Genomic DNA, 72089 nt, shown 5'->3' with positions numbered 1-72089 from the left:
AAGCTAATGTGGATCACAATGCACCGATTTTGGAGGAAATCTTGGTAAGGTTCAAACGCGAAGACATAGGTCGGGTGTGAGATGCTAGAGTGTGTGACGAGAAAACTGTAGTAAAGTACTGTAGCAGCAATGTTCACAGCTGGCCGAGAAAACAGAAATTCAGAGAATCCACACGGGAGTGTGGAAATTATACAGGCCCGTGTGGAAATTCCACATGGGCGTGTGTAAAATCCACAGGCCCGTGTGGTTGCCCGATTCCAGCCCTATTTAAAGCCGATTCAGCCACGATTTCAGTATTCTATTCTCCATCTTTTCCCCAACTTGAGAGAGGGTTGCGGCTAGGGTTTTGAGGGGTATTGGCTAGGGTTTTATAGAGGTTCTACGGCTCCGACATCGTCATTCCTTAGGAAGAAGGTTGGTAGGGGAGCTTCCGTCGAGGCGTATCCTATACTGGACGAGGGAATCCTTGGACGACGAGTAGAGGACTCTCCGCAAGACCATCGACACGACCATCGAGGGGGTTTTCTATGGATTCATTGCTTTTACATTCTATTTCTTTTATTGTACTTAGCTCCATGGAGAGCTAAACCCCTAGTGGGTACTTGGGCATTTGTGAACCCTAGGATGTATTTGTTTCATTGAATCTCTTTATTATGCTTTCAATTAATTGATGTTTATTGTGAGTTCCAACCTTCAATGCTTGATTGTATGAACATTTCCCATAGAGTGACACTAGGGTTAAGAGTTCTCGTTGGTGACCTTGTGAGTGAGTGAGACACCACGAGCGTTAGACAAAGCTAGTTTGGAGAGGGTTGAGAGGGTGAGTCGAGAGGTACATAAGCGTACCCTTTCCCCTCCGACGTGATAGATTCTACCTCCGTTCCTCGAGTTCTTTGCGGCCATAATAGAGTGAATGTTCTAAGGGATGAACTTCCGCTGGGGCTTAGTTGCGCGTGCAACGGAATGAAGCGTTGAGGTGATCTTAATATCTAGGGCTTAATCGTGGTTAGAGATCTTCCACCTGCTATAATTAGGAAGAGATTTATCACTTGGAATCCCTAGAGATCATTGCAACTCTATGCGAGTGCGAGGTTGATAGGTTATCTAATCTCTCCTCCCGGACATGTATAGAGTTAGGCATAGTTGACCTTAGATTTGGGACTATGTAATTAAGGATTTCCATGACTCACCATTGCATTGATTAGGAAGCATAATAGAGTGTTCTTGCACTTGAAACAATTATCCTAGGTGGAGCATTATCCGAGTACGCCATCTTTATCGATTACCTTACCTCCTCCTTTACTCGTGCTCTCTTACTTGTTGCTTTTACTTTTGAGAATTGAATCATTGTCACAATTATCACTACTGATCTTTCACATAGCTAAGAAGCGAATTAAGTGTTTTTATTCGCTACTCCCTGTGGATTCAATACCCGCTCACCCGGGATTATTACTTCGACAAACCCGTGCACTTGCGGGATATACGGAAGGGGACCTTGTCAAGTTTTTGGCGCCGTTGCCGGGGAGTAGGCGTTTAGAGATACTTTGCACTTTGTTTTCTTAGCTATTTTACTATACATTCTATTTCACATTTCTTCTCTATCACCGTTCTGATTTGTTCTAAAAAAAAAAAATTATTTCACACTTTCTTATTCTTCCATCATTCTCATTTGTTTTCTTTTGTCATGTCTTACTTTTTCTTGCAAAGATTTTAAATAATGATTGACCCAGTCATTGCTCTATATTTGCAGGTCGAAGCTCTCAGTAAAAAAGTTGATAGAATTGTTACTTCACGACAACAAAACATTCCTTGTTATAACGCATATCATCCAATTGAAGTGGGCTACCCAAATGTATTATGGGATAGTGGTGAACAACATTGGGCGGCACCTCAAGAGGAAAGTCAAAAGGGTGAGATACTCAGAGAGGATGCACTTCAGTTGCAAAGAGTATTAGCTAACTTCATTGAAGCATCTGATGTCTGCGTCCAAAATATGGAGACCACACTAAGATGTCATGAAGCCTCCTATAAAAACTTTGAGCATCAATTAGGAGGGATACTTGACACACTCTCCAAGGAACAACAAGCATTTGAGCAAGCAATTCAAGTTCCTTGTAGAGATGATGTGGTAGTGAACGACAATGAAGAAGTTGGGCAAATTGAGTACATTGGTGTAGAAAATGAAAAGGGAGAAGCTGAATACCATTTTGAGATTTTGGACAGTGTGATTGAAGATTGTGCTTGTGAGCGAGAAAATTTTCAAGGGGATTTGCTAGTGTCATGTTCCTTTCAAGCTGAAAATACACAAGAAGAAGTAAATCCTAAGGCAATGGAACAAGCACCACTCTTTGGTATTGATCAATTCATAAATTACAAGAAAAATATTTTGGGTTTGGGAAAAGATGTGGGTAGGAGGTTGAAACCATCTAATGACCCACCTATGCTAAGCTTGGACAATTCCCAACCCAAATTGTTTCCTTGGAGGCCAAGGGTAAGATGGTTGGACTCTCCAACAAATATTCCACCATGGCAAGCAAATTTTTGGTTTAAGGGAAGTAGCTATACAATGTTTAGTCGGGAGGAGCATTCTCTTTTCAAGCCTCCATAAGGTAAAGAAGAGGTACGTCAAGCTTAGTGACGTAAAACAAGCGCTTCTTGGGAGACAACCCAAGTGGTTACTGTTTTTCTTAGTTGAATAATGTAGTGTTTTGCATGAATAAATTGTTAAGTATCGGCGTCTTAATTTTTTAGATGCTTGTGCTGAGATTTCCTTGTGAACTTTGAATATTAATCATGTGTTTTCATGTGGAATTGGTGAAGTTATGTCGTTTGAGCTTTATTCTATGTTTTTTATTGGTAAAACTTGCATACTAGACAGGCTCTGAGTGTGTGAACATGTTCAGAAATTTTCTGCAGAGCCTGCGGGTTTTTCTAAGGCATCCAGTGAAGACACACGGGCGTGTGGAATTTTCGCACGCCCGTGGATTTGTATTGCGAGCTCATCCAAAGAAGGTACAGGGGCGTGCTGCTGCCCCCGTGAACGACCATGCGACTGTCACATGCCCGTGTGTAATTTCCACACGAGCATGTGAATTCCTGCAGAGTTGGGCAGATTATCCCGAGAGCACATAGGGCCGTGGACTGGCCCCTATGGGCGACCTTGTGAAAACTGCACAGGCGTGGATAATTTCCACACGCCCGTGCGAAACTATGCAGAGGAGTTCTCTCCATCCCAAGAAGACACAGGGGCGTGTGGCTGCCCCTGTAAGTTGGGCATGTAAATGTCCACGCCCGTGCGGAATTTCCGCACGGGCGTGTAGAAGACTTGGTATTTTTCTCTGATGTCCAGAGAAGCCACAGGGGCGTGCGGCTGCCCCTGTGGGTCGGGCGCACGGGCGTGGGTATTTTCCGTACGCTCGTGTGAGATCATTCAAAGTCAGTGAGAGTTTTTCCCGAGAGAGCACAGGGGCGTGCGTGCGCCCCTGTGGCTCTCTTATAATGAGGCGCACGGGCGTGGGCAATTTCCACACGCCCGTATGGATGCACAGAACGCCATGGGGCGTGAGTTCTTTTTAAAGAAGATTAGTTTCTCTAATTCTTCACATCCTCTATTCGTTTGGAAACATTCTCACATCAGTGTCCGACTCCATAGCGCCAATTTGGTAGGATTTTTGCGTGGTTTTACGGCCGGTTCTTCATTTTCTCATTCCATCTCGTCGGTAAGCCCTATTTATCATTTTCTTTGACAATTCATGTTTTTCCATCGATTAATATGGTTAATAATGCTGCGTTTCTTCAATTAGAAGGATGGTTTATGTTTAGAACGAAGTAGAAGTGATTTCACGGTGTATTTTTGGATTCTTGAAGCACGGCCGTGCGGTTTTCACGCCCCGTGGATCCACACAGGCGTGCGGAAATTCCACACGACCGTGTGTATTTCTGCAGCATTAATTTATCAACTTGTTTGATTGATTTCATTTTAAATCTTACAGATTATAGCACCTCGGTCAAAGAAGCAAGCTTATAAGAGGCCGCGTGAGTCATCCTCTGAGCCTGAGGGCATGAGTTTCGTGATTCCAGAGCATCAGGTTCTCTATGAGCGCTTGTCGAGACTCCGGTTCGGACATACTTGATTCCTGGACATGAGTTTACTGAGAGATCTACAGCAGGGAGATGAGCTCGATGATGAGGTCGAGGATCTCGTTTCAGCAGGTGGTTGGAGGCAGTTATTGACGATTAAAGAGCTAACCATCAGAGAGTTTGCACTGGAGGTGCTATCATCATTCGAGTTTGATAGATCTTACGCGAGTTTTGACAGTTTGGATACTATTTAGTTTAGAGCACTTGGACACCACCATAGCTTGAGCATCACTCAGCTTTCAATTATGCTTGGCTTGTATGAGGAAGCATTCACAGACACTAAGGAGTACTCTCAGTTACCGACTGATTACCCTGGCGCCTTGACACCGCAGAGGGCTTACAGAGTACTATGTGGTCAGGGTCAGTACGAGCCGGGGGTGTCGAAGGCCACGTGCCTTTCCCGACCTGCATACAGATATTTACATGCCATCATGAGTAGGTCAGTGAATGGCCGTGGTGATAGCACTGGTATTCTGAGCCGGCAGGAACTTCTGTACTTGTATTCGATGGTGCAGCACGTACTGATTCACTTAGGGCACATCATGGTTGAGTACATCAGACATCAGGGGTACTATGCTAGATTGGGAGCGATCTTCTCGGGCCCTTACATCACGAGATTAGTATTGGGCATGGGTCTCTTGGACTCGATTCGCGGGGCTGAGAAGACGATTATACCTGCGCCCCTGAGCCTAGAGACGATGAGGTTGATGGGCATGGTCCGCCGGGTTCAGACAGGGGTTTTTGGTTTAGTGTTACCAGCTCCAGAGATAGCCGAGGATGAGGGAGATGAAGCCGGGGCATCTCAGCCCACTCCCGAGCCTCAGCCGGCACTGATGGAGACCGAGGCACCTCCAGTGGCAGAGGAACCACCCCCCGTGCGTATGTTTTCACCATCTCGCGCTCATGATCGCTTTGAGAGGCTCGAGAGTGCTTTGGGAGTGATACGGACAGAGGTAGCTGAGGCTCAAGCTGAGATTGCAGAGATTAGGGCTACGCAGGCCACTCAGTACATAGAGTTCATGGCACGTTTCGACGTATTACAGCAGATCTTAGAGCGAGACGTCGCCTCATCATTTGTCTTGCGGCCAAGGACTCCTAAGGCCCCTTCAGTTCCTCCAGCATCTCCATCCTCTACCCTAGCACCGGTGGACCCACCATGTGCATCTTCACCAGCAGTAGCACCGAAGCCCGAGGGCGACACCGACACTTGACTTTACTTTATTTTGCTTTTATGGATTTCATTTTAGACTTGATCACTCATAACGGATTTTCCTTCTGAGTTTATTTTCATTTTGCATCTCGAGTTGTACTCATTGTCTATCTTTTATATATACTCGAGATATTGTGTTTTTATTGAGCTTCACTGAACCCCCTCGTGTATGCGTGCAGATGGTCTTGTCTTCTTGGGAATTGAGACTTAGTCATGGGCACGACCGAGGTGCTGAGGCACTTGGCCGTGTGAGCTTCACAACCCGTCGGAACACTACTCCCATGGAATTAGCTTCATCAAACGCAACACTAGGAGTCAGGGGAGTATTGTTTTGATTGCTTCTCCCACAATTGCTTTTGAATGATATACATTTTGAGTGAGCTTGCATGTGTACATTGTCAGTGTGGGGGGGGAGTGGGGGAGTTTCATAGTGCACACATCTTTTCTATTGTTCTTGACTGATATATGCTCACATAGCCAATGGCAGTTCACCCTAGTTACAATGATCATATTCTTAAGTTTAGGAGAATTTTAACATAGAATATTTTCATGCTCTAGTTTTGCTTGAATTTCTAAGAATTTTTGCCCGATTTACACTCAGTACACTACTCACTCTTTAAACTCTATTGGAAACTCATGTTCGATGTTAAAGTGACTAGTTATAGTTGTTTCTTGTTTTAAATTCTAAAAAAAATAAATGGAAAATGAAAAGAAAGAATAAAATAGTTTTATTGTTTATTTATGCTTGTTGGGTGGAAAGAGCTACCAGCTATGTAGTACGAAGCTACTCTCATAAGTCGAATACTAGCTATGCCCTAATGAGAGAAAGAGCTATCTCATAGGATGACTGAAAGCTACCACCCCGGTAGAAAGAGCTACCACCTCGAAAATGTGAAAGCCACCTTAGCGGCCGCTTTGGAAAGGGCTACCTTAGAGGATGTGTGAAGCTACTACCATCTTTGAAATTGTTGTCACTTTTGTAGATAAATAAGTCCCTTGTACTTAGAACTTTGAGGAGTATACCTTAGGTTGTTTTGAGTGAGTTCACACACGTACACGATTTTGGGTTTGTTGTCCTTTTTTATTCAAGTTTTTAGCTAGAGCTTTGATCTTTCATATTTAGTGTTGAAATTTCCCTTACTTGTAGAATTCTCTCTTTGTATACTTTGGTGAACCTAAGGCCAAGCACTTTCAATATTTTCTTCATTGATGCATAAAATATTTAATTTTTGCTTGAGGACAAGTAAAAGCTTAAGTGTGGGGGAGTTTGATAAGTGCTTGTGCGATATGAATATGAAGCGTTCATTCCTTATGTTGAGCATTACTTTTCTCGGGTTTTTACACTAATATGTGTGTTTTTATATTACTTTCGTGCAGGTAGGATTGTGAGGTCGATTATGAAGGAAAGAAGCCAATGTGGATCACAATGCCCCGATTTTGAAGGAAATCTTGCTAAGGTTTAAACGCGAAGACATAGGTCGGGTGTGAGATGCTAGAGTGTGTGCCAACCTCCTCGTATTCTAATTGGCACATCCATTTGGAGGGGCACAAGGCCAGTCACACTCGAGCATTCCGACGTATACAAATAGAACAAGAGCTCCACCAACTTGTCTATCATTGAAGAAGCAAGTGATCCATGACGTGAACGTGCGCCCGTTTTGCGTTACCCCGATGAAAGTATGGATTCGGGAAGCTATTTAGGCCAGATATTGTAGCAAAGCACTGTAGCAACACTATAGCAAGTCCTGTAACAACACTGTTCACAGCCGGCCAAGAAAACTGGAGTTCAGAGAATCCACACGGGCGTGTGGAAATTCCACATGGGCATGTGTAAAATCCACAGGCCCATGTGGTCGCCCAATTCCAGCCCTATTTAAAGCCGATTCAGCCCCGATTTCAGTATTCTATTCTCCATCTTTTCCCCAACTTGAGAGAGGGTTGTGGCTAGGGTTTTGAGGGGTATTGGCTAGGGTTTTGTATAGGTTCTACGGCTCCGACATCGTCATTCCATAGGAAGAAGGTTGGTAGGGGAGCTTCCGTCGAGGCGTATCCTATACCGGACGAGGGAATCCTTGGACGACAAGTAGAGGACTCTCCGCAAAACCATCGACACGACCATCAAGGGGGTTTTCTATGGATTCATTGCTTTTAAATTCTATTTCTTTTATTGTACTTAGCTCCATGGAGAGCTAAACCCCTAGTGGGTACTTGGGTATTTGTGAACCCTAGGATGTATTTGTTTCATTGAATCTCTTTATTATGCTTTCAATTAATTGATGTTTATTGTGAGTTCCAACCTTCAATGCTTGATTGTATGAACATTTCCCCTAGAGTGACACTAGGGTTAAGAGTTCTCGTTGGTAACCTTGTGAGTGAGTGAGACACCACGAGCATTAGACAAAGCTAGTTTGGAGAGGGTTGAGAGGGTGAGTCGAGAGGTACATAAGCGTCCCCTTTCCCCTCCGACATGATAGATTCTACCTCCGTTCCTCGAGTTCTTTGCGGCCATAATAGAGTGAATGGTCTAAAGGATGAACTTCCGCTGGGGCTTAGTTGCGCGTGCAACGGAGTGAAGCGTTGAGGTGATCTTAATATCTAGGGCTTAATCGTGGTTAGAGATCTTCCACCTGGACCAAAGCGTTAGTTCTATAATTGGGAAGAGATTTATCACTTGGAATCCCTAGAGATCATTGCAACTCTATGCGAGTGCGAGGTTGATAGGTTATCTAATCTCTCCTCCCGGACATGTATAGAGTTAGGCATAGTTGACCTTAGATTTGGGACTATGTAATTAAGGATTTCCATGACTCACCATTGCATTGATTAGGAAGCATAATAGAGTGTTCTTGCACTTGAAACAATTATCCTAGGTGGAGCATTATCCGAGTACCCCATCTTTATCGATTACCTTACCTCCTCCTTTACTCGTGCTCTCTTACTTGTTGCCTTTACTTTTGAGAATTGAATCATTGTCAAAATTATCACTACTGATCTTTCATATAGCTAAGAAGCGAATTAATTGTTTTTATTACCTACCTCCTGTGGATTAGATACCCGCTCACCCGGGATTATTACTTCGACAAACCCGTGCACTTGCGGGATATATGCAAGGGGACCTTGTCAGGCAGCTTCTGTGCATGCCCCTGAGGTTCAGGGAGCTGCTCCTGTGCCTGCTTCTGTTCCAACTCCTGAGGCGTTAGAAGCCTTTAGGACTCATTGGGCTACCAAGGGGTGGCAGCCTACCTACCAGGAGTACCATGACTTCTTAGATTGCTGGAGGATTTTTGGGTAACAGGCTCAGACTGCCCCAGCACCTAAACCTGCACCACCATAGGCCCCAGTAGTTCAGTCTACCCCAAGAGAGGCCAGTGGACCTAGTCAAGCCTTAGCCTTGTCCAAGCTGCTAAAAGAAGCCTGATAGCTTGGATGTGGTTCTTTTGATGGCACTAGTGATGACATGATTGCTAAAGAATGGGTCAAGCGGGTGATTGGTACCTTTGATGACATGAGTTTAGGTGGTGAGATAAGACTCAGAGTTGCTACTAGGCTGTTGGAGGGCAGAGCTCGAATTTGGTGGGAAAGTTTGAAGAGTAGATCATTTAGGCATGTTACTTTGTCAGATTTTCTGCGTGAATTTGATGAAGAATATTACACCCGGTTTCACCGTGATCAGAAGAGGCATGAGTTTATGAGACTAGTTCAGGGAAATAAGACAGTTATATAATATGAGACAGAATTGAAAGATTTGGCTAGTTTTGTTCCAGAGTTAGCACCTACTGAGGAAGTTCTCTGCTCTAAATTTGAAGTTGGTTTGAACTTGGGTATTAGAGAAAGAATGGCAGTTACAAGCAAGCAAAGCTTCAACGAGGTGGTACAATCAGCTTTGAGGGCAGAGCAGATGGTTAGAGAAGGCAAGAGAGTTTGAGAGAATATAGCTAAGAGAAGAAGCTGAGAGGCAGGACAGCCATCTAAGAAGAGCAGGAGTGAGGGTTCCTCCAAGGGTAATTCTGCTCCAAGCCCCACTAGACCCCCACTATCTCAGAGTGGTGATCAGCAGAGACTCACACGTTCTAACAGTGCTCCTAGTGACAGAGGCCCAGAAGCTAGTAATAGGTGCAAGAATTGTGGAAAGTCACATAAAAGGCAGTGTCAGGCACCCCGGAAGTGGTTCCACTGTGGTCAAACTGGACATTTGAGGTCAGCATGTCCAGAGTTGGGACGGGGTGAATCTGCACCATCATCTCAAGACCGTCCTACCCAATTCAGAGGTTCCCAGCCGGTAGCATCTTCCCCAGTTACTACCAAGTTTGGAGCTGCTAGCAACACTTCACAGCCAGGTACCCAGCAACCTCAGACCAGAGCTCAGACCCGGGTGTTTGCCATGACAGAGGAAGAAGCTGAGTGTCGGCCTAATGTGATCACAGGTACATTATCCATTTTTTAGCATGACTCTTATGCATTGATTGACTCTGGGTCAGATAGTTTTTTGTTAGTACTACATTTGCATGTCACGTAAATAGTGACCCTTCCCCCTTGGGTGATGAGTTAGTGATATAAACTCCTTTAGGTGAAAAGGTAGTAAGGAGTTTGGTGTACAGGGAGTATCTTATGCTAGTTAATGGAGTTGTCTTGAAGGCAGACTTGATTCCTTTGGAGATCAAAGATTTTGATGCTATCCTTGGTATGGATTGGTTGGATAGACATCATGCTTCCATTGATTGTTTTAAGAAAGAAGTTACTTTTCCTGGGTCTTCAGGATCCCCAGTGGTGTTAAAGGGTGTGAGAAGGACTTTACCTTCATGTTTAATTTCATCCATGGAAGGTAGAAGATTGGGGAGCAAGGGTTGCCCAATGTTTTTGGCTCATGTGGTAGATACAAGAGTTAAGGAGCCAGAACTAGATGAGATGCCAGTGGTGAAGGAATTTAAGGATGTTTTCCCAGAAGAATTACCAGGTTTACCACCAGATAGAGAAATGGAGTTTGCTATAAATTTACTACCTGGTACGGCTCCTATTTCTATACCACCTTATCGGATGGCACCAACAGAGCTAAGAGAATTAAAGACTCAATTGCAACATCTTGTAGACAAGGGTTTTATTCGACCAAGTGTATCACCTTGGGGTGCACCAGTTCTTTTTGTAAAGAAGAAGGATGGATCTTTGAGGTTGTGCATAGATTACAGGCAATTAAATCGGGTGACAATCAAGAACAAGTACCAATTGCCGAGGAATGATGATTTATTTGATCATTTGAAGGTGTTCTCTAAGATTGATTTTCGATCAGGGTACCATCAGTTGAAGATTAAGTTAGAGGATGTCCCAAAGATGGCTTTTCGGACCCGTTATGGCCATTATGAGTTTTTGGTGATGCCATTTGGTTTGACTAATGCCCCTGCAGCTTTTATGGATTTGATGAACAGGGTGTTCAGGCCTTATTTAGACAAGTTTGTCATTGTGTTTATTGATGATATTTTGGTATATTCACCTTCAAATGAGGAGCATGCTCAGCATCTTAGGATTGTTTTGCAAACTCTCCAGGAGAAGCAATTATATGCTAAATCTCCAAGTGCGAGTTTGGGCTCTATGAAGTTGGATTTCTTGGACATGTGGTGTCAGGAGAAGGGATATTTGTGGATCCAAAAAAAGTTGAAGCCATTGTAAAGTGGGAAAGGCCGAAGAATGTTACAGAAGTTCGAAGTTTTCTTGGACTTGCTGGTTATTATAGGAGATTTGTGGAAGGATTTTATTCAATTGCCTTGCCATTATCAAAGTTAACTTGTAAGGAAGTGAAGTTTTCTTAGAATGATTAGTGTGAAAAGAGCTTTCAAACATTGAAGGACCGTTTGACATCAGCTCCAGTGCTTACTTTGCCAAAAAGTGGGAAAGAGTTTGTAGTCTATAGTGATGCTTCTCGGCAAGGTTTAGGTTGTGTGTTGATGTAAGAGGAAAAAGTGGTGGCCTATGCCTCTAGGCAGTTAAAGCAACATGAGTTGAATTATCGCACCCATGATTTGTAGTTGCCAGCGGTGGTCTTTGCTTTAAAGATTTGGAGGCATTATCTTTTTGGAGAAACGTGTCGGATTTTTACAAACCATAAAAGCTTGAAGTATCTTTTTACTCAGAAGGAATTGAATTTGAGACAACGGCGATGGTTGGAATTAATAAATGATTATGATTTGATCATAGACTCTCATCCAGGAAAAGCAAATGTGGTTGCTGATGCTTTGAGTAGGAAGTCTACTTCAGTATCTTCTTTGAGGGTGTCCTATGTGCAACTTCTTTCAGCAATGAAGAGCTTGAGATTATAACTTGACGCTGAAGATAGTGGAGAATTAGTGGCCAGTTTCATAGTAAGACCATCACTGTTGGATTGTATTAAGGAGCTTTAGGGTAATGATGAAAAGTTGATACAAGAGATGCAGAAGTTATAAACAGAAGAGACTAGTGATTTTAGATTGAGAGAAGATGGAATCCTAGAGTTTCGAGGACGTGTTTGTGTTCCGGCATTATTAGAGCTCAAAAAAGCTATCTTGGAAGAAGCTCATTCCTCAGCTTATGCACTTCATCTTGGAACTACCAAGATTTATAGAACAATTAAGGAGAATTATTGGTGGCCAGGAATGAAGAGAGAGATAGCAGAGTTTGTGGCTAAGTGCCTAGTGTGTCAACAGGTCAAGGCCGAGCACTAGAGACCTTCAGGATTGTTGTAACCTCTTCCAATCCTAGAATGGAAGTGGGAGCAAATAACAATGGATTTTGTGGTATTTTTACCACGAACAACTCGAGGTTTTGATGCAGTGTGGGTGATCGTGGATAGATTGACAAAGTCATCACATTTCTTAGCAGTGCATACCAAGTATTCCTTGGAGAAATTGGCAAAGTTGTACATAGATGAGATAGTGAAATTGCATGGAGTACCAGTTTCGATAGTTTCAGATCGAGACCCCAGATTTACCTCTCATTTTTAGCCAAGGTTTCAAGAGGCTCTAGGTACAACTTTAAAGTTTAGCACTACTTATCATCCTCAGACAGACGGTCAATCAGAAAGAACCATTCAGACCCTTGAAGACATGTTAAGAGCTTGTGTTATAGATTTCCAAGGAAGTTGGGATCTACACCTAGCATTGGTGGTGTTTGCCTACAATAATAGCTTTCAAGCAAGCATTGGTATGGCTCCATATGAAGCTTTGTATGGAAGGAAGTGTAGGACTCCTCTTTGTTGGGATGAAGTGATAGAAAGGAAGCTTCAAAGAGTGGAATTAATTGATTGAACTATTGAGGAGGTGAAAGTGATTAAAGATAGATTGAAAGCAACTCAAGATAGGAAAAAGAGCTATGCTGACAACCGTAGGAGATTCTTGAAGTTTGAGGTTGGGGATAGAGTATTCTTGAAAATTTCTCCATGGAAAGGGGTAATTCGGTTTCGAGTTAGGGGAAAGTTGAATCCCGATATATAGGTCCATTTTTGATTCTAGAGAGAATTGGACCTGTAGCTTATCGATTAGAATTACCACCTGAGTTGGAGAAGATTCACAATGTGTTTCATGTCTCTGTGTTGAAGAAGTATATCCCTGACCATTCTCATTGTCTTCAAGCACCACTAGTGGAGCTACAGGAAGATTTGAAGTTTGACGTGCAACCGGTGAAGATTTTAGATCACCAAGTGAAAACTCTTCGGAGAAAGAACATACCTATGGTAAAAGTGCTTTGGAGAAATGATGTTGTAGAAGAAATAACTTGGGAACTAGAAGAAGTGATGAAGAGTAAATATCCTCATTTGATTGAAAATATAGGTATGTAAAATTTCGAGGTCGAAATTTCATTAAGGGGGGTAGGATGTGAGAGTTCGACTTTTTTTTACTTTGCTCATGTTTTGTTCCTTGAGTTTAAACTTTGTATTTAAGTTGCTTCGAATGTTTTCTTGTGTTAGGACCTTAGTTGAGGTTTTTAAGAAGGTTAAAAAGGTGGGAGAAAACCATCAAGAAGGGGTAAATGCAAGGCTCAAACCTTGTGAACAATTGGTGCTAAATGGGAGGGTTCACGGATGTGGTAGTTCGATCAATTTCATATTTATTTTTCTTATGTTTTAATGTGTTTTCTTAATTAATTTTAATTTAGGAGTGTGCCTTAGAGTTTCCCGAGTCATTAGAATAAAAAATGAGGTCAATCAGACACCAAATGAGCCGTTTAGAGCCATTTTAGTGCAAGGTGTTTGTGGTGTACAGTGTCTACGGGAAAAAAGGAGGCCGTAAGGAGACGTATTTTTAGGGTTTAAAGCTATTTTAAGCCATTTTTACTTCATTCCTTCTACACACTTCCACAAACCCTTTCTCCTCCAACTTTCTCCTCCTCTAGAACCTTCATCTCCTCTTCTCTAACCTATCATTCTTGCCTTGAATCAAGAAGAAAACTCAAAGATTTCTCCTTCATCTCTTGAGAATGAGCTTTCCTTAGGGTTTTTGAGAAGTTTTGAGGAGGTGAGACTTCAACCAAGGGGAAAGAGCCAGTGGAGAAGTAACACCGGGGTGTCTTAGCTCGCCAAGTTTGTGAGTGGAATTTTATTAAATCATGGACTATATATCATGCATATATATATATATATATTGGCCTTTGAATGACAAGCTTTCTATCTATAAAAATCTTGAGATGTTATTCATTGGATTTGGAAATCATAAGGATTTATGATTTGATTTCCTTCATGGTTTTTACTAAAGATCATAAATATATATATGTTGTTGTTATGATTTGAAAACTATATGTTTTAGAAGATATGTTTGAATTATGTATCCTTATAAAAGATTGATGTTCTTCCTATGATGACCAAAAGCTTTGGGTAAAACAAATTGAATCTTACCGTGATGATGGCATAATTGATTTGAGGTATATATATATATATATATATATATATATATATATGTGTTTTCAATGAATATTCTTGTGTGATGTTCTTAATAAAAATGTTTTCATTGAATGGTTATGAACAAGTTGTTGACTTTTGGAGTGAGATTGGCATTTGTGAATACTTGTGATCTCTTGATGAGATTTATGCTTCCCTATTAATGAATATATTTAGTCTACGGACCAGAATGCTATTTATTGCTTTCATTCATGATTTGTGAACATAGTCCTGAATAAGGACCATTTTCATGTTGTGATGAATAATTGGATTTTATTAAGCAAACACCCGTGGGGTCTTGAACATATCCATGGAAATGGTGGGCTACGGCCTTCATGTTCTTGACGGGGTGGTTTTGATGATGACAGGGGGAAACCCCAATACTTACTGCAGTAAGAGTGTGGATGGTTTCCACGGGCCGACCTGTATAGAGGTGACATGGAATACTGTCAAACCGGTTATGCCATTTTAGGTGGGTGCGTAGAGCCCTGATTTGGATATAGTTGGGTTATTCGGAGTCACCACATGAACTTCCCAACAGCCAACGCCAAGATACGCGCATCTTGGTCGCTCTTGACCTAACCGCGGCCACGATTAGCAAAGGAGGGTTTTTTTTAGGCTATTTAAGATATATATTTGATTGTTTTAACTGAAGATTTATATGTTTTTGGATTATGAGTTATTTAACAAAGGAATGGATTTGGATTTCTTACTTGTATGGATTTCATGATGATTTAAAGAGTTTTATCAAGAATTTCATTGTTGTAAATTTTATTTCTTACTTTATACTTGACATTTGATAAGTGCTTGAGTAGACATATTTTTATATATGTTTTACATGCATTGAGCATCATTTTTACTGTGGTTTATGTCTCATATTGTACATTTGGTGTTCTTTTATGTATATAGGTTGTGAATGCCTTGAAGAGTAAAAAGGAAGCAAAGATAGGCTATAAAGACACAATGTTGGGAGTTCTTGTTCAATTCAAGGATCAAGACACCAGAGCAGTTCATAAACGTGGAGATATGTGCCAACTTCCAAGAAGATTCAAGTCAATTCACTATTTGGAAGGGCACAAAGGCAGCCACATCTTCATATTCCTTCTCTTTGTGAAGATTGCAAGACCTCTCAAAGATACGTCGATGAAGAAAAGTTTTATAGCCTACCACATGGACGTGTGCCCGGACATGTGGCCTTAAGAGAAGAGTGTTCGGATCACGTTTTGTGAAAAGTATTGTAGCAATTTCACTGTAGCAGTACTGTAGTAAAATTACTGTTCACGCGGCCGCGTGGAAAATCCACACGTGCGCGTGAGGGCACGTGACAGACGCGATCTAAGGCCTATAAATAGCCGTTTTGCCCTATTCTTTCTCATCTTTTGTGCGGCTCTTGAGGGGTGAGACGGCTAGGGTTTGGAGAGGAGGTCTTTGCGGCTTTGGAGGTGCTTCGTCACCAACTTTGATTGATTCCTCCTCCGTCATAGCATCAAGGAAGCCACCGGTGAACCTAGCTTCGGAGTGGGTCCTTCAAGACGTCGAAGCTCTCCATCAAGGCCATCAGTTCATATATAAGGGGGTTTATTTCTATGGTTTTAATGTACTTTCATTCATTGATGGTGTGTTTTGTATGTTGCTTCATGGAGAGCTAAAACCCTAGAGGGTATTTGGGCTTGTGAACCCTAGGATTCTCATCTTTTGTGGATTTGCTTAGTGTTTCTATTTAATCCGAGTTTGATTAAGTTTTAATCTTGTATTCTCATTGCTTGCTTGTTTAATTAATTCTTATGGTTGATTGGATTTGCATGATTTGTTACTTTGATGTGAGAGAGGTCTCCATTAGAGTTAGAACTTCAAGGTTAAAGAGGGTTGAGAGGGTGAGTCATGAGATAGTGGAGTGTCCCCTCTCCCTTCCGATTGAGTGTATTCTATCTCCGTTCCTTAAGCTCTATGCAACCATATTTGGTGTGAGGCGTGAGATTGAGAGATTTCTCCGCGGGACCTTGTAGGGGGGTTAGGATCCTTCGCGGGAATTAGGGGTTGGATCAATCTTTAGGAATCGGATATAACTCTTGGAATCCCTTGAGTGCTTTGCAGTCATATGTGGTGTGAGGTGTTGAGATTGAGCGATTTCTCCACTGGGACCTTGTAGGGGACTAGTATCGGTGATCGGGAGGCCGGATTCGATTATATTTGGATTTCCACGACTTAACTTACTCATCATAGAAACACTTTTGCTTATTCGGTACCCTAATACCGAATCCTAGGGGAGCATTGCCCGAATACCCCACTTTTTATCGATTCAGATCTCCATCCATTTAACCCTTGCATATTTGTTTCCGGTATTCACTTCTTTGCACATTAGATCACCACACCTTTCCATTTATCATTAGGTTAGAAAGCAGAGAAGAAGTTAGTACTAGTAGCCCTGTTCCCTGTGGATTCGACTACCCACTCACCGGGGTAATTATTACTTCGACACCCGTGCACTTGCGGTACATACACGCATATTCGGACGCGTGTCAACATTCAAAGTATATTTAATATTTTGAGGATTTGAAATATATTTTTAACATTTTACTTTAATATATTATGTAAGAGATATAGCTCCATGTTTAGCCACTCACTGAGTAACCTAGTTACTCATTCCCTTTTCTCTTCCCTCCCAGGTGATAGCACATCAGCGGGATAGAAGCGTGAAGTGCTTGGTAGAGTAGTTTGTATTTTTTTTAAGCCGTGTACGATGCTTAAACATTCTGTCATGTATTTGTTGGATCCACTAGGATGTTACAAACCCTAATATTATTATGTATCTTTTTTCTTAGATACTTTTATATATGTTGGTTTAGATTTATGTTGTGTATGAGAAGTATACTCTCTATGTGAATGGTTGTTATCATTGTTATTATGAACAAAATGTTATGATTATCCTTGTGTCATGACTTGTATTAAAGTGATGGGTTGTGTAGGAGCATTTGTGTATGTTGGATTGTTAGAATATTTATTATTGTTATAGTGGTTCTGTGCAAGAAACAGGTTAGCCTTACGGCAACCAAGGGTCGAGGCAATGTTGGACCTCCCCTGGGTTGCCATGGCGGTATGTCACGTGTGGGACCCGCGGAATGGGACGTGACAATATGCATGTGACATGTTGGATAATTTATGAGATTGGTATTTTTTTTAATTTTAACCATGCTTTGGGCCCTTGGATCCACTATTCAAACTTGTTTAAGTTAGCCCATTAGGTTTGGGACCAACCAAAATGTGGAATATTGATATATACTTTTGATGTATTTGTAGTGAAGTGTGAGAAAAGTTGAAGAGAAAAGATTTAACGAACATAGAACGGCCTTTCTTGTTTTATCGCACGAGACCTCCAATGGCAAACATTCAAATTTCACCATCATTGGAAGGTAATATCTTCTATTATATCAATTTACAATATACTTCATATGCTACAGATGTTTTTCATTGATTTTTGGCTTAGTTGTTTATTAAAAGTTATTTATTGTAATTAGAAGTTTCTAACAATTGTAATCAAATCTTTGTCACCCATACCTTTTAAGTTATTGTATGTTATGGTTTTTTTTCTGAAATATATCTCTTTTCTCTAACCCTGTTCTTTGAATCTTTTGGTTAAATTAATTTTTTTTTTGGAACTGTTGGAACCCAAATAAAGCGCACAAGCTTTCTATAAGATCATTACAAATAGCTTATTAGATAATGAGAAATGATCACTCTTTTGTTGTTGCGTGCATTTTTAGGGACATAATTTTTTGTTGTTTTATTTGCAAATTCACATTTCATTTCATATATATTAAATAATAGCTTTGACAAATTTTATTTACAAATTAACCCTTGGCTTTGCCTTGTTTGATTTGTATTTTTAGCTTTCCATTTAATTGATATCCATCTACATGATAATTTTACTATTTGGGTAATTTTACATTTAATTTTCTTTTTTTTATAAGTTGTTATTGATTTTACATAACATTTTGATTATGTTATTTTTTATTATCATGTTTGGGTATAATTTAAATAGTAAATACTTACGAAGTTACCTCTTCTAAGTCTCGCAATTTGAGTATTTGTTCATATTATTTTTTCCCAATTTAGAACAAGTTTTTCCTACTAAGATCCATAAAGTCAAAGAAATAAATGAACAGAATATTATGAAATGATACAATTTTACTATCCTATCTATAGTCAGTTAATACATTTGCTTGCAATGCTTAATGTGTTGCTACTAAATGTGAATTAGTTAATTTTTTTATTATTGATGGACCCTAGCATTAAATGATCACTTTTGGGAATCATTTAAAAAGTTAAATAAAAAGGAAATAACATGTTTTGTTTTAAGATTCATGTTAATGTTGCATTATGGTTTTGTCTTCAACTCAAAGCAATTCCCAATTCTCAACCATTTTGAAGCTTAATGAGATGAATCACAAGCAAAGGGTTGAATCTCTCATGATGAATTTAACTATTATAAAATTGAACTTGTCTAACCATATAAAAAAAATTAATTCAAATTGTATTGCTCCCTACTACATAGTATTACAAGGTCTAACATAGACTTATAAATAAGCCTGTATATTGAAAGTGCAAGGTACATAGTCGTGTGCATGCTCATATTTGCAGCATTGTATTATAATTTTGTGTACTTGTGAACTTGTCTATTATGAGTACAATTATACAAAATTTTGTGTAAATTTCTTTAATATTCTTTCTAGAGTTATATGATTTCAAATTTATTGTTACATTAGTGAGAATTGTACCCTGTTGGTATATTATTATCAATTTGATTTTATTGATGTTGCAATGCTCTATTTGCTTTTTCGATTAATGTCAATTATGCTTTTGTATACCTTATCAATATCTGAAAGGATGTCTACTTGTGATCACATATAAATTGTAGTCCTATAGTTTTGCTTATTGTGTTTTGGAATCCATAGGAGAGATCACAATAAATAAAAATTAAAGTTATAAGACTATTGTTTGCTAGCCATATGAATCATTTATTTGTGGTTACATGTAATTAAATTTTGTATACATGTATATTAAATGATTTTTCTTTTTGGTTATTTTTTAGAGCCAGCTTGTTTACAATGTCGTTAAATGGTTTTCTATACAGGATTCAGGGGAGTCTAAATATCTTATCCCTTGTTGTAACATTATGATAATTGAACCCATTGTTATACATTGCACTTTTTTGTTTGGTTTTATATATATGCAATTAGATATCCATTATTCTATATAAAGTGTGAGCATATTAATTTGCATGATATTTTATACCTATCAGATATAATTTTCTACAGTGTGAAATGCTTTGCGTTTTATTGGTTTATTGGTTTATACATATATATATATATTTTATATATCTGTGTGTGCATGTGTTTGTTTTGGCCATAATTAATATTCTCAATTTTAAAATTCATTATCATTTTCTAATTGTTGACTAATGCTATCCAAATGTGAGACTTTTGAATAATTTCAAATTATTGATAGGATTATTAATAATCATAATTATAAAAATTATTTTGATTTGTAAGACACAACCAACTAATGGATATTATATTAGACCCTAACATAAATGACTAATTATGAGTTAAGTTATTTATATAGAAGCTATCTCTAGTTCTCAAACCAATCTTTGGATGGATACAGTAAATGATGAGATAAACTCCATGTTACAAAATTAAGTGTGGATGCAACGAATGTTGTTTGGCCATTTTGATATGATTGATCTTCGTGAAGCATTGTATGTTTTAGACATATAGTTTTTCAATAATAGGACCAATAGTATTCGTAGATTACCTCAAAGAACCTGTAATCATATCTTAAAAAAGCTTAACATGCAGTCTTGTTCTTTTACCAAGATTTCATTTGTAAAGAGTGAAAAATTCTCCAAAAAACAATGTCTTGAGAGTGATGTTATGAGAAATTAGATGAAAATTGTCCCTTAAGATTTTGTTATTTGCAACCTAATTTATGCTCAAGTATGCACACATCTTGATATTGCCTTTGTGTTTGGTGTTTGGTATATACTTAAGCGGTCCTAGACATAGCCATTGAAAAGTGACTATGAAATTGATGCAGACCAGATTGATGAGCTAGCTTGCACCTACATTGACAAGTGGGTTGCGATGACCTAGGCAGAGTCATTTTCGTAATTTTCCTAAAGGGCTAATTTTGGTGATCAGAGGACCCCATTAGATTGAAAACAGGTCAACAAACACAAGTCACCAGCTTGCAAGCTCGTGAGTCACACCCTTTTTCGGCCAAATTCTATCATCAGGGCATCGAAAACAGTAATTTTGTTGTTTATGGAAAGATTTTCTCCATCCATAATTTGGGCTGTAAATCTCTTATTGAGACGTCACTTTTGGTATTCGCTATGTTTGGTTTTGATTTATTATTCTATGGTGTCAATCAAAAATTTCTATTTTTGGAAAATTTTCGAGTTATTTCTCTTTTAGTGTTTTCTCGTCGGTCTATTTATTTGTAAGCTTTGGGGTTATGAAGGCAGCTTGGAATTGAAATAAAATTGTTTTGTTCTTTGTCTTTCCTCTAAATTCCTGGGCATTCTTAGACTAAACAGGATTTAGATTTCCACTACGTTGTTGACTTGGGTATTCTTAGACTAAACAAGTCCTCAACCTTACCCCCGCTGCGTCGGAAATTCTTGAGGTATGTTTATGACTAGGAACTTATGTTGACATATCTGTGTACTAGCTAGAAGGAGTTTGTTTCAGTAATTTTGATTATGCAGGCTATGCTGGTGATAAGAAATCCATATTTGGATATACTTTTATAAGAATAAGAGTCTTTTTCTTGAAAAGTATCAAATAGACATTGTAGCTTCTTCAACCATGGAGGTAGAATATATGGCATGCTATGAGGCAGCCTCTCATATAATATGGTTGTGGAATTTCATTTTAGCATAAATATTTATGTATTCCATTTTGAGGCCACTAGAATAGTATTATATTAACTCTAAACCAATATCTTTCTATTAAAACCACTAGGACCACTTTTCGATCCAAGTATATTTATGTCAAGCTCTATTTTGTGAAAAAAAAAAGTTGAACAGACGCTTATTACCATTGAACAAATGTCTACAAGCAGTATGTTGATAGACCCACTAACAAAAAGCTTGACTATTTTTGTGTTTCAAGAATGTATTTGCCACATGGGAATGTTAGGAGATTAATGTGGGAGTCCACTATTAATTAGATTTTTTTTTAAGGATTGTTTGGATTTTATGTAATATAATTTAAATTATTATTAAATAAATATTTTTTTTTCTTACACTTTTTAAATGTTTTCATCTAGCCAGATCTTATTTTGTCTTTTAGTAATCTGAACCAAGCCTTAATCCTATAGGAAAAAACCAACGTGAATAAAACTAATTGCAATTAAAAAAAAAGAATACCTTTTTTCTAGCTGGCTTTTAATGGGAGGGTAAATACAAGTGAATACCTTTACTCTCTTAATCTTGGCCCCAAAAATATGTGAATCCTTTGTGGAGATGATTATGAATCTTTGGAGCATCGTGTTGTCAATTGCAGGAAATCTCGTTTGATTTGGAATGATTTGGGTTACAAGACAAATCATGTTTTTCTTTTCCCTGATGGCTTTAATTTGGGTGAATGGCTTACTCGTTTAAATCATTCTATATTTTCCAAGTTTGTCGTTGTTGTAACAACTTGGTATATATGGAAATCTCATTGTGATGCTATCTTTAATCATGCGCATCCAAACTTCCCTGTCATTCTATGTAGATCCCTTGCTCATACAAGAGATTTTTCTTTAGCCAATAGGAATCAACTGGGCAGGCGTATTATTCTTAACAACTTTTCAGACTTTGATCGACTTTTTCTTTTCTCCTCCACCGTATGGAATGAGGCTATGAAGGTAGGTAGACCAGGGTGTTGGGTTGTGAACCACACATCATGTAGGGATATAAGGACATATGTGCATAAGTTGTGTAGACATACACAACTAATGTTTATAATTGTGTATATCTTATCATATATAGTTTTGAATGGACTCAATTGAGGTGATCTAAATTAAAGTTTGAATAGAATTCTAATTATCTAATTTTAAATGAGTAGATTTGCATATTAATCATATGTTGTGTAGAATCCTTGGGAGCAAAACCGTGAAGTCTATAATGGGCAAACTTGTAATTAGACCCATAAAGATTTCTTATAAATAGGGTATGATCCCTGACTGAGCTTGCAATGATCTGAGATTCAAAATTAGAATTTTCTAAATTAGGGTACCCATCTCCCCTCTTTGCATGTGATCAATTAGAAGAACCACAAGGCCAAATCATCTTCATCATTATCAATGAATTCAAGTGCATGTACACTTCCGCCAATTTCTTTGTTCCTAAGCAATCTCCAAACAACGAGATCCAGGGTTTTTACTGTGTTTATATCCATTAGATCCATCAAGTGATACCAGAGTCATCTTGTTTTGGAAATGTTTGGGATTATTTTGATTAGACCTTGAATTTATTGATTAATATGTATGCATATATATATATATATATATATATGATTTTGTTATGCATCCTTCCTGTTCAAATTTTGAGATAGTGATTTGCACAAAGGATCTTCATATTGCATGTATATATAATGACAATATGCATGCATCCTGTTCAGATTTGTAATAGCGATATGATGAGTATGTCTATATATATTGGTTGTATATCTCAAAACCATGTTTGAAGATGCTTTTATGATTTATATGCCCCGGATTTCAAGATAGTGATTGACCTTATATGTATTATCTATGGCTAATATTATGTATATTAATTAATTCATGATATTGTTTCTATGACTGAGATGAAATCTTGAAGTAGTGTGTTTCTATATAGATTTATAGATTATCAAGAATTCTTTTAAGTGATCATGTGGATTTTAATATTTATTTTAATTAAATTAATTTTTATGATTATCCCAATCAAAGTTCATGAACGCATTCAATATTTTATATTAATTTAAATTTCACTCTGATTTTAATTAGGATAACATTTGAATTTTAGTTTAATTATTGAGGATTTATTTGAGATTATCATGAATTTAATTTTTTTCATGATTATAAAGTTGTTTTAAAAATCATTAGGAAAATAACAACTTAGAGTTGCTTTTATAAGTTTTTTTTTTTTTTGTTACTTACTGCAATTGGTAGAAGTAGCATCGTCACCAAATTGACATCTGATTTGGAAATCTTTTGTTTGTGAATAACCATGGTGCTAGTGCATGCTTATTCTCATGCAAACAACACGTCAGCCAAAAGGAAGACTATTGTTTGACAGAGATTTGTTTGCACATATGGTAATAAATTGTTTATAGTTATAAAGTGTCTATTGCGAGTATTTAGTCAGCCCAAAGGAAGACTTTATACTTGACTGAATTTTACTATAAAAACTTGATTACTGCAACAAGTTAATTACTAATAATTGAATGCTTGTTCAAAGACTAGATTTGATGTCACTCGATTAACTTCAAAATGGGTAGTTGTTTGACACGCCCTTTTGCGTGTATGTACCGTAAGTGCACAAGTGTCAAAGTAATAAATACCGAAAGTTCAGGTAGTCGAATCCAGAGGGAAATGAGAGTACTAGCAGCCATTCTTCCTATATTATCTAGCATTAATAAAGTTGTTTGATTCAAATATAATTAAACTAAAGAAGTGGAGAAGAAAGAGATGTAAGAGTAATAGAAAATGAGAGTATAATTCGGAATGTTATGGATACTCGGGTGATGATCTCTGAGGGTTAAAAACATAATGTATGAGCTTTAACACATGCTTTCTACTCAAGTTGAGATAAGTCGAGACAATTATAAAATACACTGAGGCGATCTATCTCTCTATTAGCCTAAGCCACATATGAATGCAATGCATTCTAGAGATTTTGAATGATCAACTAGACTCCCAAAAATAGATTAAAAGCTCTCTTGAGACAAGTAATCCCTAATCCTATACAAACCTCAGTTGTGATCTCTCTCTTCACTAGGGTTCATATGATCGCCTAATGCTCACGGGAATATGAAGATAGGTGTGATCAAGTCAAAAGGGAAAGGGGTTCTCCTCTACCTAAGGTTATACCCTCTCAACCCTCTCTAACCTTGGTAGGTCTAGCCCTAGTGAGTTTCTCAACTCAACACTAGGTCAACCCTAACACACAATCCTAGCTCTCACCACAAATGGAAGTATAGCATTAACACACAAGGTTGAAAATTAAATCAACAAGTAGAGAAAAGCAATGAATTAAATCAACCAAAATACAACCCTAGGTTCATACACCTAAGCATCCAACAAGAGTTTAGCTCCTCATGGAGCAATGCATTCTATAACCAAGAATGAGCATCAAATACATAAAAGAAATCAAGTAAACTCCCCCCAAGTCTATGGTAAAAGATCTGACGGCCAACTCTCCAACACCCGAATGAAAATTCACTAGTAAAATCTTAAGAAGCCTGAATGACACTTCCAAAAGGCCTCTTGGTGTTGTGGATGATGGTGTAGTCAACGGTGAGTGATGCAGGAACCTCTCCATGGCCGGATCTAGTTTCCAAGAAAGCCCTAGCCCTAAGCTCCTCCTTCCTTCTCCAAGAAAACCCAAACCAAAGATAATAACCCCTTAGCCAAAATAACTTAAAAAGGATGAAATCGGGTAACTCCACGGCAATAGTTTTGGATTCGACGGTCGTAAGTTTCTCTGGCATTTTAACTCGATCAGCTACAGTTGTGTGGTTACTGATGGGGTTCTCTCCTATCCAAGCTGGGTGTATCTTTTGCTTAAAACCACTAAAAAATGCTCAAAATCATGAACTCTGCTCTTGTGGGGCCCATGCACACCCTAGCCTCACAAATGAACAAAAAATACCAAATGAGAATATACAACTGATGAAAGACATGCTCATTCCAAGATGCACAACACACTCTAGCAAAAACTCGACTAAAAAGATAAGTTCAAGCGCAAGTGTGGAAAAACTCTACTCATGTCAACCCCTTAGTCACCTTTTTTACACAACTTACAAATTAAAATTAAAAGACAAAAACAAGGATAAGGAAGAACTGACAATGGGAAGTAGCTACACACATCTACTGAGGTAGCCCTTTCCTTAATGACTAATAAGACGGCTTTCACACTTCAAAGGTAGTAGCTTTTTCTCCCCATAACACTTAGGGTGCTAGCCTTTACACTTCTTGTGAAATAGCTCTTTCTCTCATTAGGATATTGTTAGTATCCGACTAATGAGAGTAGCTTCATACTTCACAAGAGGTAGCTCTTTCCACCCCTAAATCTCACGAGTTTTTTTTTTTTTTACAACTTTCTCATTTTTCTATTAACTCTAGGATTTAAAGGAGTCTAATGAGTGAGTAAGATGCCCGCAACAAGCATTTGAACAAAAAATCTTCAAAAATCAAAAACAACTAGAGTAATGGATGCTCTTAATGTTCGAGGTTTTCCTAAGTTATAGAATGTCATTCTTTACCTTAAAGTGAACCATTATAGGTTAGATTGAGAAAGTATGTGCAAAAGTGAGCATAAAATGTGCATGTGTCATAAAGAGCATAAATTGTGCAACTCAAACACTCCCCCACACTTAAGATGTACATTGTCCCCAATGTACACATTTAAGCACAAAAATTATATAAATAAAATACGGAAAAGGAATGGGGGTGTGCAACTAAAACAATACTCCCCTGACTCCGTGATGAAACATGATGTAGAATCTAGGGAGTGGTGTGGACTATGTCGGTGGGTGTGCGTGGATGGGCCGGCCTTGTGGAGAACTCACACAGCCCTAAATCCAATCGTGTTCAAGTGGACCTACACCAAAAGGATGGAAGTGCAATAAAGCTCAAAGAAAGAAAAATTGAAACACACAAAATAAAACAACTCAGAAGAACACAAAGAAATGCATCAGAAAAAATGCCTTAATAGAAGAAAACAAGTTGGTGAAGAAGTGCAAGATGCAAAGAGGGACTTCTCTACCTCCAAAACTACAATTCAACAAAACAACAAAAGAATGAACCCATGGCCATGGGTTTGTGACCCATGGCCTCTCAACCCACTCAAAACTTTGAAAAAAAAATGGAATCCATAGCTGTGGGCCTTACTAGCCACCACAATTTCAACCTTCAATTACCCCATTGCCGTTTGTTTGAGGAATTTTTACTCCCCATGGCCGTGGCCTCTTCTGGAGAATGAAAAAAAATCAATTTTAAGCAAACCCACCGCCATGCGAAGCTTCTCATGACTGTGGACTCTTCCAAAAACCAAGAAAAGTCCAACAAACTGAAACCCATGGCCATGGGTTTGTGATCCATGGCCATGGACACAATAAATCCTTCACAAAGTTAAGCCAATGAATAGTAAACTCAAAAAATAACTCTCTCAAGCATGCAAAATTTTTCAGAATCGATTCCAAATGCACCAAATAAAATCAAAATCTCCAAAGAACATGTTTGAATCAATTCAAACAAGATAAAAGGCATGAGTAAAGACAAAAGCACCATGATGAAAATGATAAATCACAGACCAACCAAAATAAGACGATGAAATCACTCATGCAAACTTTATTGCTATAATGACTAAAACAAATGCAACAATTGAATTTAAAACTTGGGTTGCCTCCCAAGAAACTCTTGTTTTATGTCAAGAGCCTTACGAACCTGTTTGCTAATGGAAGTTCTTCCAAATGGATGACCTCCTTACCTAATTCATGAAAGCCTCCTCTCAGGTAAAGCTTCAATCACTACCCATTTATCTTAAATGTCCTTTTTTTCTGGATGAGGCACCTTGATTGCACCATAGGGTGATACTTGTGTTACCATGAAAGGCCCTGACCATCTTGACTTTAGCTTTCTAGGAAATAATCTTAATCAAGAATTAAAGAGCAGGACCTTATCACCTTCCTCGAAAGTTTTCTATAGTTTAACATGTTATCATGCCACCTACGTATCCGCTCTATAAATTCTTGAATTATCGTATGCTAACAACCTCTACTCATCTAGCTCATTGAGTTGAAGCTTCCTTTAATCTTCAGTTTGACTAGGATCAAATTCATTGCCTTGATATGCTTTATGTTCAAGCTCCACCAGCAAATGAAATGCCTTTCCATATACAAAATTGTATGGAGTGGTTCCTATAGGAACTTTATATGCTATCCAGAATGCCCAAAGCGTGTCATCCAATTGCTCTGACCAGTCTTTCCTACTGTGCTCCACAGATTTTGTTAGAATCCTCTTTAACACCTTATTAGGATCTTTTCAATGATGTACCTCATAGCATTTTAGGATCTTTTCAAGTTGAGCATTACAGAAATTAGTTCCTCTGTCACTAATGATAAGCCTAGGAGTTCCAAATCGAGTGAAAAGCTGCTTACAAAATCTGACCACAATTCTAGTGTCATTAGTGGATAAGGCTTGAGCTTCAACCCACTTAGACACATAATCCACTTTAACTAGAATGTACTTGTTGCCATTGGAGCTAGGGAATGGTCCCATAAAGTCAATACCCGAAACATCAAACATTTCACAGAATTGAATCAGATTTTGAGGCATTTCATCATGCTGAGAAAGATTTCCAGCTCTTTGTTAATTATCACAATGCTATACAAATCGATGAGCATCTTGAAATAGAGTTGGCTAATAAAATCCTACACCTAGCACTTTCTCTACTGTCCTACTCGAAGGATAATGACCTCCAGTAGGTCCTGAATGATACTGAATTAATATATTACACCCTTCCTCTCATGTACACATCTTCAAACCACTTGATCTGCATAAACTCTGAATAAGTATGGATCTTCCCAAAAATAATTCTTCAAGTAGGCGAAAGATTTCATCTTTTGCTGAAAATTGAAACTCTTAGGAAGAATTTTTCCGGAAAAATATTTGGAAAAATCTACAAACCATGGTATCTCCAAACCTACCACCTTTTGCACTTTACACAAATGCTCTTTAGGGAAGGAGTCATTAATTTCTTGCCTTTCTGACTAGTTCTCCTTAGCACCTTCCAATAGGGATAAATGATCCGCAGCCAAATTCTTAGCATCCTTCTTATCTTTAATTTCTACATCGAATTCCTGTAATAGTAATACCCATCGGATCAGTCTTAGCTTGCCATCAGCCTTGCTGATAAGATAATGCAATGCTGAATGATCTGTGAAGACGATTACTCTAGACAGAATAAGATATTGCCTGAATTTGTCAAATACAAACACAACTACGAGCAAGTCTCTTTCCGTGGTAGTGTAAATTTTTTGGGCACTTGTGAGAGTTTTGCTAGCATAATAAATTGGCTGAAAATGCTTATCCTTTCTCTGTCCCAACACTGCCCAAACTGCATGGTCACTAGCATCACACAAAAGCTCAAATGGTAGGTTCCAATCTGGTGCGATCAAAATGGGTGCTTGTGTGAGATTCTCCTTCAAGGAGTTAAATGCGGCCAAGCAATTCTCAATTCTCACCAAATTCGAAGGGAGCTTCCTTTTCAAGTAACTTTGTCAAAGGTTGAGTGATCTTTGAAAAATCTTTGATGAAGAGCTAATAAAACACTACATGGCCCAAGAAGCTGCATATCACTTTGACGTTGGTGGGAGGTGGTAGCATTTTGATGGTATCAATTTTCGCTCTATCCACCTCAATGCCGTGTTCTAACATTTTATGCCCCAGAACGATGCCTTCTTGTACCATAAAGTGATATTTTTCCTAGTTCACAACAAGGTTTGTTTCTTCACATCGTTTCAGTACTTTCTCCTAATTTCAAACACAACTAAAAAGAGCCCCCAAAAACTGAGAAATCATCCATGAACACCTCCATGATGCCTTCCACTAGATCATCAAAGATAGCAGTCATGTACCGCTGAAATATTGCCGATGCATTACATAAACCAAAGGGCATCCTCTAATATGAAAAAGTATTTTAAGGGCAAGTGAACGTAGTCTTTTCTTGGTTTTTAGGAGCGATGGGGATCTAAAAATACCCAAGCATGCCATCAAAAAACAATAAAACATATGTCCGGTGAGAGGCTTCAACATTTGATCAATGAAGGGGAGTGGAAAATGATCCTTTCTGGTAGCATCATTGAGCCTCCTATAGTTAATACATAGTCATCATCCTATAACTATTCTCATTGGGATTAATTCATTTCGCTCATTAGCCAGGCCTCCTTTCTTGAGCACCACTTGAGTAGGACTCAACCAAGCACAATTAGATATCAAGTAAATAATTCATGCATCGAGAAGCTTGACTGCCTCTGCCTTCACCACTTCTTTTATGTTCAGGTTGAGCTATCTTTGGGGTTGAATGATAGGTGTATAGTCATCCTCCATCAAGATTTTATGAGTGCAAAACAATGGATTGATTTCCTTCATATCTGAAATTTTTCATGCAATAGCAGTTTTGTGTCTCTTCAGCATAACTAACAACTACTCATTCTAAATTGTGGAAAGGTTAAAGGATATCATTATGAGCAACTTTGATCCCTGGGCTAAGAAAGCATATTGCAAATGTTCGGGTAAAGTTTTCAGCTCTAAATTAGGAGGTTCTTCTATCGAAGATCGCAACCAATTTTTCCTTAAGGGATCAATCTCCTCAAAATCTTCGAACTCAATTTGCTTTTCATTCTCTAAAACCTTGCCCTCTAACTGAATTGTTCTCCTTTCACTAGGCTCTTCCTTATCATAATTTTCATGATGTAGAACATTAATAACCACTGACTTGGCAATGTCGATCTGTTCCCCCAAACAAAGTTCAATATGGTGACATGTAATCCCTGCATTTTTGTCAAACTGTTCCAACATACTTTCACAGTCTAAACATACACCTGGATCTAGAAACCATTCATATCTTTTAATAGGATCTGTTGATGCACAACAAAAAACTTCTTGTTCATAGTATAGGGGTGGTTGATTAACAAAATGATTTATCTTTTCTTCCACTTCCACCATTGTGATTGCTAACTATTAAACTATTTCGGCCACGTTGAACATGTTCCTATGGCAAAAATAAATAAAGGATGTTATGGAGAAAAAGAATTAATATTAAGGGTATATACAAAAGGAAATCTATACAAGAAAATTAAAATTACAACAATGAAATGGCTAGATTAACAAAGTCCAAGTTTTCCTAATATCTCAATTTCCCTGGCAACGGCGCCAAAAATTTTACACGCCCCTTTGCATGTGTGTATCTCAAGTACACGGGTGTCAAAGTTATAGATACCCAAAGGACGGTTAGTCGAATCTGCAGGGAAATGAGAGTACTAGTAGTCACTCTTTCTCTATTATCTACCTTTAATAAAGTTATTTGATTTAAATATAATTAAACTAAAGAAGAGGAGAATCAAGAGATGCAAGAGTAATATAAAATAAGAATATAATTTAGAATTTAATGGATTCTCTAGTGATAATCCCGTAGGGTTACAAACATAGTGTACTGGATTTAACACATGTTGTCTACTCAAGTTGAGATAAGTCGTAGCAATCCTAAAAAACACTGATCCCGTTCTCAGGCAACCAGTATTATTCCCCTAAGAGGCTCTAGATCTCTCTATTAGCCTAAGCCACATATGAATGCAATGCGTTCTAGAGATTTTGAATGATCAACTAGACTCCCAAAAATAGATTAAAAGCTCTCTTGAGACAAGTAATCCCTAATCCTATACAAACCTCAATTGTGATCTCTCTCTTCACTAGGGTTCATATGATCGCCTAATGCTCACGGGAATATGAAGATAGGTGTGATCAAGTCAAAGGGGAAAGGGGTTCTCCTCTACCTAAGGTTATACCCTCTCAACCCTCTCCAACCTTGGTAGGTCTAGCCCTAGTAGGTTTCTCAACTCAACACTAGGTCAACCTTAACACACAATCCGAGCTCTAGCTACAAATGAAATTATTGCAGTAATACACAAGGTTGAAACTCAAATAAAAAAAAAGCAAAAAAGTATAAATTAAATTAACCAAAATACAATCCTAGGTTCATATACTAAAGCATCCAACAAGAGTTTAGCTCCTCATAGAGCAATGCAATCAAAAACCAAGAATGAGCATCAAATATATAAAAAAAGCAAGTAAGCTCCCACCAAGTCTGTGGTGAAAGCTTCGGTGGCCAGCTCTCCGACAACCGAATGAAGATTCACCGATGAAAGCTTGAGAAGGCCGAATGACGCTTCCCAAAGGCCTCTCATGACGTGGATGATGGTGTAGTTGGAAATGAGTGATGCCAGAACCTCCCCTTGGCTAGATCTAGTCTCCAAGAAAGCCCTAGCGCTAAGCTCATCCTTCCATCTCCAAGAAACCCCAAAACAAAGATGATTACCCTGTGGCCAAAATGACCTAAAAAGGGTGAAATCGAGAAACTCCGTGGCCATGGGTTTGGAGCCCAAAGCTGTAGGTTTCTCTAGCATTTTGCCTCGATCAGCTACAGTACTATGCTATAGTAATCCACTACAGCAAATCTTACATATTATTGTACGTGAATACGGCTGTAAATCATGCATGTACAAACTCAATGGTTGTGTGGTTGGTAATGAGGTTCTCTCCTATCCAAGCGGGGTGCATCTTCGGCTTAAAAGCCGTGAAAATGCTCAAAATCACCAACTCTGCTCTTGTGGGGCCTACGCACACCCTAGCCGCGCAAATGAACAAAAGGATTCCAAATGAGAACATACAACTAATAAAAGACAGCTCAATCCATGTACAATATCAACTTGGAACATATACATACAAGCACTTATCATTGTTATTTATATATTTTGATTATTAGACGTCTAGTTAATTAATTGTGAGCTAAGTATTAATTATTGCTCTCTATACAGATGACATCATGAGTGTTAATAATGTATTTGCTACACTCAATGGCATTCCCATGCTTAACGGCACAAATTTCAAGGCTTGGAAAAATAAGATAATACTCGTTTTAGGATGTATGGATCTAGACTATGCATTAAGGGAACAATGTCATTTACTTCTAACAGATCGAAGGTCCATTCATGAAAATAGAGACTTTGAGAGGTGGGAGCGGTCTAACCGTATAGGCTAATGATCATAGAGAATATAATTCCGAAGGCTTTTATGGATACTACATCAGATGAAAAGGACATTAAGCAGTTTCTCGACACCCTGGAAGAACGCTTCATAAGAAGTGATAAGGCGGAGACTAGTGCTACCCTAAGGAAACTAGTCTCCATGAGGTATAAGAGTGATCAGAATATACAAGAGTACATCCTTGATATGTGTCATCTAGCTGGGAAATTGAAGAGTTTGAAATTTGATCTACTAGAAGATGTTCTAGTGCATCTGGTGTTAATTTCCTTCCCTCCTCAATTCAGTCAGTTTGAAGTGAATTATAACTGACAAAAGAAAAAATGGACAAAAAATGAACTCATCTCACATTTAGCATAAGAGAAAGATCGGATAAAGCAACGTGAAATTGAGAGTGCTAATTTTGCATCTTCAAGCCCTTAGAACAAGAGCAAAAGTTCAAAGTAGTTCTGTGAATATTACGCTTATAGAGATAAACTCCACTGTTGCGGATCCAATTGCATTAGTGACTATAGTTTTCAATAAGCATGTCACTTATATGGTCGACATTAGTAGAGATGCTCTAATTAGTGGGAGTTTATATTTAGCTTAATATTTGTATTGATATCATGACGTTTTTTAATATATTTTATGAAATTTCTACTTTATTTATTATTTCACTCTGAACTATGATCTCATAAGATTTTTAAAGTTGGACTAGTTAGAAATAGATAAGTGTAGATTCATTGGCTGGTAATTTTCATGCTACATATCCACATATGATCTATGTCATTAGTTAAGTCGGTATATGTGAGCATTGTGGGTTTAATTGCACTGTACTGACATAACTACCCGCATGTTCCATGTATAGATGAGGCTAATGGACAAGATTGATTTCGATGTTTTTTTAGTCGTAATTACATTTGATTGTTGATGGTAATTTATACACAATTTTTGAATTCCCGAAGGTGCATGATTGTATGGTCCAAGTGGGAGATTGTTGGGTTGTGGACCACATATCAATTAGAGATATAAAGACATATGTGAATAAGTTGTGTAGACGTACACAACTAATGTTTATAATTATATATATCTTATCATATTTAGTTTTGAATGGACCCCATTGAGGTGATCTAAATTAAAGTTTGAATAGGGTCCTGATTATCTATTTTTAAATGTGTGGATTTACATATTAATCATATGTTGTGTAAAATTCCTTGGGGCAAAATTGTCAAGTCTATGATAGGCAAACATGTAATTAACTCATAAATATTTCTTATAAATAAGGTGTGGTCCCTGACTGAGTACGCAACGATCTGAAATTCAAAATTAGGGTTTTTTGAATTAGAATTCCCGTCTCTCCTCTCTGCATGTGATTAATTAGAAGAACCACAAGGCAAAATCATCTTCATCATTATCAATGGATTCAAGTGTAGGTATGCTTCCGTCACTTTCTTTGTTGCTAAGCAATCTCCAAACAAGAATATCCAGGGTTTTAACTGTGTTTATACCCATTAGGTCCATCACAGGTTTCTTCATACCAGATGCTAATCATTTGGTTGTTCTTGCAGGATGTTGTTTTCATAGTCAAGATAATTTGGATACTGATCTTCAACCTCTCAACACTACCCTCCAAGTTGCTTGGGATTGTTGTCTCAATATTCAGTATGTGTTCATTTCCAACCCCCGCAGTTTTCCTCGAAGACCCGCCGCCATTCATGTAATCTCGAAGAATTGGATTGTCTCTACTACCAGTCTTGCCAACCACGGTATCAATCTGCACATGTTATCATCATTATTTCATCAAGGTAGAGATGAGGTGAGATCACCCTTATTGAATCATGAGAAGTTTCACTGCTTTTGGTTTTAGTTTTAATAGCTTTTTATTTGTTTCTTCTCTTTGTTCTAGTTCTCTTTGTAGTGTTTCTCCTTTGTCTCTTCTTGTTTCTTTCAGTTTAATAAAATTAGCCCTTCGGCTTTTATTTTATTTTATTTTATTTTATTTTATTTTATTTTATTTTAAAGAAAAAAATAAAAAAAAAATAAAAAAAAAAATAAAAAAAATAAACTAAATAGCAAAATGTTTTGCTGATCAGTTTGGTTCATCAATTTTTATTAAACACCTCTATACCATGAGCTTCCCCTAAGGTTGCAAGCTTATTCAGCCACACGCTAGCTCACGTGCCCTGAGCTTGTTAAGACATGAGATGCGCTGAATGCAATAGGGGGAAGGGTCCGAGAGATGAGGGTTAAAAAGGTAAATTTCACTGAAAATTTAATTTAATTAAAATATACAAAGTAAAAAAGTTTTCGCCCCCAAAAGATCTTTTTCTTCACTTTTATAATATAAACTTTATTGATAAACACATTCCAATGAGTGAGAATTTCATCTTCTCAAATGAAAAATTGGGAGCCACTTATGAAATCTAACTTATATTCGTTAGTTGTTTGTGCCAAATTTATTGTTATATCAAATACTGAAAATTTATCAAATGTATTGTTATATTGAATAATGAACATTTACAATGTCGTTGAAATTTTTAAAATTAATTGCCACTAATTAAAATCAACTGAGGCTTTTCGATTAAATTAGTTCAATTCAAAATAACTTGCGAGATTTCGTATAGGAAAAAATAAAAATAAAAAAACTTGGTAGTCAAATCCATCAATTCACTTCAGTGGCAACCGCATTAACGAACCAAATAGGCACCCTAATATGCGCAGGCATTTATAAAAGTTTCCAATATTCTAAAACAACAATATCAAACAATCAGATAGAACTAAAAAATTTTGGGGCATTGCTAAGAACCATATTCAGAGTAAGTTCTGATAGTTCGATTAGAACTCAAACATTGAAGTCAAACTGCTATTTTTAAATTTCAAACCAAACTCAAAAACTGATCCACGTTCATTTAAGCTCAATTAGTTTAGAACCTACCAGAGGTATACTTCCATGTTAGCAGACAATAATTCCTTGTTTTTTTGAAAGAGTTAACTGCTATTTCTTGTGGCTTAAGGTCTATGCCTTAATGGTCAAAAATTCCTTTCAGAGAGATGGATCAATCGCATTCTCATTTATTCAGCCCGAGATCAGCAGCCGCTGTAAATCATGTTACTCTTCGCTTTCACCTCAATGAGACCATCTTCCTATCTTTCCGGGTGATAGACCTGCCCTTGCGTAGCCGTCTTTTTGTAAGTGCATCCAATAGAACTTCTAATGTATCCTCCACGGCCTCAGCCTGTTTATCCAAACCATGCTCGCAAAGTTCAGGATGAAAATGATGTAGCTCTGAGAGAAGGCCAGCGGCGGCAGCTGCAGTACAGGTTCGATCCCATGATGGCTGGGGCCTGTATAAAAATTAACAGTAAAATCCACAACAAAAATCTGATTTCTGATTATAACACATGATCCTTGCCTTAGTTTATGCATAACTGATACATTGGAAATTGCTATGGAGATGCTAGGCGGCTCCTCCTCTCCCCATAATGTCATCCACTGATCCTGCAAATCAAGTTTTCCCACTACCCTTGTAAAAAATTCAGATCGGAATTGTATTGTTTGAGTTTCCATGCAGACATTGCTTGGAGAGATTTCCTATTCTTATTTGAATTAGATGGTAGAGCAGCTGAAATTAGTGATAGATTGGTAAACTGAGTTCAATGGAAGACAAAAATATTAGTCAAACATAACGTGGAATGATATATGCTTGTTATAAATGAAATAAAGGGCAAAGATACACTTATGGAAAACCCAGAGAATGTTCTATGTTATATATAGAAAGAGTGGAGGAATGAAAAACTCCGAGCAGGGTAACTTTAAAAACACAAACAAAAAATGATGCGGAGAGGTTTAAGACATACAAGTTGAACCAGGAATATGCGACAAATTTCACTAGCAACAAAGAGTGAGTCTAACACTTAAGCAAGTCATAAAACAAAGCATATATATGTATATATCACACTCACAAGGATGACCAAGAGAAAGAGTAAAGATTTGAACATGATGAATATTTGGACATAAACAAAAGATGCCAGTTTTATCTGAGAAGATGTTTGTTCAACCTTTAGTGGAGGAAGATGAGTGCCTAGACTAGTTCATGACCCTTGTGCACAGATAGTATCACTTAAATTGATGCAAACTGTTGAAACATATAAGACAAGAAGAGTGCAGGCAGGTTCACATATGTTCCCTTTTCCAATCATAGAGAAGGTAGCTGTAGAAGGCAGCATGATAAACTTCTGGTTTATCCACTCCATAATTTAAATGAACAGAACAACATTTTGTTGCAGATAGCACCATTGTCGAAGTTCTAAAAATCTTGATCTTCCAGTACTCGCTAGTGAGATCTTGTCTAGTTCATTCCAGATTAACTTTTAAATTTCTTTATCTCTTCTCTATTTATTAGTTATGCAAAACAAAGGCAAAATTTGTAAATGTCACATACTAGTGGCACAGCCACATTAGGAGTTTAGTTATTATTTACATTATGTTCTTAAGTTGGCCCCACTAGTCAAAGATATGTTTATCTTTTAAACTTCTTTTTTAAAAATGTTTGTTAGCAACTTAGCAGAATCTATCTGCATTATTATTTGGTTTAATAGTCTGGTTGTTCAGGCCAACTCTTTTGGCCAGTTGCCCAAGTTATTATTCAAAGTATATCATTGCTGTGATTGTTGCTGGCGCCTGGTTCATCTGGAAGAATCGGTGTGACGTAATTTTCAGAAACACCCGGCCTAATTATCCTGCCATTGTGAGCAGAGCTTTTGCTCATGTACATGAACATTCCAGTGGCAACAGGGATCTCCTCAGCAAAAAGCTCATTCTGAATAATTTCTCTAGCGCTGATGGTCAATTCCTTTCCACTCACACGCATCTTAACCGCAGCAGCCAGGTAAGGTCTATTGGTTTCTTTGCCTCCAATGCTAACTACATTGTCTCAATTGCAGGATGCTCCTCTTGACCAGTGGAAGAAAAATTCATCCGATGCTTTGCATGCTTTGGAAGTAGCCCTTCAAGTAGAGCTGGAATTTCACATTCCAGTCAGGCACATCTTCAATGTTCATCAAGCTGCTTTGGTGACCCTCGGGAATCCGGACTCTCCTACATCTTGGCGCTTCAGTTTGCAAATCTCCAATCTGAGGTTTCTCCTTGATATGAATGGCAGCCCTCACATTCATGAGATTCCTCATTCTTGGATGGCTCCTGCTATCAAGTTGGCTGCGCAAGGTTTCAATCACCAGTCTTTAAACCTTTTCTTGTATGGGCGAGACTTGCCTCGGTGGATAATGAAAAACCTACACTGATTCTGGTTTTTTTTTTAAGTTTGCTAATCTTTGTAGCTATTTTTTTCTGATCTCATTAGTTAAGTTTGGTTATCTTTTGTATCCTTTGTTTTTTCAATAAATCAGCCCCTTTTTTTTTGGGGGGTTCTTTCTTCAAAAAAAAGTTATTCTAGGGTCATTTATTCTGCATTGGATGACAAGCTAGTCACTTTTTGATGAAATAATATTCTTGGTTGTAGTTGCAAGTCTTCTTGAGAGGGTATCCTCTTGTGGTGTAAGACCAATTCATCTTTGATACTTCCATCCTATTTAAAATTCTAGATCGACTAAAGCAAATTACTTCAATTTCATATCAGGATTCCTCAATTTTTTTGTCTTGAATGGTTTCATTAAGTTGGCCTGCATCACCTAGACTATCTCCAATCTGCACACATTTTTTGTAAAGAGGTGATTTGTGTACGTGTTAACATGTTTATACAACAAATAACAACACTGTCTCCAACTAACAGGTACAAAGCAACATTACCAGATTAGTTTTCGTCTTAAAGGTCTATAGATCTACACAGACAACATAGAGAAGTCAAAACTAATACAAAATACATCAAACAAAAAAAGTAAAATAAACTTAAAATAATACTGAAAAGACAGATGGATTGATAATCATGCATCCAATTATGTATTAGAAAGAGAATAAGCACTCAGAAATACCTTCAAACGTCTATACATAGCAGCCGAATTGCTCCATGTGCCATCAATAAGAACAAAGTTTAAAGGTTGATCCTTACTATCCTGTACAATAAAGGATATAGAACAATTAAGGATGAAGCTTCTACAGTTTAGGACAGAACCATCAAGTACTGTTAGAGGTTTATGCAAATTTTATGCAACAGTCAATGCCCTAACAAATAGGAAGTAGATCGAACTCAAGACTTGAAGATTAACATGTATAACATCCATAACTTAGCATCATCATTACTGATTAAGCACTTGCACATTCAATCAAGCACAGCACATAAATATGATACATACAATTAACCTTGAGTGTGTTTAATCATATGAATGTTCCTAAACTAAAAAACATGATTATATTTTTAAAAGAACTATCATGGATAAAGGAACAATGGTACTATTGGTTTAATCTCGTTAACCTTCTACCTTGACAAATAGTAATAGCAAACATTTTGTGACATGAAGGCTTGCTGGACTATTTACGAAGCCTACTTTTTTCCATTCTGTTGGATCAGTACTGGACATGGACTGAAACAAGTGCTAATCCATTTATATAACTAGTTTAAGTCATACCTATTCAGTAGCGGCTCAGACCTAATAAGGCCACATCAGGTAAGAAGTATGGTTAACTTGAATATGACAGACAAAAACAGCCGATGTGCACTAACAGTTTGCTTTGCCTGGGATAAACATACCGCACAGTCATTACCTCTTAATAGGAGGGGCCAACAAATGTTCTTCATATAGAAGATCAAACTCAAAATGTTTCCCAAAAGTCAAAAAGATAATAGAAGTCTCTAGAGGCTTTACATCATTGAGGAAGATGAATATGAAAATTGAAAGAGGTCATCCTTATTGGAGGATGTGGACAAAAATAAAGCCAATGCAATTTGCCTTGTTATATGTCCATGCAAAGAAAAGGAGAACTTGGCTAGCATATGGTGTGTGGAAGAGCTACAAGACTAGAAAATTGGACACATGTATGACCAGTCAAATGGGATAATCATACGAGGAAAAGGATTGAAATGAGAATTAGAAAGGATAGAAGTTGTGATCAAAGGGAGAAAAGCACGCAATACAGCAAGTCGCAGAAGGATAAAATGAAGGATCTACTGTCAGGAATATTTCATGGGACAAGCCTTTTCATATTAAAGCCACTGCCAGATAACATCAAAAAAATTGATGCTGACAATCTTAAGAATTCTTTTCCTGCAAATAGCAAATGCAGCCTGTCATGAGGTATTGCATCCAACACACTACTGATGACAGGTCCAGTAAACAATGAAAAACATGAGTTCTTTGGATAATTCAATCCACTACAGAAGTAATTTCTGTTCTTTGCTACTACCGTTCAAAACTAAAGAACTTGTCCTTCAAAGGCCAGACAATTATCATGATAAACCTGTTTCGTCCCAATAAAAAATTACTGATATACTCTTTAATAATGAATATTGTATCCTATTTTTCATAGAACAAAATAATGCAATTATATTATTTCCCAGCTCAAGTTAACGATATGTTAAACCTTATTCCTACAAACAATCTATAGATTCTTTTTTGGAGAAATATAATCCTTATCAGTTCTAGCATAAAATTGAAGATAAGAATATCCTCAAACAACAAAATGCTTCTCTTAGCCAAAAAGTCACTTTTTTGTGTAAAAAAGATGAAGTTTGAGGAATGTTCTCACAAATGTAGCAAAACATAGATGTCTCAGAAAGAAAATACCATCATTTGACCATCAAGACTTGAATATAAGCTGTTGAGAAAGATGTCCTGAACCAATTTAGGAGCTGCACTTTTACTGGGATAAAGAAACCAAATCTTTTCCTTTCCTGAAAAATGGAGGATGTTGGATATATTAGATTCAACTAATCATATTAAGGCATATTTATAGAAGGAACTCAGAAAACCATCAATAATAATTTAGCAATAAACCTCATCACTGAATGTGAACATATTACAAAAGGCACACCACATACTAAAATGAAAGATGATATTCTAAAACATTTTCCATATAGTTTTGAACAGTGTGGTGACTAAATTTCTTGATAAAGTTGTGGAGTTTTATTTTCTTTTTTTCTCTTATACATATTTCATTTGATCCCACAATCAAATTTCAATAGTCACCATAAAGTATGTCTAAACTGTCAAAACTTGATAAGTGATTTCTACTCTTCCCAAATAAAAATTTCTATACACTAAGAGGGTAAAAGCAAGCTTAAAATTTTTACCCAAGCATTTGATTTTATGCCAACCAGTGAACATAGGTTGAGAAGGCATTTGTTAGCAATTATTAAAACGTATGCATGTATTAGATAATGGATAACAATAGTGTCAACTTCAACAATAAGTATTACATCACAAGGACTCAAAACATTGGTAATTAATCAAGAAGTGCCATCAGAACCTGAACTCCTAAATGCATCCCACATCATTTCTTCATGTTCATGAATTCCAAAGATGCATAGAGACACAGATTGAGTTCCAAATAATTGCCACAACAACTTTCCCGTGTTATTTTGGCGCAAAAAGTCCTGCAATGAGGAAATATACAACCTAATAAATGACTTCTACCGAAGAAATTCGAAGATATATGTCAAAAAGCTAGGTATGAATCAACAGGTAAGAGATACCTTTGGATGCATGTACAACCAAAATCTTATCCCATTCCACAAAGAGCATGGTACTACTCTAGAGCACATGCAATCTTCCTTTGCAAGCCAACACTGGAAGAATGCAGCAAAATTGAGGCTAACAGTTCCAGAATATATGACAAATTCCATGAAAGACGGTGAAACACTAGTCACATAAGTTAAGATGATATAACAGAAGGAAACAACTTGCAACAAGTTAGGTATTAGGACAAAAAATTTCATCAAAGATATCTTGTCAAACTAATCACCTACTTTTTCTAAAATATTTTGATGGCACAATGCAGGTATTATAACAGACAAAAAAGCTGAATCAAATTTGTTTTAGATTTACTCCACAAACCTTGTGTGAACTAGATTCCTTGAAAATTCATACTTGCTATTAAAAAATTTGAACCTGGATATAAAATTCAAATTTTCACAATGTCAATGTTAGTTTACCATTTAAAAATGTCTTTATTGCAAATAAAATAAAAGCTAGATATAACAAAAAATTTGTTGGGAAATTACTTCATGGGGTACAATCCTTCAATGGATATAAAACATGATTCTAGCTGGGTCTACCACAATGATAACCCATAACTGCCAGGCATTATCCAAACCATGACCAGGAAACTTATAGCTTATTAACAATTTTCTTCCTGTTAAGTCCATTGTCTCTGACCAAAGGTGTTAACAAATAAATCCTTCCTAGGAACTCAATTGTATCACTTAACTCTGCCTCGTTTCCCACATCATTAAGGATAAATAAAAGCTACCATTCAACAAATCCTTCATCTCATCATTCTCAACTAATGTAAATGCTTGTGTTTTTTCCCCGTCGTGAGTGGTGTTTGGTGGTTGGGGCTGTTCATGTATAGTATTATGATAGGCCTTTTCAGAAGCACTTATTGGTCAATTCTAGAAGAAATAAGATAAGTCAAGGACAGAATGGTAAATAGGCTCCTACATAGCTGGTTACAAAAGGAGTCAAAGGGAAACAGAAGAAGGGGGTGTTTGGTGGTTGGGGCTGTTCATGTATAGTATTATGATAGGCCTTTTCAGAAGCACTTATTGGTCAATTCTAGAAGAAATAAGATAAGTCAAGGACAGAATGGTAAATAGGCTCCTACATAGCTGGTTACAAAAAGAGTCAAAGGGAAACAGAAGAAGGAAGGAAAATTGGGAAAGTTATCAGCTAAGGCTGGGCCTCTATCTTCCAGGGTTTGTTCTCTACCATTGGTGCGATGAGCTTGGATCTGATGCCGCAGACGAAAATGGAACAAAGGGGTCGATGCTGTGGAAAGAAACTTGGAATCAATGAGAGAGGAAATCAAAGATCTCAAGCTTCAAGGCTCAGATTCAGAGCAAAAGATGCCAGGAATGATGGATGAAATACTTCATACTAGGCAACTATTAGATGAAATCCAATCCTTATTGACGTCTTTGGTGAAGGAGAAAGCAGCACAAGAGGTAGAGCGGTCATCACCACCACCGATAGCCGAAGCCGAAGCCTATTCTACCAGACTTGGAGATTCCAAATTGATCCTTCCACCGCCGACAGCCGAAACAGAAGCCAGATCTGGAAGTTCTCCCTCCTCGAGCTTTTTCACTAGATGATGTCCAGATTGCTGCAAAGAAGGTCAAGCTCCCTAATTTCAAGGGGGACGACCCTTTGGGCTGGGTTAGGCGAGCAGAGCAGTATTTCAGCATACAACAGACTGCTAAGGACCTCAAGGTAACGTTTGCCCTAGTCTGTATGGAAGGTCATGCCCTCAATTAGATGACGTGGCTGCAAGAATGCCGACGTGGAGCAATGTTCGCCGTGAGGTGCTTGCGCGATTCGCGGGAGCTTTAGCTGCTAACCCATATGAGGCTTTGGCTACTGTAAAACAAAATGGCTCAGTCGATCTGTACATCCGTGACTTCATCGAGAAGTCTGCGCAAATACAAAGTTGGCAAGAAGAAGCATTCACAGGTCAATTTCTCAATGGCCTTCGAGAGGAGATTAGAGCACACATCCGTTCCCATGAGACTAAGGATCTGTATGCGACAATGACTCTGGCACAGGAAAACGAGCATGAGCTCGAATTAGTTACGAAGAAGACGAGATTGCACAGTTCAATCTCGACAACTTTTGGGCTCGGGTCGCGGGCTGGTGTGGCAAATGCAGTGGGACGATCTTTAGTCCACTCTTTCGGGTCATCCGCACAACAGAGTGTTGCGTCGAGCTTGGCCGCAAATGCGTCATCGCGTGGGCAAGGCAATTGGGCACCGTTGTCAAGAGGTGACAAACGAATTCGATCCAAGGTCAACTCAAAGACCAGTAGTGTGGGAAGCAGCACCAATTCTCCCGCACATCCGGCCACATCAGCACGAATTCGGCGTGTCCGTCAATATACTCAAAAAAAGTTCCAAGACCTCCGTTCAAAAGGGCTTTGTTTCTGTTGTCATCAGCCATATAATTCTCTCCACCAGCGTCCTAACAAATCTCTACGAACCTTGACTTTAGGTGACGAAGAGCTTAACGGGGAAAGCCCTTGTACACTTGAGTTTAATGAACAGTCTCAAGACTCTCCTAGTGAAGATGCTTCACAACTACTCCAGTTGGAGTTACCATATTTTTCCATGACTTCCACTCAGCAACCCAGCACTTTGAAGTTTCTTGGTAAAATTGGGCAGTTTTCCGTCATCGTTATGGTGGACAGTGGCGCCAGTCATTGCTTTATATCAAACACAACAGCTAAGCTCCAGATTCCTATCTCTTCAACACCAAAATTTGGAGTCCGTTTAGGAGACGGCCACTGAACAGAGGCGTAGGGGATTTGTCGAAATGTTCAGATTCAGTTGGCATCTATCTGCATTAAGGTGGATTGCTATGTATTTCCTCTCGGTGGTGTAGATATAATATTGGGAGTATCGTGGCTCCAAACACTTGGTGACGTCATGGCTAACTGGGCTACTATGGTGATGCATTTTGCAGTAGATGGGAACCAAGTGCAAATCACAGGTGATCCTTCTTTGAGCAGCACCCCAATTTCGTCACACTTCAAGATGTGTAATTTGGCTTATTATTGTGGAATGTCCTTGCAATTGAGGAAAGCACCATCGTTGGAAATTCTAACATACTGTCGCCAGAGTTACAACAGCTATTAAATGAATTTTCTTCTGTTATTACCGAACCCTCTGGGTTGCATCCACAACGCACAACAGACCACCACATTCCCTTGAAAGAAGGGGTTACAACTATTAGTTGCCGCCCTTATCGCTATAGTCACCTTCAGAAGGATGAAATTGAAAGGTTAGTTGCTGATATGCTCGCCACCGCAGTTATCCAGCCAAGTAACAGTCCTTTCTCAAGTCCTGTCCTCTTAGTGCGAAAAAAAATGGTGGGTGGCTCTTTTGCGTTGATTATCGGAAACTCAACAAGGCTACCATACCTAATAGATATTCCATTCTAGTCATTCAAGAACTATTAGATGAATTGCATTGTTCTAAGTTCTTCTCTAAAGTCGACGTCAAGTCGGGTTACCACCAAATACGCATGAAAGAAGAGGACGTTCCCAAAACATCATTTCGCACTCATACAGGTCATTATGAGTTTAAGGAGATGCCTTTCGGCCTTATGAACGCACTAGCTACCTTCTAAGCTACGATGAATGATCTCTTCAGGCCTATTCTGCGCAGGTTTGTCTTAGTATTTTTTGATGATATATTAATCTATAGCAAGTCGTGGATGGAGCATCTACACCACTTACATCTTGTTTTGAGTAAATTGTTAGCGGAGCACTTTGTAACCAACAAAAAGAAAAGCCATTTTGGCCAACAATCCATTGACTATCTTTGATCATATTGTGTCCCAAAGAAAGGTCTCTATAGATCCTCTCAAGGAATCGAGTGTGTTGAATTGGCCAACTCCAAAATCTGTTAAAGCTATTAGATCGTTCTTGGGCTCACAGGATACCATAGGAGATTCATTAAAGGCTATGGAGACATTGCTCGACCTCTTACGGAATTTCTTAAGAAAGATCAAGCCGCCAAATTCACTTGGAACACAGATGCAAATCTCGCCTTCTAGAAAATAAAGCAAGCAATCACGACGGCTCCCACCCTTGCCATGCCTGATTTTTCTCAAACATTTGTGGTGGAGTGTGACGCTTCCAGTACTGGTGTTGGGGCAGTTTTGATGCAGAATAACAGACCATTAGCTTTTTCTAGCAAACAACTAGCCCCTCGGCACCTTGCTAAACCAGCTTATGAAAAGGAACTCATGGCTCTAGTACTAGCCATTCGACAATGGCGACCTTATTTGATGGGCCAACACTCTGTAATCAAAACAGATCACAGCAATCTTCAACACATCTTGCAACAACATGTCAACACACCAACCCAACAAAATTGGATTACCAAACTTTTGGGGTACGAATTTGATGTTCAATACCAACCAGGTTCCACAAACAAGGCTGTTGATGCCTTATCTCGAGCCTACGGGGACTTGGAGTTAACAGCTATTTTTATTCCTTATTAGGCTCACTGGAAGCAATTGCATCAAGATATCAAGCAAGACTCCTCCTTACAGTCCCTTCATGATCAAATCTCTCACAAACCATCAGCTTTTCCAAATCATCAGGTCATCCATGGCAAATTATTCTATAAAGATTGATGATTCCCTGCAATTCTTCTTGAATTCCCAGATTGTTGGAAGAATTTCATTGCTCCCCACAAGAAGGTCATTCTAGAGCTTTGCGCACTTACAAACGACTTGCAGGCAGTGTATATTGGTGAGGTATGATGGCTTATGTCCAGAAATATGTAGCTGATTGCTTAGTTTGCCAAAAGAATTAAGTATGATACACTCTCTCTTAAGGGTCTTCTTCAACCCTTGCATATCCCTACTCAAGTTTGGACAGATATATCACTGGATTTCTTGTCAGGCTTACCTAAATCAAATGGTTGGGACTGCATCTTAGTTGTGGTGGACTGGCTCTCTAAGTATGCCCATTTTATTGGGTTAAAGCATCATTTCACTGCCAGGATGGTGGCTAAATTATTCGCCAAAGAGAGTCCGCCTGCATGGGGTTCCTCATTCTATTGTAAGTGATCGAAATCTTATCTTTATAAGCTGTTTTTGGCAAGAATTCTTCCCTAAGTGGGGTACAAAACTCAAAATGAGCTCAGCTTATCATCCAAAAACGGATGGTCAAACTGAAGTCCTCAATAGTTGACTTGAGTCTTATCTTTGTTGTTTCAATTCAGAGCATCCTAAGCATTGGAGTCGCTGGCTACCTTGGGCTGAATATTTGTATAATACTAATTTTCATGGGGCTACCAACACTACACCGTTCCCAATCGTATATGGACGTCCTTCTCCCTCTCTCCTTCAATTCATGCCCGGGGAATTTCAAGTCGCTACAGTAGCCCAGGCACACCAAGACAGATCTGCTATGCTCTAAGAATTACAACACCATTTATCTAAGGCCCAGCAACAAATGATTCGGTCAGCGAATAAGCATAGACGGCATGTGGATTATAGACGACATGTGGATTATGAAGTTGGAGATCCAGTTTTTGTCAAGCTTCGACCCTATCGACAACAATCAGTACAATAACACTCTTCTCAGAAGCTAGCATCTTGCTATTTTGGCCCCTACAAAATCACTCACAAGTTTAGCCCAGTTACTTACACATTAGACCTTCCTCAAGGGTCAAAAATTCACCTCATCTTTCATATATCTCAATTGAAAAAGATGGCAGGTTCCCACCTTGTTTCTCAAGCATTGCCCCATGAATTATCCTTAGAAGAAGAATCTTATATCCCAGCAGCTATACTCAAGGTTCAAAACCAAGGTTCTGGTTCTTTTCCTTGCCATCCGGTACTTGTTCAATGGCAAAGTCGACCACCAGAAGAGTCTTCATGGATGACTTGTTCCGATTTTCGGGGACAATTTCCCACATCAAACCTTGTGGACAAGGTTTGCTCTATCCAAGAGAGTACTGATAAGCCTTTTCAGAAGCACTTATTGGTCTATTCTAGAAGAAATAAGATAAGTCAAGGGCAGAATGGTAAATTGGCTCCTACATAGTTGCTTACAAAAGAAGTCAAAAGGAAACAGCAGAAGGGAGGTAAATTGGGAAAGTTATCAGCTAAGGCTGGGCCTCTATCAACCAGGGCTTGTTCTCTAACATATTATGGCATACAAATCTGATTACATGAACAACCAGCTATTTAGGCCTTGTTTGGGTTAGCTTTAAAAAAAAGTGCTTTTTTTTTCAAGTTGTAGAAGCACTTATTTTAAAAGTACTTTTGAGAGTAAGTTAAGTGCCTTTTAGTGTTTTATGTTTGGGTAAGCTAATGTAAAAGTACTTATATATATGTGAAGTTGTTTGGATATGGATTTTTAAAAGGGCTTTTAGGGTGTCAAATTACTAAAGTGGGCATTCATTGAGTTATTTTTATACATTGCTATTAATAGTGATTATTAAAATATTAATGATAATAATAATAATAACTTAATGTATTATAATTATAATTATTATTATAACTTAATGTATTGTAATTATAATTATAATTATAATTATAATTATTATTAATTATTATAACTTAATTTGTTATGATTATAATAATAATTACTAATAATAATAATTATTATTATAACGTAATGTATTAATAATAATAATTATTATTATTATTATTATAGAATTATTATTATTATTATAGTCAAGTTTTTTTGTTGTTTAATAAGCTAGGACTAAGAGTATTAGTTTGTTTAATTGTTGAGGGTAAACTGGTAATTTACAAAACCCAAAACAGCTTTTTAAAAGTGCTTTTTTCAAAAGCACCTCTTTACCAGCTTTTGAAAAAAGCTGAATTTGGGCTTTTTTTACAGCTTCTGCTTTTGCAGAAAAGCTAATACAAACATCTTTTCTTATGTCCAAAAGTGCTTAACTTATGAAAAAGTGCTTTTGGGCTTCTAAGAAGCCAATCCAAACAACCCCTTAATTTAAGATACAACTTAAAACAAACCCTAAAAAAAAAGACTTCTGGCATACTGAAGTGCATTGGTTAAAAAATTTGTGAGATCCAAAGATTCACACTAGGCAGAACAAAAGAAATCAACTTTATGCTAACAGTTTGGGAGACTTGTTGTTTAATCACCGTACAGTAAAGATGGACCTCCTAAACATGCTATGTTCCTTCTTTATTTTACATGTCTCTTCTTTTCTCTCATGAAACCTGAAATGTTTCACATTAGAAAAATATCCTCAATCCTTTATGTTGCATCTTATTGCTAACAGGCAATGTTTAGGGAGACTTACCAAGTATGACGTTCATGAATGCATATATAGCAACGAAGAACAGTTTGTGAAATTAAAAAAAATGAAAAGGTGGAAATAAAATGAAATTGCAAATGATGATGACAAAGAGAAAAGACATGTTAGATTCTCACCCTTTGGCAAAGGTATCCCCGACTACCAAGCACGCGATGTGCTATCTGCCGAGCAGCAAAATATTGAATCTTCTGTTCAGAATCAGTTAGGGACTGGAATAGTGTCCTCCTTTTCTTGTCTTCGGGAATCTTTAAAGGACCCTAGAATAGAAAATTTAAAGTAATATATACCATACCCATTAGGCTCTACTCATTAATTAGCTAATAACACTAAATTAGCTAGTTTTTCTGAAATGACGAAAAGACTAACTTAAATAGTAGATCTTCTGCATTGGAAATTATTTGAACATATATGGCATAGTCCTCCAACCATCAAACCAAAAAAAAAAAATTTGAGAAGGGTATCTAATAATATGCAAGCATTCGAGGCAATGATATTATGCTTTAGAATTCACCTCACAACCAGAGCATAAATTAAACAAATGATGATATACACACAAATAGATTTAATGTTGCATAATCTAATTGTGTTCTAATTTAGAGAGCCAGGTCATTTTGTTGGATAAACAGGTAGCAGGTAAAAAATCATCTGTTATGGAATGAAGAATAGAAATTGCTTAGTTATCCTCTCTAGTGCACCACCTATCTGTTGCTCGGCGGAAAGGATGGCAATACCTTATCAATATCATTTTACAGAATCAAGGTTGCATAAAGGAGATCAAATATACCTTGGGGGAAGTTAGGTTATTGGCCTGTCAACATCAGAGTACCTCTAAAAGAAGGTAACTTTCCTGTCAAGAGAACATTGGGTTCAATTCCTACAATTCAGCTATCATATATTTAATTCCAATTTGATTAAAGCTATTTCAATTTAGATGAAGAATAAGCTAACTAGCATTTAATAGTTCCATTTCCATACTTTGCTTCCGTTTCACTAAACCAATGTTAATAATAAGTCAAGCAAATTTGGCAGATTAATTCCTAGTCTTTAGGGATACATTTCCCTCTTATTCCATGTTTCCCTAGTCTAAGAAGTTGCCTACTTTCATGCAAGTATGCAGATATTTTATTATGTAACTAGCTACATAATGTACTACAAATCAATGACTAAAGTGACTCATGTATTAAATGAAAGTCTCTGGACACATACTTTTTCTTCTATTTTCTTTACCTTTAGTTCGGTTTCAACATTTGATATCAGAGCTTGGCTTGCAAGTGTTGAGAGACTCTTGCATTGGCAAATTTCTACACATTTCCATTATAATGGCATCTAACAATTTTGATAACCTTCCATTCCAAAAGTCGATGATCACTATGACCATTATAGCCTATTGATTAAAATCTTCCTGAAATCAAAGGAGTATTGGTAGGTTGTCTCAGAGGGCATTCCAAGCTTGGCAATGGCAACAACTGAAGCATCAAAGGTAGAGATGGAAGCATCGAAATTGAAGGATCTAAAGGCCAAAAACTATCTGTTTTAGGCCATTGATGGTTCAATGTTGGAGACCATTCTTTACAAAGATACTTCCAAGCACATTTGGGATTCAATGAAGAAAAAGTATCAAGGCTCAGAAAAGACAAAGAGGCAGCAGCTTCAAGCCTTTTGAACTGAGTTCGAGACCTTAAAGATGAAATCTGGAGAAACAGTCAATGGCTATTTCTTGAGGGTTGTGGCTATTATGAATAAGATGAGATTGCATGGGAACAAGTCAGAAGATGTGGTGGTTGCAGATAAGATTCTGAGATCTTTAGCACCAAAATATGACTTTGTTGTCTATTCCATAAAGGAGTCGCATGACATTGATGACATGTCACTTGATAAGCTGCAGAGCACTTTGCTAGTCCACAAGAAGTTGATTCAACCAGACCGTGAAGAACATGCCCTTCAAGTCTTCACTCAAGCAGGCAAGCGGGAGAAGGGTAAAGCAAGGAAAGGTTTCAAAAATTTTCAAGCCAATGAAAAGAGAGAGATGTTGAGGCAAATCTTTCCAGAACAATTCCAAAGGTGAAGCAGGGAGTACAGCACACATTGAGTGCTTTAGATGTCACAAGTTTGGCCATTAGAAGTTTGAATGTAGAACCAACTTGACACAAGGCAGAGGGGAGACCTCGAATTTTAGAACAACAGGAAGAAGAAATATCTCTGCTAATGGTCTGCTAAGCAAAGGAGGAGATAGCAAATGGTCTATGGTACTTGGGCAGAGGTTGTAACAATAATATGTGTGGCAACAAGGAGACTTTTGCAATTCTGGATGAGACTTTCAGAGATAGTGCGAAGTTTGGAGATAATTCAAAGGCAGCTATCATGGGAAGAGGGCAAGTTAGAATTCAAAACAAGACTAATGCTGTGCAGCCAATCTCTAACATGCTGTTTGTGCCAAGTTTGAAGACAAATTTGCTTAGAATTGGCCAGTTGCAAGAAAAAAAGATACGAAGTGAAGATCAAGGACATTATGGTCAAAATTCAGGATGCCAAGCTAGGTTTGATAGCCTGGATACACATGTCTGCAGATAGAAATTTAGAATGTTTCCTCTGAACATTGATTATGTTGAACAGACCTATTTTGCAACCCAATTGAAAGAGACAGCCTGGCTGTGGCACTTCAAATATGGACCCTTGAATTTTGGAGGTTTGAAAACTTTGCAACAGAAGGATATGGTGACTGGACTACCATGCTTCCAAAGTCCTGCTAACTTTTGTGAGGACTGTGTAATTGGCAAGTAACACAGAGATGCATTTCCCAAAGGAAAAGCACAGAGACTTAACAAACTCTTGGAGATTGATCACTCAGACTTATGTGGTCCTCTTAATCCTGTATCTAAGGGAGGAAAGAAGCATTTTATAACCTTCATAGATAACTACAGTAGAGATATTTGGATTTATTTTCTTGTGGAAAATTCAGAAGTGTCCATGCCTCTAAACAATTCAAAGCTGTAGCAGAAAATGAAGCAGGCGGAAAAACACAAGTGTTGAGAAGAGACAGGCGGAAAGTATAAGTCACAGGCATTTTTGAAGTTCTGTGAAAACCTTGGCATCAAAAGGCAGAAAACAGCAGCCTACACTCCACAACAAAATGGAGTGAGTGAGATAAAGAACAGAACAATCCCCAACATGGTGAGAAACATGTTGGTGACAAGCAAAGTTCCAAAAAGATTCTGGCCTTAAGAAGTGAACTGGAGTGTTCATTTGTTGAATAGAAGTCAACCCATGCTGTTCAATCCAAGACACCAGAAGAAACATGGAGTGGTAGAAAACCTGATGTAAGCCATTTTAAAATTTTTGGTTGCATTGGCTCTTCACATGTACCACATGAGAAGAGGAACGAACTGGATGACAAAGGGGAAAAAGCAGTGTTCCTTGGCATAGCAGATTGCACAAAAGCCTACAAACTATACAATCCAATCACAGAGAAATTCTGGTGAGCAGAGATGTACTTTTTGATGAAGTATGGGACTGGGATGGAGTTAGGGAAGAGAACAGAAGTTTTACGTATTGAATAAAGCACTCTATGGACTAAAACAAGCACCCAAGGCTTGGTACTGCTGCATAGATAGGTTTTTGAATCACAACTGCCCTTATGAGCACACTTTACATTAGGCATAAAAGAGTGATATCTTGATTTTTAGATTGCATGTTGATTATCTAAAATTTATTGGAAGCTGTAAAAAGATTATTGGAAAGTTGAAGGAGCCCATGAAAAGAGAATTTGACATAACAAACATTGGAAGGATGCATTACTTCCTCGACCTTGAAGTGATTTAATCCAGCAAAGGAATTTTTGTCTCTCGAAAGAAATATGTGCAAGGAATTCTGAAGAAATTTCAGAAGGGAGGGTGCAATATAGTCTACACTCCAGTTGATCCAAATATGAAGTTAGGAAAAGATGTTCAAGGAGGAGAAGTAGATGGGACTTTTGCACAAGAAGATGGAGTACTATTGTACCTAATATAGCGAATTTTCATTCATATTACAGAATGGAAGTCTAAAGTATCTAACAACAACTAGGCCAGACATTAGGTTAGCAGTGAGTTTGATAAGCAGATACATGGCCAGACCAAAGCCGTCACATCACCTTGCAGCTAAGCACATTCTGATGTAATTGTAGGGAACAACCAGCTATGGTTTGCTGTACAAACAAGGACAAAATAAAGTGTTGAAGGGATTCACTAATGGTGACTATGCAAGGGATAAAGATGAAAGAAAAAGTACATCAGCTTTTTTTCACAATGGGATCAAATGCTATCTCCTGGTCATCCAAAACAAAAGCCTATAGTCACTCTATCAACTACTAAAGCAGAATTTGAAGCAGCTACTGCTTGTGCTTGTCAAGCTACCTGGCTTAGAAAGCTACTAGATGAAGTTCAGTGCAAGCAAATTGAAGCAACTCCCATGTATTGTGATAACAGCTCAGCCATTAAATGGTCCAAAATCCAGTTTTTCATGGAAGAAGCAAACACATTGATGTAAGGTTTGATTTCCTATGAATCCTTACACATGAAAGGATTATTGATGTCATTTATTGCAGAAGCGAAGATCAATTGCAGATATCTCCAACAAAGGTTTGAAGAGGGAAGGTTTTCTTAAGTTCAGAAACAAGTATCATGTGTTTTTTGGAAGAGTTCAGAGGAATTTAAACTGAGCAGAAACACTAAGTCTAAGGGAGGGAACATCAACAATAAGTCAAGCAAACTTGGTAAATTAGTTCCTAGTCTTTAGGGATACATTGCCCTCTATTTCCATGTTTTCCCAATCTAAGAAGTCAGCTATTTTCATGCAAGTATGCAGATATTTTGCTATGTAACTAGCCAACATAACATACTACAAATTAATCAATAAAGTAATTCATGTATTGCATCAAATGGTTTCTGTCCACATACTTTTACTTCTATCTTCTTTGCCTTTAGCCCAGCTCCAGCAAGCACAAACCATGATTAGTCCACAGAAGATAACGAAGCTTAAAAAAAATCAAAAACATTAACAGTCAATTCAATTTTCTACTATCTACCAACAACCATTTGGTCAATTGGCACTAAATCCTCTGCCTAGAGTGTTCCTCCCACTATGAAGACAGGTTCGAATCCAAGTTTGTGCAGGTGGAGGGCACAGGTATTGTAAAGCTCAGCTCCTCACGTGTCTGTACGGACACATGGCTTGTCCACATTTATCAAAAACGAAAAAAACAAAACAAAACAAAAAACCTACCATCTGTTCTTCGTCACTTGATCAAACACAAGAAAACAATGTTCCTTGTTTCCTTTCTTTTTCTCCTAATTTTGCTTCACTTCAAAAAACATTAAGCTCAATATGATCAAGAGAAACACAAAATCAACAACCACTCCATCATTTCCAGGCTAACAGAACTAACGAATAATCAACGCCCACTTCCTCATGCTAGCCGAACCCAGCATCAAACTCCATCAAATCAAAAAGCCCATATCCAAAAAACAGTGAAAACAAAATAGATAATACAAAACCAAAAACAAGGGAAGAAGGGAAGATGAAACAAGAGGATATACTCACACGAAGCTTGCCTCCATGACCCCCAAAGTTCATACAGGCATCCAAATCTCTCTCCAAATCTCTCAGATCATCAATGACATCGACCACCAAGGAGGGGATTGTTGAGGAGGAACCCCACGCTTGCCATTCGCACAGGCTCACAGGGTCAGCGACCATTCTACCCACCGGACTCTCTTCTTCTGGAGACAAAGCTGCCATGGGTGGGAAGCAAGTTGCTTCAAGGCGCCTCTCGGAGCAGCGTACTTTATCGGCAGGCAGCGCAGAGACGCAGCATCGGGACAGCAACAAGCGAGCAGGAGCAGCAAGCATCTGGTTCGAATTCGAAGGTGATGAGCATATACGCCCTATCACATGAAGCACAAATGCCAATGCTTTTTTTTTTTTTTGGCTGAATTTCGAATCGGCTTGATCAACTTGACCAGAAATTTTTTAGTTTTTTTTAGTAGTTTTTTTAAACAAATAAAAGGGGACGGAGACATTAATTTTATTTTAAAACCCTAATTTTCTCTCTTCTCATTACCTCCTTTAATGCCTTTCTAGCTACCGGCAGCAATTTCAGCACGTTTATTTATTGCATCCACGCTAGTCGATCCCAATAACGCCGCTGCCGGTGAGAGGTGGATTTTGGCCTTGTGATGACTTTCTATTGGGGATCATCCGGGGGCTCATTAAATTATTCCTCTCTCTTAAAAGCTGGGTATTTTATAGATTTTATTTTTCCTAACTCTAAGTTTCATGTTAATTTTGTTAGCAAACTACTTGCTTAGCTGGTGTAATGGGCGGTTGAGATTGGTCCATATTGGGCAAGACCGAACAGTTTTTCGGTATTAATAATCACCTACCCTGCATTTCATCCACGATATTTCACTTTGATAATCATTGAGACATTTCGAATGAGGGTAAATTTTTTAGTATGTTATTAAATTTTAGCTTATTTTCACTTTGATTATCAAACTTCAATTTATATTAATTTAGTTATTTAACTTTAATTTGAATTCATAAGATAGTAAATCAAAATATTTCTACCCCAAATGAATGATGTGGCTTTTTTTTATGACATGTGCGTCTCCAATAGACTTAATAATGTGTCATTGGGAGGATTGACTTAGATTTTCAGACAGCCATATAATCAACTGAAGGTTGAAATCCTTGATTTTTTACCCAGTAAAATTAAATTAAAGTTGAATGACCAAATTGATATAAATTTAAGTTTAATGATTAAAGTGAAAATTAGTCAATCTCTTCACACACTAGAACCATGTGCTCTCTTGACTCTTTTATCAATGAGACAAATAGAGAGATTCACCTCCGCTGATCCATTTCTATTGACTCAATGAGACTTAAATGTCTTATATAATAGCTATAATGCTTTGCTATGACAGAATTATATTAGGTTGGCCTAAAGTGCCCATCTTCTTTGATTTAAAAATGGAGATTTTAATTCTAAGTTTTTCATAACAATATTAATATACATAACATAAAAGCTGTGTTTCTTCCATGGATTCATTAGGCGCCACTTACTTAGTCATTTCTATTGTTTATATCTATACATATATTTATAGTTGTTGTAAAAGTTGTTCCTAGAGAGTTTTGAAAATTAAAACATTTTTTAAATATTAAATTATATTAAATGTGTATTATAATTATAAAAGATTTAATGGTATTAATTTCATTAGGGCATTAAATTAGTTTTACATTAAATATTTAATAAAACTTTCTAATAAAAACTAATCATCTTTGGAAAATGGAAATCTTTCCTAAATTTTTTTTAAAGTAGTTATTTAGAAATGTGTTGTTAATAATCCACAATACAATGACATTAATTTTGTAAAAGGCATCAAATTGGTTTGCATAAAAATAAAAAAATAAAATCAATACAACCTTCAAATGAAAATTGATATTTTTTGAAAAGTGAAAATATTTCCTAAATTTCTTTTAACTTTAAAAAAAATTTAACAACATTTATTTGGTATTACATTAATATAGAAAATACAAAATCAATACTAGACCAATAGATAACATTTCAAGAAAACAAAGAAAGAGCATTTTATAATTTCATGATACTCTTGAGGAACTTTAAAATTATAATATTAGAATAAAAAAAATTTCGATCTAGAGATACCATTTAAAAAAATAATTAAGTGGATGTTGTAATTTAATTATTATTAATAGGAAAGAGTTTATGCCATTAATTTTGTTAAAGGTATTAAATTGGTTTATCATTAATTATTGAATAAGACCTTACAATGAAACCCAATAATCTTCACAAATCGGAAATTTTTCCTTTTTTTTTAAATTATTTCGTATTACATTAAATATGGAAATTAAAAAAATATATATTTTTTGCATGTTGTATTTTGCATAATTATTTAATGTGTGTGAATTATGATAATACAATATGTGCACAAGTTGATAATGAACTTTGGGATGAAACAAAAAAGGAACATCATACTAGCAAGAAAATAATGAAGAAACCATTCAAGTGGAGATTATTAGCGATGTTATAGCAGTTGAAATGTAGATTGCTTATATTAAGTGACTTGAACGGTTCAATTGTCATGATGTGTTTTTTCTAGTATGTATCATCAAATGGATTCTCTTGTTGCCTTGTTTTTTTTTTAAATTAAACAATCGATCTTTCTTTTGTCACTTAAGTATGTTGAATTTGTGTTTAGTAAATACTTGATTAAATTTGTCTACTTACTTTCCCTTGGGTGAACATGAGTTTCGTATTCATAACGGTTATGGGGTGTGTAAGTTATGCAAATATATAAGCATGCAAGTATTCACTTAATACTACAATTGGTCCATTATACCGCAAGTGTATGGGTCGTTAAGTAATATCTCGTTGGTGAACATGAGGGTCGTATTTCCCCAAGAACAGAGAGAGGCTTCTATTACTTCCTTTTCACTTAATCAATAGGTTAATTGTTTACGCTTGTTCTTTAGTTTACTTGTACAACTCTATTAAATAATACAATTGAAAACGTCGTTAAGCATACTTAGAAGGAGTTAGGAGTATGTATGATGAGATCCGTAAGCGCACGGGTTGTCAAGTAATACCCTTCGCACAAACACGAGAGGCTTGTATTCCTTGGGGTTCCAAGAGCTGCTATTACTTCCCCCTAGACAACACTGTCTAGTCTAACCAAGGTAGGTTTAAAACAAAATAAGAAAACTAATGAGAGAGATAACTATAGACAAGTTGGACTAAGGCACACCACGTAAACACATTAAGGAAGTAAATAACAATGAAAGTATGAGGCCCCGGGTGAGGATCCCCTCGGGACTACTAAAGCTAGAAGGATGCTAGAATTACACAAGCAATAGTGGTTTTGGGCCAAGAGGTATCCAAAAGTAGGTTACCCGATAGTCATGGTGATAATCCCTAATCCCATACAAGTATTGGCTCGGAATCTCTTTCGACCAAATCCTCCTATGATTGCATTACAACCAGGAAAATCTCTAATTAGGGTCGATACTCAATGTCTAGGTCCGATCCTAATGGTTGGAGGGGTATGAAATACCCGATGGTCACAGCGTATTCATATGTGAATCCCCATCAAGCTAAGTGTGTCTAGCATAAGAACGTAGATCATGCAACCAACTACAACCTAGAAGTTAAAATACAGAATTCTCATGCAAATCAACACATCAAAGAACATAAAGCTTAAACCACAAAAACCAAGCCAAATACCATAAATGTAAATCACAGCATCCATACAAGCAAGTTCATCCCAAGGTTCACCGGATGCCTAGTGGCCTTGGGAATCTAGTTCAACATAAATAAAAGAGAGATCTCAAAATACATAAGAAGCCTAAGAAAAATCATAGAAGAACTTCCTCAGACTTGTCAACTAGAAGGTGGTGATGAGAACTTGTCGGATCCACGCTAGTAAGCTTCATGCTGCTCTCGTTAATGGCACTCCTCTTCTCCCCTTGGATTTACTCCTTAGATATGCCTTCTCCCACCACCTTGAAGCCCTAGGTGATGATGGTGGAGAAATGGTGGCCAAAGACCCTTTCATTGATGCCCTAGATCTGTTTTTAAACTCAACCGCCTGAGCCTGATGGGCTCCAAGTGGGCGCATGGAGCCCGTGAAGTTCACTATCTTTTCTGCTAGAAAAATCGATTCTGGTGCTATAGTACTTTGATACAATATCAGCTACAGTACTTTTACTACAGCGACACAACTATAGTACCAGTGCCGAAAATCTCTAATGAGTCTCACTGGCTTCATGCGGGTGCATGGAGCCCCTGAGGTTTACAACCGAATTCCTACAACACCCACATTTCCTCTACTCACTGCCCGCTATAGTGTTAATGCTCCAAAACGCAGTTTCTTAAGCTCCTCTTGGCTTCCCTGAGGTCTGTAACACAAATATAACCAATTTAAACATAAAACGGGGATCAATTCAATCAAAAACGCATGCTAGCCTGTATAAATCTTACATATAAATACATACATTTAGGCTCTTATCAATGTACTATAATTATTTTGATTATTAGTTATGATAGGCATTAAATGTAAATCATGTTCTAGGATCAAACCAGGGGAATTCAAAGGCCTACTAGTCCCAATAAGCCATGATGACGAGGTCTAAATCACTAGGAATTTAAGATAAAATCTCTTCCACCCCAGTCTCCTATGTTTGCCTTAAGTGTGAGAATCCCACGAGAAATGACCAATCAAACCCTAAGCCTAAAAGACAATCAATCCCTAATCCGGAAACTTAGCTATGCCTAACCTCTTAAAACATGCATAGATCTATCATGGCATGGGTGTCATCACCATGAGGGTAATAACCTCCTCATCCATATCAACGGTAATAATCAATTAAGAACATGAAATCATTATGAAAACTAGAACAATATATATTAATCAATCAAGATTCATAAATAATAACCGAGGGACCTAGACATATAATTCCCTTCAAATTAGGTTTTTATGGATCATAAAGTGCAAAGCATCAAAGTACAAGAGAACCACGAGACCAAATAAAGAAAAAAAATAAGCGTTCAATGTATTCCTAGACTAACTCCCTCCAATAGTTCTCTGAAGGTTGGGGATTAGAGAATTCCTAGATCGTCCGGATGACGTGTGTCACTCACGTCCCTCTGATGATAATCTTTGAAGATGCTTGTCACTCATGATTTTCTCTGATGATGCTCGTTAATGTACTCTTGAGAAATTCACCGGAATCCATTAGAATATGGAAGAACACAGTGCCCCGCCACTCAGATCTCCTGAAATCCAGCCACCCTACCTATTTTGGCAAAAAAGTCTCTCATATTTTAGAGAAAACTAGGGTATTTATAGTGATCGGCTTCACCACGGGTGTTATGATACCCGTGGTGAGTAAGTTGTTGCCTAGGCTCCAAGTCACGTCCTGGCACGGTCTTTGGGTGTTATGTGCCTTGACAACGGCTGTGATGATCTTCACAATGGCCATTGTGAGGCTGTTGTCGCTTCTAGTGGTTCCATGCTGCCACGACTTAATCACGACAATGGTAAGTATAGACAACATGCGTGGTAAGTATAGACAATGGGTATAGTAAGTTTCCATAACACCCGTTATAAGTCATGGTGCAACCTTGATTCAACAACTTGCTTTATTTTGCTTCAAAAACACCCCCAAATTTGTTTTTTTTTTCTAAAATAGAAATAAGGGTTGTTGTGAACAAAAAAATAAATTTTGTACTAATGAGGTGTGATAAACGCCTAAATGTACGTATTTTATACGTATTAATCTTGTATTACTTTGTGTATATTTTAATGAATTGATGCCCGTTTAAGTGTAATTTGGTTATTTCGGTGTTGCAGATCTTAAAAGAGCCGAACAAAGCTCAAAAATGCAAATTGGATGAATTCGACACCAAAAACGGCATTTTTGGGGTTCCAGCACTGTAGCAAGCACTGTAGTGTTACTGTAGCGGGTTACTATTCATGCTGCGGGTATTCGGCTGTGAGCTTCAAGGGCTCCATGCGCCCGCATGAGTGCCCATGAGGTTTGCTGGAATTTCACAACCCTAGGTACTGTAGCAGAAACACTGTAGCTGAGTACTATAGCACCGACGCATTTTCTTGCCGAAACGCCAGTGAGCTTCACGGGCTCTATGCGCCCGCATGGAGCCCGTATGGACCTGACAGGATATAAAAGGAGACTGATTTTGTAGGGCAAAGGGGAGAGCTTTTGGAGGGGCAATTTCTCTTGGGCCTCTTAGGCCGCCGCCCCACTCTTCCCGCCGGCGATCTACTACGCAAGACTTCACCAAGAGGGAGGCAAGCTTTGGAGGAGAAGATTGGGAGAAGATCCTAGGCATCCAAGGCATCATTTGAGGAGAGATCTCTTCAAATCTTCAAGATCTTCACCATCCAAGGGGATCTAAAGCTAGAGGGAGTATTTCTTACTTCTTTTCTTGTTTATTTGTTCCTTGGACTTGTATGAGTGGTCCTCTATCATGAGGCACTAACTTATTTGTGATTTGGATATGATGAACTCTAGTGTTGATTGTTTGTAATTTGGATGATCATCTTTATTGATGTTTTGTTAGATGTTGTATTTCTTTTATAGAATCTTGTAGTTTGTGGTTCAAGCCTTGTGTACTTTGATGTGTTGATTTGCATGAGAACTCTGTATTTCAACTTCTAGGTTGTACTTGGTTGCGTGACCATCGCCCTTGTACTAGACGCACTTGGCTTGGAAGGGATCCATGTACAGATACACCGTGACCATCGGGTATTTTGTACCCCTCCAGCAATTAGGGTTGGACCTAGTTTGAGTATCGACCCCGATTAGAGATTTCCCGAGTGTAATGCAATCATACGAGGATTTGGGCGGAAGCGATTCGACCCAATACTTGTATGGGATTAGGGTTCAATTGCCGTGACCATCGGGTTGAGCTAATTTAGGATTCTCTTGGCCCAACTACCATCTCGCATTTCATCCTAAATTCAGGATCTAATGACAACCCTGGGGGGATTCGTTGTCCAAATCACTCCCTTCACTCGCTTGATTCTCCCTTGAGTTCAGTATTGTGTGTAGTAGTACCCCGGACTTCATTGTAGTTAATTCTTTCTCTTTTTTATAATTACTATTCATCTTCGGAGTGTTAGGCTAGGAAATAGACGAAAGGGAAGTAATAGTAGCTCCTTGGGCCCAGGGAATACGACCCTCTCGTGCTCGCATGAGAGGTATTACTTGACAACTCCGTGCACTCGGAAAACTTAGAGTTTATTGATTTAGCCATTATTTCTTTAATTCTGTACATTTGTTTCTTTTATTTTGCACTTTTGTTCCTTTTTTTATTTTATTCAAAAATTATTTTCTCGCTTTTAAATAGTTCTTTTTTTGTTTAACATTTTTCTAGTTATTCATTATCCACTACAATCATGTTTTTCACCAGTAGCTGGGGTGATGCTTCCCTGTCTCGCATACTCCATACTCGAATTCCCTACTTGATTCTCTAGTGGCACTTGAACCAGAAGGGATGATTAGAACGCACATTCTTGATAGTTGTAGATGGTCTGAGCATTACAAAGGTGGCTAGAACTGCACTCTTTGGAAGAACTTGATGTGCGGGACCTATTCGCAAGATTATCTGAAGACCAACAATGTGTTGCCAATAGTTGAGCTTACTCCACTTGTCCTCCCCTCCATCCTCATCGCCGAGGGAGGAAAGGAACAGTCCGATAACTCGGTGTACTAGTTCAGCGAGATGAAGAGGAAATAGATCTCATGGGGGGAAGTGACTCAAGGTCATCAGGGTGTGAGATTCACGCTATAGAAGAGTGCTTGGATAGTGGTAGCTCCACAGATGAGGAGTATAGAGGATTCGAAGATTTTGATTTTGGGAAGTTTGGGGGATTAAAATCATTAATTGAGGAACCCCCGAATCTAGAACTGAAGCCGCTACCCGAGCACCTGGAGTACGCATTTCTGGCAGAGGGATCAAAACTTCCAATCATCATTGCCTCAGACTTGACCCCTAAGCAAAAATCCGACCTTCTGAGTGTGTTAAAAAAGCACAAAAAAGCAATTGCGTGGAAGATTTCAGATATTAAGGGGATTAGTCCTTCCTTTTGTACACACAAAATTCTCATGGAAGATAATCATAGGCCGATAACTATACCGCAGAGGCGGCTCAACCCTAATATGAAAGAAGTAGTACGCAGCGAGGTGATCAAACTTCTTGATGCTGGCATCATTTACCCTATCTCTGACAGTGAGTGGGTGAGCCCGGTGCAGGTGGTGCCGAAAAAAGGGGGGATGACGGTGGTCACTAATGAAAAAAATGAATTAGTCCCCACTAGAACGGTCACAGGTTGGAGGGTGTGCATAGACTACAGAAAACTCAATGATGCTACTAGAAAAGATCATTTTCCTCTACCTTTCATTGACCAAATGCTTGAACGACTAGCAGGGAACTCATATTACTGTTTCTTGGATGGTCTCTCTGGATACTTTCAAATCCCAATTGCCCCAGAAGACCAGGAGAAGACAACTTTCACATACCCCTATGGTACTTTTGCTTACCATCGTATGCCTTTCGGTCTATGTAACACGCCAGCTACCTTCCAGTGATGCATGATAGCCATATTTGATGATCTTGTGGAAGATATTATGGAGGTTTTCATGGATGATTTCTCAGTTTTTGGTGATTCTTTCGGCCTCTGCCTCAAAAATCTAGAGCGGGTTTTAGCCAGATGTGAGGAAACCAACTTGGTTCTCAGCTGGGAAAAGTGTCATTTTATGGTCAAGGAAGGCATTGTACTTGGTCATAGGATATCACAACAAGGAATTGCGGTGGATAAGGCCAAGGTTTCCACCATCGAGCAGCTACCTCCCCCAACGTCGGTGAAAGCCATTAGGAGCTTTTTGGGACATGCATGTTTTTACAGAAGATTCGTCAAGGATTTTTCATTGATTGCACGACCACTTACAAAACTTCTTGAGAAGGATGCGGCATTCGATTTTGGTGATGAGTGCATGACTGCCTTTCTTACCCTTAAGAAAAAGCTTGTTGAAGCCCCGATTATTGTGTCCCCGATTGGAATTTACCTTTTGAACTCATGTGTGATGCTAGCGACTTTGCAGTGGGGGCAGTTCTTGGGCAACGTCGGGGGGGGGTCATTTCCACCCTATTTACTTTGCAAGCAAGACATTGAATGATGCTCAGGAGAATTATACGACCACCGAGAAAGAAATGCTTGTCGTGGTTTTTTTGCATTCGACAAGTTCCGCTCATATTTAGTGTTATCAAAGGTGATCGTGTTTACGGACCATTCCGCTCTAAAAATATCTTTTTGAGCAAACAGGGATGCAAAAACCTCGCTTTGATCCGGTGGGTACTCTTGCTTAGGAGTTTGACTTGGAGATTAAGGATAAGCGGGGGTCGAAAAATTTGGCGCCGACCACCTATCGCGCCTTGTGATCCCATTGGAGAGCACCAAGGATAGAAAAGAGATAAATGATAGTTTTCCTGATGAGCAGTTGTTTAGCATTCAAATAATGAGAGAAGAAGAAATTCCATGGTTCACTGATTTTTGCAAACTATCTTGCTACGAGGACACGTCCCCGATCGGGTCGACTTATCAACAACGGAAGAAGTTCTACTCGATATAAAAATATTACTCGGGAAGATCCCTATTTGTTTAGAACTTGCTACCGACTGTGGTACGGAGATGTGTATCTCATTCGGAAGGGTATTCTATCTTGGAGCATTGCCATGCCGGTCCTGCTGGGGCATTACAGTGCCAACCGAACGACCAGGAAAATTCTAGATGCAGGTTTCTATAGGCCGTCCATCTTTCAGGACGCACAAAAGTTTGTTCAATGTTGCGATAGGTGTCGCTGGATCGGAAACATTTCAAGGAGAGATGAGATGCCACAAACCTAGACCCAGGCTTGTGAGGTGTTCGATGTGTAGGGGATTGATTTCATGGGACCTTTCCCTAGTTCCTGTGGTAATCAGTTTATTCCGTAGTCATGAGATTATGTTTCTAAATGGGTTGAAGCACAGGCATCCCCCACAAGTGATGCACGAGCGGTAGTAAAATTTTTAAAAAAACTATTCTCCAGATTTGGTACACCGAGAACGATCATCAGCGATAGAGGTACCCACTTTTGTAACTCTCAGTTTGCAAACACCCTGAAGCGATATGGAGTATTCCACAGGGTTGGAACTCCGTACCATCCTCAAACTAGTGGGCAAGTTGAAGTCTCTAACCGCGAATTGAAACGGATTTTGGAGAAGTCCGTAAGTCAGCACAGGAAGAATTGGGCAGATCATCTGGATGATGCCCTTTGGGCATATCGGACAGCGTATAAGACACCTCTTGGAGCAACCCCTTATAGGCTAGTCTACGGGAAAGCTTTCCATTTACCCGTCGAATTGGAACATAAAGAATACTGGGCTATTAAGCAACTGAATTTTGATCCTCAGCTAATCGGTCATAAGCGGAAGTTCCAACTAAGTGAGTTGGATGAATGGCAGACTATGGCATATGAAAATTCCTTGCTTTACAAGAAAAGGATCAAGGAGTATCATGACCGACACATTAAACATGGGAAACACTTCAAGGAAGCGGACCAGGTTCTTCTCTTCAATTCGAGGTTACGACTCTTCTCGGGGAAGTTAAAATCGAGATGGCACGGACCCTTCACAGTTTCACAAGTCTTTCCCCATGGCGCCATCGAGATAACTCATTCGGAGAAAGGTACATTTAAGGTTAACGGTCACTGATTGAAGCCATACCTATCTTGGAGCACTTCTCTTGGGCTTGGAGGTAAGTCCCCACCATTTGATCCACCTTGAGGTAAGAAAAAGGTACGTTGAGCTAATGACGTTAAACAAGCGCTTCTTGGGAGGCAACCCAAGTTTTTAAATTCGTCGTTTTTAAATTTTCGTATTTCTTTTAGTTGCTTAGTTTCTATATTGTGGTTGAATGCTTATGTTTGTGTGTTTTTCGTATTTTTCTTTTGTTGATGATTTTGTGCTCAACTCATGCTTTGGTTTGCTCGCTTGTATTTGGCCTTGAATTAGTATTGTTTAGTTGTGTTTCATTGTCATCCCGGCGCTTAAATGGTTGTAATTCGTATTTTATTGAGTGTGCAAGAGGAACCATGCCAATTTTTCAATTTTCCAGGTCCATACGGGCTGTATACGGCCCGTATGGACACTTATGGCATGTTCCAGGGCCTTGCGGGCATCATTGTGGCCGCAAGAGACCCTTCGCAAGGAGTATTTTTCATGGGCTGTGGGTCTCACGGGCGCCATGCGCCCGCGAGGCCACCCGTGAGGCTCTCGGCCTCACGCTGCCTGCTGGGCTGAAAAGCTCACGGGCGCCATGCGCCCGCATGGCGCCCGTGAGCCTTTCAGGCTGGAATTTTCCAGCCCATGCGGGCACCATGCGCCCGCATGGGACCCGTATGGGCTGGGCTGCCCATTTAAGGGGTGTTCTTCCCCCTTCTCTCTCCACTCCAACCTCCATCTTCTCCTCTTAAGTTTTCTCTCATTTCTCTTTCATTCTACATCATTTCTCCACCATTTTCCTTGTTTTTTTCTTCTCTAATCCCCTCTCCTCCATCTTGCCAACTCAACCTTGGAATTTAATCGGAATTTTACCATCTTTTTCACGGGATCTCTTCCTTCCAAACTTTCAAGCCCTAATTCAAGGTTTTATCTCAAACTTGGCTTTTGTTGTGTTCTTATCTTATCTTTGAAGCTTGTATGACATATTTGGATGTTGTGATGTGGTGTATGCTTAATTCTTTGAGTTTTTCCTTCATTTGTAAATTTTGGAAAGCTCCATGTCTAGGAGAAACTCTTGCAATTTTTTTTTTCACGAGTTACTGTAGCGAAGGCTGAATTTTTACTAGGCTTGTTTTACTTTTATTTTAACTATTATGCATGTTTTCCTTCTCCTTTATTTTCTTACGCATCGTGATCGCCTTACTTATTTTTGTAGGACTTCTCACAGATTGTTGCCCCACCTCCTTTCCCCTTTGCTAGTGTTGATTGCCCAATGACTGTGCTTTCACTGAACACTCTTCATCAACCAAATGGGGCAGTCTCTTTTCCCTTCCCTTTCATGCTTTATTTAATTATTATGAATTTTACACCATGTTCTACTGATTAGTGTACATTGAGGGCAATGTACAATTCTAGGTGTGGGGATGGGATGGGCTATTTGCATGCTTACTTCACCGGTGATAGCTATGATTTATTGTTAAGAACCTCCGGGCTTGAATGAATGATAGTAATGAGTTGTAGTGTTATTTGTGCTATAAGGAAGTCATGTTTTCTTTCTAGTGTTTTTCTTCACGGCTTTGACACGAGTACTTTCTACCTTGTTTGCCCCGACTAACCCACTACTTTGATTTAAAGTTTTTAGAGTGGTAAATTCATCCCTCAATGGTCTTTTTAAGAGCTTTTTGGTTCTTTTTGTTCATTTTGTTTTTATCCCTAAGTGAAGTTTTTGCATGAAAGTGCTCAGGGAGACATGTATATAATTGTTATCTAAAAAATTTTTTGAAAAAAATGAAAAAAATGAGTCTATGTCGAGTATTCCTCCGCTAATTTAGCATGAATGCGTCTATGTAGATTGTAATCAAGTAAGTTGGGTGGCTCTTGTGCCTAATTAGCATGTGCATCCTTCCGAAAAAAATTATAAGATATTTTTGTGCAGTCTACGTTAGGCGGACTCGGATAAATAAATAAAGAAAGAAAGAAGTATTTGTTCTCCCGGACTCAATCATGCATTCACTTAGTTACTAAAGTGTTGAATGTGGACCGAAGGACTCTTGACCTACTATTGAGGGCATCTTTAACATTTTTAACACCGGTAGTCATTGAATGTGGTGTGAATAGGGAGAGCGAGGGATGAAGCATACACACACTCACGAGGAAAGCACTCTAGAGGAATCATGACTATCTCTACTGAGTTAGTTATTGTACAACTCATTTCCTTGAATTCATTTCATCTGTGCATGTGGGGTTCTTCACTATTTGAGCTTGAGGTCGTACATTTAGTCGTTTATCATTCCGCCCTTATTCTTTCATTTGTGTTTGCTTGGGGACAAGCAAACGCTTAGGTGTGGGGATGTTTGATAAACGCCTAAATGTATGTATTTTATATGTATTAATCTTGTATCATTTGTGAATATGTTAACGAATTGATGCCCGTTTTATGTCTAAATTGGTTATTTCGGTGTTGCAGGTCTTAAATGAGTCGAACGATGCTCAAAAATGTAAATCGGATGAATTCGACACCAAAAAGGGCATTTTTTGGGGTCCCAGCACTGTAGCGGCACTGTAGCGGCACTGTAGCGGCACTGTAGCGGCATTGTAGCAGGTCATTGTTCTTGCTGCGGGCATTTGGCTGTGAGTTTCACGGGCTCCATGCGCCCGCATGTGTGCCTGTGAGGTTTGCTGGAAATTCTCAATACTCGGTTACTGTAGCGAAAATACTACAGCTGAGTACTGTAGCACCGGCATGTTTTCTGGGCATTTGGCTGTGAGCTTCACGGGCTCCATGCGCCCGCATGGATGCCCGCATGGACTGACGGGATATAAATGAAACCGATTTTTCTAGGGCAAAAGGGAGGAGTTTTTGGGAGAGTTCTTGGAGCCGATTTTCACCAGTCTTTAGGAGGCAAGATCACACGTTTTGGAGAAGGGAAATCAAAGGGAGAAACTCGGTTTTGGCTAGATCTTCATCAATCTCTTCTTTGGGAGTTTGTAGACGACGAGGGAAGCCGCCCCCATCGCGGCGTCCGTGGAAGCATTTCCACCTAGCTTGGCTTGTCTTCTTACTTCTATTGTTTGAGGGAGTTTTCTTATGCCATTTGTAGTTGTTTTCATGGACTTGTTGCTTGTATTTGTTTACATGGGTGAGTAGACCCCAAGGTCACCGGATGCCGGTGAACCCTGGGGTGAACTTGTGTATTTGGATGATTTAATTTTGTCTATTGCAATTGTTGTGTATTTGTGATTCATTCTTGGTGCATTTGATGTGTTGCTTACATGAGAACTCAGTAAAACCAACTGCTAGGTTGTACTTGGTAGCGTGACCATCGCCCTTGTACTAGACACACCAAGTTTGGAAGGGATTCATGTACGAATACGCCGTGACCATCGGGTATTCCATGCCCCTCCACCATTAGGGGCTAGACCAAGTTGTGTTCCGGCCCTAATTAGGGATTTCCCACTTGTTAATGCAATCGTATGAGGATTTGATCGGAAGAAATTCGTGTCAATACTTATACCGGATTAGGGGTTAATTGCCGTGACCATCGGGTTGATCTAATTTAGGAAATCTCTAGGGTCCAAACCTTCAATTGCATGACATTCTTAGCATCCTTTGCACTTTAGTAGCCCCTAGGGAATCCGCATCCGTGACCATTTCTTTCCCCGATTTTTATACCCCTACCTTATCATAGACTCCATTTGTAGTTCTTTTTATTTCAAGTAATAGATTAGAGAAACCCTTCGAATCATTCAGCTAGACAATACGCAAAGAGGAAGTAAGAGTAGATTCTTGGGCCCAGGGAATACGACCCTCTCGTGCTCGCACGAGGGGTATTACTTGACGACTCAGTGCACTTGCGGATCGCTCATTAAGATGCTAAACAAGTAAAAGTTTATGCTAAATGCAGTGTAAATGGTACATAAAATATGGTCAGTTTAGCAGTTATCAGAGCCCAAGTTTGAATCTCTGGGGCTTCATAGGTGACTCTTGGAGGAAATTTGGATCCTACAACAAGGGGAGAGAGATCGTAGCCGTTAAGGTTACTTTGGCGGCGTTCGCAGAAGGTTCCTTGTAGTTTTCCGACAATCTATCTTTGGTGTGATTGAGAAGGGGGTTTCTATGTTTACATTCATTCTCGTAGTGTCTTGTATTTTGGATGCTTGCCCTCTATTAATGAACGGCTAATTTGTAAGATTTTGGGCATAGTTGAACTCTAGGGTTTATCTTTTGACATTGGTTGTGGATTTATGTGATTTACTTATTTTTAAATTGTAGTCCATGTTATTTGAATCTAATTACGTGTTTGAATGCTTGATTGTTATTGTGGTGAAAACCTTAGTTCTCATAGTTGATGTGCTTTGTGATAATTAGAAATTCCCACTAATGAGTGCATTTTACATAGACATTTTATATACCCTATTTCATGAATTGTTGGCCTTTTTGTATCCATTTATTATAAATCAATACTACTTGGGGTATGTTTGTTAAATGATGTAGAATATCAGGTCTAGGGTTGAAAAGAATAAATTGAGATGATTTTTGGTGTGAAACGGAGTTAGACTGCACCTTTACGGCAAGCATGGTCGGTAAGCATGCCAGTGCTTCAGACTGTGCACTTTTCAGGACTTAGAGAATTTTAGCCCAATTAAGGAAGCACACCCGTGCTTGGAAGCAAGGGTAAGCATGGGCGTGCTTAAGCCCATGCACTTTATTGGGAATTTCATAGAGAAAAGAGTACAACCTCCTTGCTCCTAGCACCAGTGTGCTCTTGAAGCATGGTCGACAAGCACGACTGCTTACTCTCATGTACTTTACTGGTTGGGCTACAATCATATCGAGAACTAGTTCCAAGACACCCCAAGGAAAGCACCGTAAGGGCACAGTCGTGCTTGCATTGTGAATGGTGTTTTTAAGACCCACAGTTAGGTTTTGAGTGGATCTTCTTCCTCTTTCTTGGAGACAAGGGTTAGGGCAAAGCTTGGCACACCATACAGGGCCAGATCTGGGCGGAGGGATTGTCATGAGAAAGGAGAAATGCCAGAAATATCATCATAGATCACTCTCTAACTAGGATTGTGAAGCAAGAAGGGAGTTTTATGGATTATATTTTATTATTTTTTATTTTCCTTTGATGCTTTGTAGAATTATGAGGGGCTAACCGTTATTTGGTGCCCCGGATTATGATCCTTGACTTATGATGTATTAACTTTGTAGCTTTGAATATTGAGTTTCCTTCTGACTTCCCTTTTCTTATTCTTGATTGTAACTCTTTGTGTTAATTGCCTTGATGTTGTATGTTGCAAAACTCGATGTATGAATTATTGCTAGTTGCGTGGGCATTGATTTGGTGTGCATGTTCTCTGTAGTTGCAATTGCAGTTAAGAAGCATGTTAACCTTAGTTACACATCCACTATCTAGATGATGATCGAGTGATCCATTTAGCTAGGGGACACATTAGGGAATGAGTTGAATTTGCTCTGAGCCTTGAGTGAGATATTACATTATCAAACCCTCCATAATTGTTCTTCACAATCTAAGGAGATGTACATGAAATGATTGCCTAGTTAATGCATTTGTTAAGGGGATCAATCCAGGGCACTGTCCTTTCCATTATTGCCTTTTCAACCCAAACTCTGTCTCTCTTATCTCTTTTTCTTGTCGTATCTCTTTATTTCTTTAGAATTAGATTTCAACTAAATCATTTCAATCGGCTAGATATTAGAAATCTTACTAGTATCAAAAGCTACACCAATTCCTGTGGATTCAACTACCTGACCCACTCGAGTATATTATACTACTTGATGAGTGCATTTTATATAGATATTTTATATACCCTATTGTGTGTTTTACTTGTCCTTTTAGCATGTTTTTGTGATAAACCGATACTACTTGAGGTATGTTTACTAATTGTTGTAGATAATTGGGTTCAAGTTAAAATGAGCAAAAAGTGACTAATTCAGAGGCAAAACAATGTTGGAATACAAGTTTTAGGATAAGCAAGGTCCGAAGCACATTCGTGCTTGGAAGCATGTCATAAGCATAGGCGTGCTGAGCCTTATGCAATTTACTGGAATCTGTACAAAACTAAGAAGCATGGTTTCTCTTCCCCTAGCACTATCATGTTGAGTGAGCACGGTCGAGAAGCACGAGCGAGCTTACCCCAGTGCGTTTTACTTGAAATCTCTTGGAAATTTCAATAGGGTCACAATGCTCCTGGCATGAGAGTGCTCTCCAAGCATGGTCACAAGTACGGGTGTTCTTAGGCCCATGTGTTTTACTAAGATCATGCTAACAAATCACTTCCCAACATCTGGAGGCAAGCATGTTCATCAGCACTAGTGTGCTTACATCAGGAAAGGGCTATTTAAGCCCTAAAGTTTGATTTTAGGGGGATCTTCTTCTCTCTTTCTGGAGGCATAGGTTAGGGTAGCTGTAGGCATCATTCATGGTCAGATTTGGAGTGAAGACTAGCATGAAAAAGGAGGATTGTTAGTGACAACCACAATCAAGCCTTCTTTGGCAAGATTGTGAAGCAAGTAGGGAGTTTAATGGATAGTCTCTATTTCTCTTATTGCTTTCCTATGATTGATTATAAAACTATGAGGAGCTAATCATCTTTCTGTGCCCCAGATTTATAAACCTTGACTTTTGATGTTTTGATTTTAGTGATATTGATTTTTGAGTTTCCTTATAGTCTCCCTTGCATTCATATTGTTTATTCATCTTTGTGTTGATTGCCTTATTGCATGTTTGTTGTAAATTTGATGTGGGAATTGCTGATAGCCACGTGAGCGTTGATTTTTCATTGCTAGTTCCTCATCATTGCAATTGCAGTCAAGTTTCTATTTAACCCTAGATCTGCTATCTGCTATCTATAGGATAGATTTTATTCGTATAGCTAAGGCACACATTACGGAAAGGGTTGAGTCCGCTTTGAGCCTTGAGCAAAAACTTGGTTGTTTGATCTCGCAAGTGAATGGGTCGTCAAGTAATACCTCTCATGCGAGCATGAGAGGGTCAAATTCCCAAGGCCCAAGAAACTACTCTTACTTCTTCTTTGTGTGTTGTTTAACCTACTAGTTCGAGTGAACTGTTGAAACTACAAAGTAATAGATAAAACTCTACTAGAATGTCCACGTTGAAGACAAATTACGGGTGGTAATCAAGGAAGGAAAGTGGTCACAAATAAGGATCATCTTGGTGCTACTAAAGTGTGAAGGATGCTACAACTATCATGCAAATGGTAGTTTGGACCGAGAAAACCCTAAGTTAGGCCAACCCAATGGTCACGGCACTTGACCCCTATTCCCATACGAGTATTGATATGGAATTTCTTCTAACCAAATCCTCCTATGATTACAATGAGGCAAGGGATTTCTCTATCTAGGATCAAATCACAACTTAGGAATAACCCTAGAGTTGGAGGGGTATAAAATACCCGATGATCATGGCGTATTCATACATGTATCTCTTCCACGCTCGG

The 72089-nt window shown here is 38.4% G+C and overlaps 2 protein-coding genes across 2 annotated transcripts; one reads left to right on the top strand and one right to left on the bottom strand.

Moving 5' to 3' along the window:
- Window positions 1–35095: 35095 nt before the first annotated feature.
- On the bottom strand, window positions 35096–54517 carry LOC120280329. The gene is made up of 9 exons (XM_039287125.1): window positions 54372–54517; window positions 53852–54160; window positions 48391–48531; window positions 40946–41038; window positions 40720–40846; window positions 40038–40144; window positions 38289–38369; window positions 35714–35799; window positions 35096–35645 (listed from the first exon to the last, which is right to left on the bottom strand). Exons 2-9 carry the CDS (start codon window positions 54158–54160, stop codon window positions 35423–35425), a joined length of 1167 nt encoding a protein of 388 aa, XP_039143059.1. The 5' UTR covers window positions 54372–54517; the 3' UTR covers window positions 35096–35422.
- On the top strand, window positions 41794–47348 carry LOC120280330. Its single transcript, XM_039287126.1, has 2 exons — window positions 41794–46035; window positions 46199–47348. Exon 1 carries the CDS (start codon window positions 42743–42745, stop codon window positions 43748–43750), a length of 1008 nt encoding a protein of 335 aa, XP_039143060.1. The 5' UTR covers window positions 41794–42742; the 3' UTR covers window positions 43751–46035; window positions 46199–47348.
- Window positions 54518–72089: the final 17572 nt, after the last annotated feature.

The sequence above is a fragment of the Dioscorea cayenensis genome, chromosome 17, assembly GCF_009730915.1.
Source record: "Dioscorea cayenensis subsp. rotundata cultivar TDr96_F1 chromosome 17, TDr96_F1_v2_PseudoChromosome.rev07_lg8_w22 25.fasta, whole genome shotgun sequence".
NCBI classification, from domain to species: Eukaryota; Viridiplantae; Streptophyta; class Magnoliopsida; order Dioscoreales; family Dioscoreaceae; genus Dioscorea; species Dioscorea cayenensis.
Note: the sequence above shows the minus strand (reverse complement) of the source record. Positions and strands in the feature narration are given on the sequence as shown.

Coding starts and splice junctions, on each gene's coding strand:
- LOC120280330 (XM_039287126.1), top strand. CDS start 42,743: ATGCCGACGTGGAGCAATGTTCGCCGTGAGGTGCTTGCGCGATTCGCG.
- LOC120280329 (XM_039287125.1), bottom strand. CDS start 54,160: ATGCTTGCTGCTCCTGCTCGCTTGTTGCTGTCCCGATGCTGCGTCTCT. Junction 40,847..40,945: donor GGTTGTACATGCATCCAAAG/GTATCTCTTACC, acceptor TCCTCATTGCAG/GACTTTTTGCGCCAAAATAA. Junction 40,145..40,719: donor GGATGCATTTAGGAGTTCAG/GTTCTGATGGCA, acceptor TCCATTTTTCAG/GAAAGGAAAAGATTTGGTTT.